At 49.6% G+C, this 71,584-nt stretch overlaps 1 protein-coding gene across 1 annotated transcript; it reads right to left on the minus strand.

The window, feature by feature from the left end:
• Window positions 1–14,791: 14,791 nt before the first annotated feature.
• On the minus strand, window positions 14,792–53,406 carry Sfrp1 (secreted frizzled related protein 1). Its single transcript, XM_003464631.5, has 3 exons — window positions 52,748–53,406; window positions 48,175–48,252; window positions 14,792–18,117 (listed from the first exon to the last, which is right to left on the minus strand). The coding sequence occupies exons 1-3, from the start codon at window positions 53,268–53,270 to the stop codon at window positions 17,795–17,797; spliced, it is 924 nt and encodes a 307-aa protein (XP_003464679.1). The 5' UTR covers window positions 53,271–53,406; the 3' UTR covers window positions 14,792–17,794.
• Between the last annotated feature and the right edge of the window lie 18,178 nt (window positions 53,407–71,584).

The following is a 71,584-nucleotide window of genomic DNA, read 5'->3' on the forward strand; positions in this document are numbered from 1 at the left end:
AGCTCTCCGCTGGTCTTGAGGAGGGAGGCGTGCACCTTCCATTTTCTAATCCAATAAGGCATCACTCAGGATTAATTCTTCTTCAGTCTCTATTAAAATGATGTATGTTTGCAGGTTCTGTCTTTTGTTCCAAAGGGTAAAGAGAAGTGGTGAGAGAGGGCTGGTGAGAATGTGTTTTTGGAAGGTGGGGGGTGTCTGAAGCTGATACAGATGCCCCCTTTTTTTGCCACCTCAAGCAACAGTCCTGGAGGCCAGGGAGTACCTTCATATGGGGCCCTACGTGGTGCCCTCTGGAGCTGAGAGGATGCTGAGTCTGGCTCAGTGGAGCAGGCTAAGCAGGGTATACAGGTCACTGTTTAAAAGGCAGAGTGGGGTCCTCCCCCAAGACGGTGGATAGATAAGCAGCAGAATACAGAGGCTCCCTGAGACAGACAATTCAGATGCCAGAATAAAATATCATGGGGAGGTCTGGACAGAAGAAGATGGATCCACTTGACCCAGGAAGAAACTAAAGGGAAAAGAACTGGTCAAACATGCAGTCCTGGGGCTACCATTGGAGCAGCTAAGCTTAGTGACCATGGTGCCCTTGCCACAGTGCCAAACTGGTAAAGCCACAACTTGCCGAGCTGCCTGAACTCCCGCCTCTTCAACCGAGCTAACTGAACTCTCACCTCTGCAACTCGCTGGAACTGTGGTGGTGCTGAAGTTGGAGGTCGGTGAGCCCAACAGAGAACGGAGCTGGCCAGACCCTACATTACCTGTCGTAAGTGCTGGGAATGAGACCCTCCCATGGGGAAGTGGAGACAAACTGGACAACATGTTGGAATTGAGCAGGATGGACAGGAACAAGGAACAGCAGTGACTTCAGTCAGTTGTTCCCTTCCCAGACCAGATTGGTGGGATATGCTTGGCCTGGGTCATGCCTCTGGCTGAGACCCAATAAGTTACCCCAACACAATTCCTTATGCACAGAGCACACTAACGCACTGAAGGCCTCCGCAGATTGACTGACCCGGAGGGGAGGAGCCAAGATATGCTGTCCCTGCCTGCACTTCAGTGACCAATAGCAAACTGGAGAGGGCAGAAAATCCTAGCTAGCATGCTTCAGAAGAACCATAACCAACAAGGAAAGGGGCTGGGACCTCCTCTATACACCTGCTTGGAAGAAACCAAAAACATGATAGGAGAAAGAAACAAGGAAAAGTCCCCAGCCCCCATCCCTGAGAACATTGATCCAGGAGAGGTAAATACAAAAGAGACTGAGGGCAGCAAACTGCAATATCAGACACGGCATCAGTGGACATAAAGAGATATATTTGGGACCTCATAGACGAGCTCAAAAGTGAAATATTTAATCAAATAAAGCAAGATGTAAGTAGATTAATAAAAGAAATGCTAAGTACCTCTCAAGAAGACATGGAGAGAAGAATGGAGGAACACCAAAAAAGGAGAGAAACATTTGATGAAGAATATAAAGAAAACCTAGAATACATGAAGCAGGTTCAAAGAGATTACCAGGAAATAAAAAACCCCATCAAAAGCTGGCAAAACTCCTTGAAGGAAACTAAAGATAGACTATCAAAACTTGAAGATAGAGTTGCAATGTGTGATCATGAAAGGAAAAATCTCTTTAAAATAATAAGGAAACAGACAGTAACAATACAAAGGCTAGAAGATGACAAGAGGATCTATAACTTAAGAATAAAGAATGTAAATGAAGAAGCAGGAGTAAAAACAAAGGAAATACAAAGGCTATTCACAGAAATAATTAAGGAAAACTTCCCAAGCAGAGGAAAAGGAAATGATATTCAGATGTATGAGGCATACAGAACTCCAGCCAGCTACAACCAAAACAAAGCTACACCCAGGCATATAGTAATCAAGATCCCAGAAATTCAGTATAAGAACAGAATATTACAAGCCATCAGAGAAAAGAAACAGATCACCTATAAAGGAAAACCCATCAAAATCACAGCAGAATTCTTGACATAACCATCAAATCAAGAAGAGCTTGGAGTGAAGTATTTCAAGCCCTGAAAGAAAATAACCTCCAGCCCAGATTGATATACTGAAAAAACTGTCTCTAGAAATTAATGGAGAAACAAGATGCTTCCAAGACAAAGAGGAACTGGGGGAATTCACAACCACCAATCCAACCCTAGAGAGAATACTGAAGGACATTCTAGAGAGAAAAAAGTACCAGGATATCAGGAACAGTGGCAGAGAGGCCTCAATGAGGAGCAGAAAGTCGAATGAAGGAGAAAAGGAGACAACTAATAGCACAGCAGAAATGAGGCAGAGAAGGTTGGCTATAATCTCTAATATAGATGGCCTTGATACACTAAAAAAGAAAAAAAAAAACAGTCAGAGTAGATCAGGAGGCAGGGTTCACTGAGATGTTCTGTATAGAAATATAATTAAACTGAAAAAGGGTTTACAGACCGAAAATCAAATATAAAAACACAATGCTCTATGTGACAGGGAACCAAAGAGTAATACAGACAACTCGACCAGCACCTGCAGATAGATTGGAAAGACAGGTTTTGTAGGTAAAGGAATACAACTTGAGATCAAGTCCAGGAGAGAGAAGGTTTGGAACTACTTAGGTAAATAGCAGGTTGCCCCCTCAATCTAAAAACTGAGGGAGGTGGTGGGACCCAAAAATGCACAGTGCACTCTGTGGGAGTGAAAGGGGAGAAATAATCTAAAAAAAGAAGGCAGAGGATATTGTTAATAGTGTATTAAGATTTAAAACCCATGTTACTCACACCTCTCTGTTTAGATAGATTATATTCTGTTCCAGTTTGTCTACCTGCACTAGATTTGAGGGCACAGACAGTTATCACAAAAATAGCGGGATATAGCATAGTAATCATCCTTAATTCCTTATTAACTTAAACTGAAGCCCTGTATAACTTATACTGTTTTATCATGACTGATCTTAGTTGAATCTGGCTTGTTAGATTGCTGTTTGGTATTGATGAATTTTATTCAAAACTGTTATGATTGATAGTATCAAGTCTAAGAGCATAGGCAACTATACTGAAGATGACAAAATTCACTACAATACCCATTCTGGCTTGATTATTACCTGATTTTGAAGTTTTACACTATCTACAATGTTGTGTTTTTATTAATATTGTTATACTGCTATATTCAATTATACTATGCCTGACGACATAGACAATTCTATTGAAGATAACAAGAGACAACACAATAACCATTGTAGAACACCTTATACTGAGGTTTTATATGACTTTTTCATTTCATGTGTTTATAGGAAGGAATGTTCTGTTTTGTCTTGCTTTGTTTTGTTTCTCCCTCTAATATAGAAAGGATAGAAATAGATGTAGAGTCTCATGCATGCATAGAACATATAAACAGTTTATGAGAACTAATCTTATAATGCATGATGAAATGAACAACTACTTTGAAGAAAAAGAGACACTACCATACCCAGTGCTGATCCCGTAGTGTCATGATGTGAAATCCAGCAATAATATTATTCTTTGTTCAGACTGATGTTAGCCTTAGTTTGTTTAATCTCAACATAAATGAAGATATGGATAACTCCATTTATGTTTAAGTGTATAGGATTGTTAACCACATTACTAAATTTTGTTGAATAGTTGAACAGAACTGTTTGCAGTCTCACTGTTTGAATGTTCACTTTGTATACTTCACTTTTGTAACTTGAACAACTATTTGTAAGAGGACAATATTATCAACTAGCGGTTTCCTACTTTTTGTTTTTTCTTTGAAATTATGTATTATTTCTACTTTTTTTCTGTTTTGTTTATTCTTTCTTTAAACAAAATTTTTTAAAAAGGCAGAGTGAAGAGAGGGCCACGCTCTCCTCTGGGCACGGAAACCATCTGCAGTGCTACTCTCGCAAATGATACATCCAGGGCCAAGTGACCCCAACAGACACAGGAACTGAGATGCCTTGTTCTGTCAGTTGGACTTTAGGACAACTCCACGAGGAGGGGCGAGGGTGCCTGATAGTTCACAGGCATGCCAAAGGAGAAAGCCGGTGACAGGTGACAGGCAAGTCAGGGAGGGGGGAGCATCTAGATGACTGGCACTTACTAAGACGGAGACTCTGACTCTGTCTTCCTAGCAAGCAGGAGGAACAGGGGACAAGGTGACAGGACAAGTGATACCTGTTTGTGCTCCACTGTGAGCTGCTGAAGCTGTGGGGCTAAGGGAAATCGGGTTTGCCTTGAATAAGACTTGCAGTTGCTCTGAGGTCAGCTGGAACTGTTTAGTGCGCGGAGGTGACACTGAGCCTTAGCACTGCGAGGGAGCAGAGGGCCATGAGTACCCAAGGCCCTGATGCCCTGAGCAGGTAGAAAGGCAAGTGTGGGAAGAGAGCCCCCTTTCACTGTGCATTCAGCACGGCAGTGATAGCACTAGGCCCAGAGAATGGTTCACAGGAAGAGACGAGAGTCCAGAGGGCCACAGTCACAGAACAGGGGGCTGCTGGCCTCTCCCACGTCCAGCTGTGTTGTTACCTGCAGAACCATGAGGACACAGGTCTGCATCTGCCTCAGTGTTCTGAGTGCTCACAGGCAGAGCCCACAACAACAGCCCCTCCTCTTACAAATACCCCCGGGCCTGGTGCCTGCCCCACAGGAGTGTGAGGCATGGCATGTGCCTTCTGGGGTCCCTCGGCCACAGTGAAGGAGTGTGGAACTTTCTCGAGGAGAACAGCTTCATGAACTATCTGCTTTGAAAGACTTACTCCTTTTTTTCTTTCCTGCCTATCATGGATGTATATTTTGTAAACTACAATAAATGTGAATTCTTTTTAAAACTGAGTATAAACAAAGCTGTAAGACACAAGTTCGATGTTTGTATGATTACAGAGAAAATAAAATTTTGCTCCATCAAATTGCAGTTTTTACACTTCTTGCCTCACAGATTGCTGACAGGTCCCCGGGTCATGCAGCAGAGGCCCAGCCACAGCTCTTCCAGGGCCCAGCCACTAAGACTTATGCCCCAGAGGACACCAGGGCCACAGGGGAACCTGCGCCCGTGCTGGCCACCCCATGGCCTTCCTGCCCCTGTTCTCTCCGGCCCCTGGTGACCACGTCTCCTCTCAGTCCCGGGCCGTAATCCTCTGCTTCCTCTTCTCTAAGGCTCCATGTTGATGCCACCTGGGCCACCTTTGCTGCCTTCTGGACATCATCCCTCTCAGGCTCCGTGGGACCCATGTCCTTTCCTCCCTGGAATGGTGGCTTCTCTCGTCCTTCTGTTACCTCCCCTCTGAGAATGAAGATCGTAAGACTGTGAAACCTGCGGCAGGATTTATGTGTGTCTTACTTCTGACGCCTTCATAGCTGGCACCTATGAGCTACTCCTAAAGCTGACTCCCACAGGTGATTGAAACAACACGACTGTCTCCCTCCACGTGGAAGGAGCAGGCTGGCAGAGATAATAGCTATTGGTCTGCCACCACCAAGAAGGTCCAGAACCCCAAGGAGCCCAGCCAGGAAACCCCACCAGCACGCGGGGAAAGGGCCGGTTGCTAAGCGGACACTCTGCCTCTCTAAGCTCTTCAGAAATGAGGACGCCAGCTGTACCCTGTCTGTGGAGCAGAACTGGGACATTTCCTTTCATCTCTCTCAGGCCTCTTACTGCCTAGCGGGGTGTCAGAGCTCAGTGCCAGTTGTCCCAAGACGAGGAAGCAGACTTGACAGATGGAAGATGGGCTGGTGCTGTGTGAAGGGAAACCACTTCTGTTTAGGCCCCTGGTGTGCGTGGCAGGCACGAGGCTTGATTACAGGGTGATGAGCTCTGGAAGGAATGTGCTGCCAGGCTGGAAAACAATCGTGGTCTGGTTTTGTTCTCACATCTGAGAACGCACCAGGATGATGGCAGCGTGCGACAGCAATGTGACACATTTCATACCTTCAGGAACCAAACCCTCCTCCCTCCTGCCTCCCAGAGGGGCAGCTTTCCCGGCAATTTCGCCATGATGCCCCTGCTGTAAATCAGATGTGGCTCCCCGCTAGTCAAAGGCAGTCGGAACAGGGCGACTGAGAGCTGTGTGGAGGAGAGACGGTCTCCGCCTGGGTCCGCCTTTGTCCCTGAGGTTGCAGGCCTCAGCAGTGACAGACTCCTCATGGGCAGCTCAGCCGGCAAGAGCATCCCTATTTGTGTGTTGAGCCACAAAATAAGGTTGTCCCCAGCTTGGTCCTTCTGCCAAACATGGTGTCGTTAACCATTAAGGGAAGCCAAGAGAGGCAAGGAAGAGACAGAAAAACAGACCAGAAGTTTGGAGGAATGGAAGGGAGCAGAGGAAGGAGTATGAAAGAAGACAGTTTTAATAAATTGAAATAAAAAGCAAAGACAGGGGGATAAGGACACTTTTAAAGGGGTAGAAGAGGAGGAGAGCCACTGAGGCACAGTTAGTACACCAGCGCTTAGTTGTTGGGTGCTGGAACGGACCTGGGCCTCACACGTGTTGCGCGTGAGCTGCACTGCCGAGGGGCACCCTGAGCCTGGCAGCTGGAGCCCCACTGACTCATGCATGCTTCTCCACTGGGAGGCTGTGGGCTGTCGACATCTCATGGGGGATGTTGAGCTGGCCGTGAAAGTAGCATGTGTGCGTGTGTGTGCATGTGTGTATGTGTACGTGTAGGGATAGCTTGTTCACCCAAGTTGGAAAATCTTGCCACTACAAGAGATGTGATCGTATCTTATTTAATGTCTCTCCCTCTTGTCATCCTCAGTGTGGTGAGCAAGAGGTGGAAACCCTTTGAGAAGTGTTTTTCCATTAGCGACTGCTACACTCAGTAATTCAGAAATCAGGCTCTGCTGCACACTTAGCTTTCAAGCCACAAATTCCTGGACTTTAAAAAACGTTTTCAGTCTCAGAACTCAAAAAGAAGCAATATTTTTTTTAAATTTCTCATTTAATTGTGGTAAAAGTCACATAACATGAAATGCATCCCCGAGACCCCTTTAAAGGGTTCGTTTCGCAGAAAGAAAGTGCGTTCGCAGTTGTGCAATCAGCAGCACCGTCTGTCTCAGAGCGCATTCCTCAGGCGGTGTGGGAAGCACACCCGAGAAGCCCGCTCCACCCCACTCGGCCCGCAGGCCCGGGCTGCTCCCACTCCAGAACCTCGCCCGCTGCACTTCGTGGTTTCACCTGCAGAGAGTTCCTATAAATGGAGTCAAACGGCGCCTGCCCTTTTTTTGTGCCTGGCTTATCTCTCCTAACACAGCGCCCTGGTGGTCCATCCGTGTTGTAGTAGGAGTGGGATTTCCTTCCTTCTCAAGAGTGAGTGCCGTCAAAGGTACGCATCACATTTGTTTTTCCACCTTTTTGGCTCTTGTGAGACTGCTGTTCACATGGGCGTGCAAATACCTGTTGGAGACTCTGCTTTCAGTTATCTTAGGCTCCTGCCCAGAAGCAGAATTGCAAGATCACAGGGTCACTCTGTTGGGGGGAGAGGGCTTCATACTGTCTTCCACAGCAAGTGTACCAACTCCCACCCCACCTTAGGGCGCCGCATGCCCCCCATCCCTGGCGCTTGCTGCTTCCTGTGTCTTGGTAGTGATGATCCTGGGTACGAAGCAGCATCTTGCTGTCACTCTGGCCTGTGTCTCCCTAGTGATCAGTGAAGTTGGGTGTCTATCATGTTCTAATCAGCCCATATCTTTTTAGAGAAATATGTCTTTAAATCATTTTTCCATTTTCTAACCATGCTATTGAATTTTCCGTGGTTGAGTTGTAGAAGCTCTTTACACAGTCTCAATACTAACCCCTTATCACACTTACCATTATAAAATAGTTCTTCCTGTTCAGGGGCTGTCCTTTTACACTGTTGATTTTATTCTTGGATACAAAGAAATTTTAAAATCTTTGATGTTATACAATATATATCTTTTAAAATCATGCTGCTAGCCAGGTGTAGTGGTGCACATCTATAATCCCAGCACTCAGGAGGCTGAGGCAAGAGGATCTTTGCAAGTTTGAGACCAACGTGGGCTACAAAATTATTTCAAGTCCAGCCTGAACGGCATAGCAAATCCCTGTCTCAAAAAAGACAAATTAACTAGTTAAATAAAATCATGCTGCTTGTAAGGAGCAGTGCTTTAAGGCAGCTCCGATGCAATGGCCTTTCTCAGGATGCCATTGGAAGGCAGGCGAGGCAGAGGCTGCCCTAACTGCTGCAATGTGTGTGCCATCGCAGGCTGTGGCCCAGGATGAGCTACTGTTCCCTTCTTGGTGACTCCTTGTTAGAGTTGTACGTGCAGTTATCAGAAACCCTTTTTTGCAGACCTGAGCCGCACAGGGGAGTTTATATTTTGGACTTGCTGTCTTCCCGTCTTACCGGATTTTGATTTGGTGACGGTGCTGGTGTTTGGTTTTTGTCATTACTGCTTTCTCCTGCCTTTTAAATATAATGTGGCTTTCAAAATCCTCCATCAGGGAAACTTAACTACCTCCACGTAAAAAATTCAAAGTGAACCATGTATTTGAAAGAAAACATCTCACATTTCCTAGTGAGCTCAGATCTTGGCTACTTAAACCAAGAAGGGCTATTCTAAAAAGTCAGCAAGAAGTCTCGAGAGGGAAACTGAATGTCGACATTTTGCTGTTCTGAAAAAATAAGCAATTGGTAGGATCTTGCAAGAGAGTGCTCAGCATCCAGGCCACTTGCTTGATGTTTTATGAGCCCTAATTCTAGTCTGGTGTCAGCCACTGGGTCCTCTGCCAAAGAAATACTGGGAAACCAGCTTTTTCCTAATTTCATTGCTATGTCAGTAGCTGATGAACATCGTCTGTGAAGCCAGTCTTTAGAAACACAAATCCAATGCAGTAAATTCACCTTCTTCCTTTTGTAATGGAGAAACAAAGCTATCTTAATGGAAAATAACTTCAATATAGCAGTGTGGACAGGAGGAAGGGTGGCGACCCCAGGCAGGGGCAGCCACTATGGCTGCCAGTCTCTCTACTGCACAGAGAAACCTTTCCTGCTTCCTCTCAAAGGACCCACGTAGCCCACGCTCTGCCAGCGTATCTTCCTCTTCTGAACAAAGCAGTACAGGCTATCCAAGTAAAAGCCAAGCATGGGACCACACGGAGGGCAATGGCATGGAGGAGGTAACACCAACTAGTGTTGTATGCGCTGATCTCATGGTTCCTATGAACTGGTCAAAGTGATGAAAAGATAGTCAAGAAATAAGAGTGATGATTGCAAAGCAGACTTGGAGCCACAGAACTCAATGTCCTGTTCAGACTCAAGGCAAGGCAGGCACGTGGGGATCCCCCCTCCAGTGGCCTGGTCGTGGACACACAGGGAAACCAACAACACACAAACGCTTTGGTCCCAACATCAGCACACACACACACACACACTGACAGACACATACAGCCATGCGCACAGACACAGCACACCCCAAAATAGATATGTTCTTCCCACACTGTTTCAGGGATCATTTTTTAACATATCTCCCCACTCCCTGTAGCCCCACAAAAATGACCCCAGCTGAATTTAGCAAATGTCATCTTCCCTTTGCCCTATTCCAAACACGTTTCCTGTGCACCCACCCTGCAATAAAGTGCACTCTAAGTCCTAGGAAACATCGGTGCATTGAGAGGAGGAAACTGTTTCCGGAGGTCACTGCTAGAATTTCAGGTGAAGAAGTGGGAAGCCGAGCCTGGGCCACGCCATCCTGTGAGGGGATGCTGGCGCTCGCTTTGATGTGTGCTGGCTCATGCTCCACACAGGTCAAGTTCAAATGCTGTGTGCAGCCTGAACAGTGACTGGGCCTGGAGGAAGGCCAGGTGGTTCTGATTAGATCTGGAAGCACACTACTCATCCTGCAGAGAACATCATCAACTCCAAAGGTCATAGATCCTATCCCTGTTGGCGAGATCCAAGCCTCCTTCCTGATGGAATGCAACTTCTCGGATCAGAGATGAAACCGTTGATTTCTTCTTCCCACCTACCCTTCCCACAAAAAGTCCCCGAGAAAAAAAGCTGGCTTCAAGTGCAGACTCCAGAGGTTTGTTTGGACATCTCCCACCCTGTGTAAATCAACATTTTAATGAGTTAAGTGCACATGAATCAGAAACACAAGGGTCACATTTCCTCTGAAATACTTGGGGGTGGGGAGCAAAATGCACTCCAAACTTGGCCTAATCCAAAATCAGGCGGAGGGCCAGGCCCTTGTCAAGTCTCCCTTGTCCTGATGCTTGGATCAACATCCAGAATGGCTCTCTGTGGCCTTCAGCCAGGCCGGGCCAGGGGTAGCCAGGGTGGGGTGGGTGGCCCTGAATTCCTGTGGCCAGCAGAGACCTGTGACGGCTGCACCTGGCTGGGATCGTGGATACCAAGGACACCGGTGGTCAGGCAGAGTGGGAGGCAGAAGAGAATGGCAACAAGAAAAGAGTCTGAAGAGGAAACAAGCAATTACATGAGGAGAAACACCATGAAAGCCACGCACAATCATTTGAACACATGGCAGTGATTGTTAAAACAATGGCCACGAACTAAAAGCTGGAGCAGCTTGCGTAGTGAGAAAAAATAGACTTCCTGGGGTGGAGCCATGGCCTGTCCCTAGCTTGTGTGTGACTCGTCTGTGTGTCTGTGTGTGTGTGTGTGTGTGTACCCATACACATGCATGCACCTTTTAAAACACATGAGTTTTGATTTAGAAGCTGGATTTCTTTCCCTTGCAGTTGGATCCACTTCTGCACAAACACATTTCCATCCCCCAGGCGGTGAGGAAATAGTGCACCAGACAAGAAGAGAGGTTTTCTCTGGACCTGCTGCAGCTGCAGTCTGAGGATTGCTGGAAAATGTATAGTCCGGAAGGGAAGACCACCCCCCAGTATGAAGTTTAGTCTCCAGCTCAGAGCAAAAATTAGGGCCACAGTCAGGAGTCTAGGAAGGACAGACTGCCAGAAGCCAAACTGAGCACAACACACCAGCTGTCCCTTCTCTTCCCCAAGATTCATGGCGAAGGCAAGCTAGGTACTAGGGTGTGAAGGATGAGTCCAGTGGAAAGAAATGTGAGTCTAAGGATCCTGCCAGACATCAAAGCTGTCCCTGCTGTGGGATGCTATCATATGGCTCCAGCTCCGTATCATTAACAGCTGTCAGTCAGGTCTATCACTGCTGGAAGGACACATCCAAACATCAAAGACCACGTGTGGGATGACAGGATGTGGGGGATTTGCACATGGCAATGGCGGGTGAGTGGGGAGCCATGCCATTACAGGCTGGTGGCTATGTTTTTCTCTATAGCCACGTGTGGGACGACAGGATGTTGGGGATTCGGATCCCACTGGTATCATGCTGGCCTTGTGAGGGAGTGCTGGCCCTAGAAAAGTTCAGTTAATCCTCTGGCACCCACTCTCCTTGTCCCTGGGCCATGCTGTGAAATAGCCACTTGGTGGGGGGTCTTGGCATGCAGCCCTCCCATTCTGTTAAAAGATGGGCTCAGTCATCGAGGCAGAACGGCATCACTCAGACCTGCATGAAGTCTCAGGAGAACTAGGCAGCAAGTGGAAATGGGGCTCTCAGGCGTGCTCTTCCGATCCCCATCCACGCCCTGGGATAAACACTGATGGAGGTTCTTATGTAAGTCACTAAAAACCCCAGCAGGGATGAGATGATGGGTGAAGTGTTTCAGGAGGATCTCCTGCTTTGCTTCTAATTTTCTCTCTTGGAAGGAAATCTAGCGGTGCTTCTGGGTTGTGACAGTTTCTTAACCTTGAAGTCCTAGTCCCAGGGTTTTCAGAGAAACCCTGCCCTGGACCCCACTGGACATCTGATGGAAAGGTTTCCTAAAGGCCCAGACCCCACCTGGCCCCCAGTGGACAGGCTTCCTGAAGGCAGAGGACACTAAGTCCTGGACTTGGGGAGGGGCCAGTAAGAACTTACATGGAACTTATGGCGGCTCACAATGGAGCTCAGCTGGAACCCCCAAGTCAGGTCCATGAGGATTCTGAATTCCACACTGCAGCACCATCCACCAGTCCTGGTGGGTATCAGGTGATAGGAAGGTCATCCTAATTACAGCCAGGTGCAGGCGTTCAGCTGTGAAAAACGCTAGCTCTTCCTCTTCCTCCCACTGCCTCTTTCTCTCCTTAAGCATACACAGACAGCTTTCCCCTCTTTATTTAAGCAGGCAGCACTCTGTGATTAAGTGCAGCCCCTTCTTATCTAAATAGTCCCCAGATGTATAAAGATGCGGGAGCTTTCTGCCCCTATTTGGAACTCGTTCTGGCACCCATCTTCTCAAAACCTACAAAAAGCTTTACTGGGCCTTTGCTGACAGAAATTCCTACCTCCGGCTACCCCTGTAAATCAGCCCTGCTTGCCAGGCTGCACTCAGCTTACCAAGGAGGTAAGATTTCCCCTCCAAAGACCTCGCTTGGCTCCTCCCACAGTTTGAGTTTGAAACTGCCTGGATGTGAACAAATGGAATCTGAAAAGTCTCCATTCTGTTGTCAAATTCCTGTATTACTTTACCTGTGCAGGGAAAATGACCCATTGGTTTATTCCACTTAGTGTTGTTTGGGGGCTAGCTGGGGAAATCTGGTACAAGACGGAGTTTGGAATACTAATTAGATGTAGAGGGAAGGGAACAATGGGGTGTGTGACCATCCAAAATAAGTAGAATCTGAAGCAAAAGAAGCCAACTTGAAGGGGCTGGAGCCTAGGGCTGTGTGTAGAGTAGAGGTAGGATGCTTGTCTGGCACAAAATGAAATCCAGTGCTGGGAGGGCAGCTTAGTGGCGCCTGTCCAGCAGGCTCAAGGACCTGGCTTCAAAGATGAGCTCCCAACTTAGGGTTTACACTGGCTCCGATTCTCTGGTTTGAGTTTCTTTTCAAATCAGAGCGTGGTTCATATTTTGGGGATAGATGGGCTCTGTATCCAGCTCCCAGAGATGACATTACTACAACAGGGCAAGGACCCTGGGCAACAGGGCAAGGACTGAGCCCATTAGTGTTCCTATCTGTGTGTACTACAGATACTGGGGATCATTAGAGATGCAGAAATGCCTCCCTCAGACCTGTGAATTAGAATCTGCCTTTTAACACTAGTCCCCAAGTGACCTGTGTGTACTAATGTCTGAGAAGCACTCTTCAGAGAGTCAGATGTTCCCAGCTTTCCATACAGGAAAGAATAGAGCATTATCCCTTCACCTTCACAGTTTACTTCTATTGATAAATACCTAGTAAGAATGACACAGAATTCTGTACAGGACCAAGGCAATATGTTGGTGGGGAGGAGGTGAAGGAAGACTCCAAAACAAATCTCCTGCATCTCATCCTCAGACCACATTTGTCCATTAGAATGTTTTGCAAAGCAAGGGGTGTGAACAGGGCACTTGAGAAACCTAAGTGCAGCTGTTCCAAGCTCAAAGTCCATGGCCTTTCCTGCTCAGGAACCTCAGGGTGGGAACTGGAAACTGAGCGTGCATAGTGATCCACGCACATACACATACCCTCCTTCCCTGTGGCTGCTGTCAATGGCTGTCGATGGCTGCCGCAGCAACGCATAAATTATTGGAGCCATTGTGGGGAGCCAGCCTAACTTGGAGGATGCTGTGGACCACATCTCTTATTGCCCCTTGGAAGGGAAGCACTGTGAGGGTCACTGAAGAGGAGTGAGATATGCAACTGGAGGCCAAGCTTACTGCTCATGATGCTGGCTTTAGGGCACCCCAAACTGCAGGACAAATTCATGAGTTGGAGCTGAGGTTCCTTTGCACCAACTTTATCCTTACAGACTTTAAAATAGAAAAAAAAAAAATCTCAAAAGCAATAGGAAATGATGGATCATGGTGGTGAGGCTTCAGTGGGGATGGCAATCAACCTGTAGCCACCCTAAAACTATTTTTTCCTTCTTACTAACCACAGAGGAACTAAAAGGAAATGCCAGTATGTCACTCGGCTGGCTTGGCATCTCACTGCACACAGGCGGCTGAAGCAGCATGCATACATCTACTGGAGCATGACTTCAATGGACCCTCTAGGTTATCACAGCAGGACTCTAAAGTTGGGGTCAGTTTTGGCAGTTTTGGGTGCTTTCAGGATATTTACTCACTTCCGGAGGGGGGAAACTGCTAGTTTCTTGGGTTCAGAAGAGCTTTATGCATCAGGGAACTGTGCAGATAAAATTATCAGGATTAAATATTGAGGGAAGAATTCCTCAGGCGGGGCAGTAACTTAACAGGAAGTACCCCGGTCACCGCACAGTGCACCTCAGTGTCCAAAGGGAAGCCTGTCCAAGACTTCGCCTCCAGGGCTGGAGCTAGGGGTCAGCTGGGAAGCCCTCGCTGTGTCCCATCTTAGATTCCTCATCTATAATGCATGAAGACATGGTCTCCTTGGAGGTTTCATACAAGTCCAAGCTCCAGACACGAACAAGTTGTCATGTTCCAGCTGCTAATTTGAACCTTGAGTTGGGCCAGAGGGGAAAGAGCATCTGAAACCAGAAACGTGGAAAGAGATCTTGGGCCAAGCTGAAAACCGCATTCTTATAGTGCAAGCATTTAACCTTCTCTCTAATCTGAAGCGCACTCACTGGGAGAAACACTTGGGGCAGCTCTTCACAGAGCAGATGGTAAACAGAGAGTAAGGTCAGGAAGCCTGGGGTCCTCCTGGGTCTCCCCACCCTGCCACCCAAGCACCATCTGAACACTGCTTGGCAGGAGCTGGAAGACACCACCCAAACAACCCGGGTGGGGTGAGGTATTTGGTGGATGAGGATGGTGGTGCATGGCGGGTGGGGGCAGCAAGTCACAACTCACACTATCATTGATCAACCGAGTGATTTTAGTCAAGTGAATACATGGCAGGAAAAGCATGGAAATAAAATGAACACATATGGGAATTACTATTAACATAAGTGATAACATCAAAACATCTGGTAAAATGCAGTTAAAAAAACAACACAAATGAAATGGAATGTAAAACATTTTCACAGTATCCAAAGCTTTTGTACAAGACTGAGACTCTACAAAAAGAGTGAGTTACTACACGAAAGAACCAGAGGAAACGAGAATTCCATCCACGTCCCGTGTATCTGCTGGTGACAGGTCAGCCTGTCATTCCAGGGACATCTCCCGGGTGCGCTTCCAAGGCAGACCCAGAGACACAGCTCTGCGCGACAACACAGCAGCCAGCAACGTGCTGGGGAAAACAGATCCCACGCTTGGGAAATGGAATCTGTGTACTTTACGGATCCAAAAGGAAACTGGGGCTCCAACTGGCTTCTGCCCTGGGAAGAATGTGGTGCTGATCCACTGATACCAAGAGCCAAGTGTTACCCAGGATAGTTTAAAATAAAGTGTTCTTGGAATTTTCACCTCCCACTGTATTTTCTAAGATAACAACTAATATTCTTTAAAGATTTACTGCATTCTGCCAATGGCCTCATATAGATCTCTCTCCAGAATGATTATTTTAAAGCTTTGCAAATCCAACATTTGTACTATCAAAAATTATCAAATCATGTGTGGACCTCCTCTTTTGGAGACCAACGATGAAGCCCACGAGTCTGCACATTGGTTCTGCTGTATCCTTTGTTAAGAACAAAGGCTGGTGATAATGCAGCTTTGGCTCTTTTTATCTTGAAACTGCTGATGTGGTAGGGACAGTTGGTGTCTAAAGTCATCACTAAAGGACACAGTGAAACTTAACAGTGAGCGACTCTGAGACTGGGGTGAAACCTGCAGCTGTCATTCACATTTCCAACATGGTGGGGTCCTTGCTGAAACTGCCACTTCCCACTAAGGATTCCCCTTGAAGAGCTGCACAGCATGGCCACCAGTTCCCACACTCCAGCCGTGACCACTGCTACTCTCTGCCAGCTAAAGCCCCCTCTTCTGACCCCTGCTATGTGTACAAATGAGGGCCATGCTGCAGAATGCATTTCATCGAGATAAGCAGATATGTGTGAGCACTGAACTCTTAAATGACCATACCAAGGCCCAGCCCCATGCAGCCATGACACTGCATCTCAGTTGGATGACAGGAAAGTAGAATATATCTGATTACTAAATATATATACACATTTTCAAAATCATCTAAAATTACAGGTAAATCATAGAGGATCCCCAATACTTTATAATTGTCAGAGAGGACAAAAAAAGGTGTTAAAATGATGGGATTGCTAATTGTGAGCAGTTTATTACATCAGGATAGCTCTCAGGTAAATAAATTGGCATGGTGATTTCCAGACTGGAGTCTCTCAACCTAACAGAATCTTCCCCTATTTCTGCGTCAGTCGGGGCCATGGGGGACATCTGACACCTCACTGCCACATCTGAATTGGGTCTCAACACTTCCCCAGAGGAGCAATTGCTAAGGCCCTTGAGAAGTGATAACAAATAAAAAGCATGCTTCGATGGAAGACATTACCATAATTCTTAAGAACGCTTCTACATTGGACAAGAGGAGCAGAGCTGCCGAAGAGCACTAGCTTATTTACATTACTTCCTAAGCAGAATGGCTCTCTGGGTGTCTGTGGGCACTTGGAAAAGCCACGGAGACAGTTTACCTTCAAAACTCTCTCCCCGAGAAGGCCCCCGTGTCAATTCTCCCACTGCGGACAGGCAAGACTAAAAGGGTCAGGCAGGGAGGAAACGGAGTCTCTGATCTGTGAAGGCAAGCTAGAAGCAGCTGGCTGCTTCACAGGTAACCAGAGGTGGGAAGTGCTGTGAGACTGTCGCGGTGGTACTGGCTCGGGGCACCTGAGCACGCCTCAGAAAGGAGGTTCCACAGCCCCCCTGTGCTGCTGGATGAATCCACCTCCCCTAACAATACCCAGGGTGCTGGGAGCAGCCACAAGTGGATCAAGAGACCTTGGTCTTGGTTTGCCCTCCAAATGTCCAAAGCAGATTTCCTTTTAAATCTTGAGAAGTAAGTGATCTTTTGTCTTGCTATTGTTCTTTTTAAAATGTGAAATAACTAAGCAAATGCAATTGGAATACAAAGCTTTTCACTCAGGTTCACAACTCATGCTGGCTAGTAATTTCACTGTTTTAACTTTTTAATCTTTGTTGTTGTTGTTGTTGTTCTGTTACTATCTTTGGAAAACCACTGACCTTGCCTCCTCACCCTGCAAACGCTGCTGCCCCTCCTGCCCTCCGCACTGCTCCTCTTTCGCAGCCCTGGAGGCATCAGGAGGGAGGTCACACGCAGGCTGACAGGAGCCACCACGAGACCGCATGGGGCCTGAGGGCTCCGCGACAGTGGCCTCCTCCTGGCCTAGTCATTCTGTGATTCCATCCTGCGGACGCACTCCGCATCCCTGCACCTGTTACCTTCTGTTACCTTCTTAGACAGTGAGCGTGGGTGCATCTGTTCCTATCCAATGCAGACAGAAAGAAAAATTACTCTGAAGCTGAGAGAGATGAGACTTCCCTATAGCTAGCATGCTAGTTCCTAAGACACAGGTCAGCCATGAGCGAGTCGCATCCAACACTGAGAAGACTTGGGACTTAGTTTCTGATGCCCGGTCTCTCTTTTCTGAAAACAGGACTTCTCCAGAAACTTTCTCTTTAGTGACTGTACCTCTGGGGACAACAACTCTGCTCCTCTCTGCCCTGCGCCCACCATGTGTAGCTGCCCAAAGCCTTCCTAAATTGAGTGGCCTTCCTTACCTGACCTGACTATCCTGGGGTGGGTGTGGGAGGCTAGGAAGGGGCTGGGGTGGGGAGGCAGTGAGGACAAGGCTGCCAGGAGCAGTGTGAGTGGCCCTGGGCCCCAGGAGCGTCCACTGTCCCCCTCGGGCTCCCCCTGCCCACCCGCTGGGAATCACTTGAAGACCGACTGAAAAGTGGGGCACTCGTGGTTTTTCATCTTCTTCATGAAGTTTTTGAACTCCTTGTTCTTCTTGTCCCACTTGTGAATTGCCGTGAGCAGGTACTGGCCCTTCACCTTGCGGCCCATGATGAGGAAGTGGGGACTCAGGTTGTCCAGCTGGTGGCACGGGCAGTCGGCCCCGTTCTTCAGGAAGAGCACCAGCCTCTTCAGTTCCTTCTTCTTGATGGGTCCCAGCTTCAGGGGCTTCTTCTTCTTGGGGACAATTTTCTTGTCGCCATTCTCTTTTTTCACTTCTTTTATTTTCATCCTCAGTGCTAGAGAGGTGGGGAGAGAGAAGGAAAGAAGGAGAGAAGGGAGAGGAGAGACAGAATTTAGAACTCAGCTTGTCAGTGGAACCCGAATTGCACCTCTGGCTGAAGTGGACAGGCACAGGCATGGGGGCGGGAGCCCCTAAACAAAAAACAGAGGTCTCGCGAACGCACACACTGCTGATTCTGCCTGTGGTTCTGCAGTGTCTAACGGTGCCTCAGGAACTGCCACGATTTTCAAATTAATTTCAAAACCAAATCATATTTCTCTTTTATAAACTCAGTGATGCAGAATGTCGTACAATGCCTTAACAGGAGGGAGTGTGACCAATTTATTCTATATAATCTCAGTCTACAGACCCCAGAATTCAAATAATAGAACAACCCTGGTATTTTTCTTTCTTTCTTTTTTTTTTTAATTAAAGACAAAGGTTACTGGTTTAGTTTCCAAACATTCAAAATTCCTTGAGAGTTAGGTCCCACAGACAAGGCAGACCAAAGCTCTGTGCACACTCGAGGGAAAGCCATGTGTACCTGCAACTGCCACTCCTGGGTACAGCCTCAGCCTGGGGGAGCCCCTGGCACTGGTCCCAGACACCGGACAGCAGGGACTGCAAATGCTCTGTCAGCACTCAGCAACCAGCCACCAACAGGGGCCACTTGCGCTATTAGCTGAGGAGACCCTTGCAGAATCCAACTTCTGATAGGTCAGAATGAGTCCTCATGGCTATGTCCAGGTGATGACCGCTGTGCAGGTCTAATATGGCACAAAGGCTGCTTTGCTCATTAGGACCTTCCTAGAAAGAGAAAACCCATACATCCACCCCCTCTGCGTCCATGCTTCTCTGCAGACTCTGTGTTCACCTATTCTTTCCAATGTTGGGAGATAGAACCCAAGCCTTATGCATGCTAGGTAAATGCCCTGCCCTTGAACCATACCTCAGCCCTCAACATTATCTTTAAATTGTACACCAGATCCTTTGCTGATGGCCACACAGAGTCCACTGATCAAGGCAAATTAGTGTGGAGGAGCACAAGCAAACAGATAGCGGTGCTGCTACCACTGATCCCCCACTAAGATGGGTTCATCACAGCCATTTGTGAACTGGAAATCATTTTCCAGATTCCCATTACCAAATAATTTGTACACTATCTCTGGATGCTTCTGAATTAAAAATTACCAACCCCTCTTTTTAACAACTCAGGGCCTCCAGGCATGCTATGTGAAACAACTCTCAAACTTGAACCATGTAATAATAACTAACAATTATGGAAGCTTGTGGCATACTAGTAAGTCTGCTGAATATTTTTGTATGCATCTTCTCAATTAATTCTCATAACTCCATGAGAAATATATAATTATTTTCTCCATCTAACAGATGAGGATGAGGCTTACAGAGCTGACTTGCCCCAAGTCATTAAGTGTGTGAGTCAGCTTTCCGTTACTATAACAAATCCCTAAGGTAAATAAACTTATGAGGAAACATGTTTTATCTTGGCTCACAGTTTCTGTCCATGATTGACTGCCTGTCACTTTGGGCCTGTGGAGAGGCAGGACACCATGGTTGGAGCACATACTGGAACAGCTGGGAAGCAGAGAGGGAGAGAGGAGAGAGACAGACAGAGAAAGAGAGAGAGAAGGAGGAGCCAGGGAACAATTAACTCCTTTGAGGTCACATTCCCAGTGACCTAAATCCCTCATACTAAGCCCCACCTCCAAAAGGCTGTGTCACCTCCCAACATAGCCACATGCTGGGAATCAAGCTTTAACAATGGGTTCTTCCAGGACCCTCCCCAAGCCCTAACACCATGTCTGACTGCATTTTTAAACGTCATGACTTTCTTGCTGACTCTATGATCTGAAGCTTCTTTATATGAACCCCAAATTTAAAAGTCATTGAATGGACAAAGGAAATAAGGGGGAGAAACTCAGACTCTCTTCCCAGCTTCACCCACATTTATAAAATGACTTTGCTCATGAAGTGGTAAAGGGCCAAAAGGGACTACTCTAGCAAAGGCAGAACTACAGTACAAAGCCTTTGCCATTTGATATTTAGTTGTTCAGAAAACTACACTTCTGGCTAATCTACAAGTAAGGAGGAAGGTGAAATCCTAGGAGCAACCTTTAATGAATGTGTCAAAGTCACTAAATTAAACATTCTCCTACTGCTCTCATTTTCTGATGAAGGCAGGCCCAAACCCTGAAGTCTACCTGACTCAAGTACCATATAATACCCCACACCAAAGAAGGGCCTCACCCCAAGGGTTGCAGGAAGGTCAGAACTGAGCACCAGCATGCCCCACAAGGAGTCAGCACTGATGCGGGGAGTCCCAGCACTCGTGTGGGAGGGCATGAGCACAGCTTCCCAGTGAGCTCCATTTTTCAAGCTCTCCCCACCCTGAGGTGGCCACAGCCATGCTTGGATTATGTCTGATGGGCGCAGCCAGAGGGGCACAGCAGTGGGAACCACAGCTTGGGGTACAGGGAGGAGAAAGCTGCAGAGACCACCCTTTGCAAGCCTCAATCTGGACGGCCCTAACCAGCCCACAGTTCAGCTTCCACGGTTGCCTGACAAACCTTGAACCTAGAGGGTCAGAGAGAAGAACCTTTCCCTTTTCTAGTACATGGATTGATGAATAAGAGAAGTTCTCAGAGGGTTCAGAGAGGGATCAGCAAGGAGACACATTGCTAGGCCAAGGCAGAGTCCAACCTCCCTCTGCCTCCCCTCTGCAATGCAAAGCAAATGGGAGTGGGGAACCACTTACTATAGTGTGGATCTGGAGTAACCCCTAAGGCTCACGAGTTAAAGGCTTGATCCCTGCGTGACCACTACTGGCAGGTAATGGAACCTTTGAGAGGTCCAGCCTAGTAGGGAAGCTCTCGGCCATGGTATGCTCCAGAAGGGGACAGTGGAACTCTGGTCCCTTCCTCCTTTGAGTTCCCAAGCCATGAGGTAAACAGTTTGCTCTGCCATTCTCTCACCACACTGTGCTAATCTGCCCAAACGTATGGGCCATGTGATCAGGCACTGGAGTCTCCTAAATGGTGAGCCAAAGTCAACTTTCTCTTTGTAACTTGATTATCTCAGATATTTATGAAAGCAACAAAAATCTGACTTAGCATTATGCAAGAAAGGCTGCAGAGTTCTTCATGGGAGCAAGGGAGTGAGAGCAACTTCGCTCATCCCATGAGACCCTTCAGAAAAGCGCCCCAAAGCTACTGCCCAAAGCCAACAACATGGAACATGACATTGCTGTAGCAGCAGACAAGCACACCACCAGGAAGACTCTTGTGCAGAGAAGTGAGTCAGCATTTATGGAGTGTCCAGCGCGCAGCCTCTAAAGCTGCTATCTCTGATGGTAGGCGCTGCATATCATTTCCTGTTTGCTACCCACAATTATGATAACTAGATATAATTGTTATTTTGTTAGAATCAAGGAAAAGGAGCCAAACTAAACAATGACAGCACAAGGCGACAAGTGGTAAGAGACACAGTCAGGATTAGAAGCCATATCTAAACCCACAGCCCATGTTCTCTCCTCCCATACATCACTCAGTGAAAAGTGATACTGCTTCAGTGGAAACTATTTCACTCTTTTGATTGTGTTGCTTTTAATCACCACTCAAATCAAGAATTAGTGTTCCTTTGCCATGACCATGTAAAGGAATTTAGTTTACATGAAGGAGGGGCTGTAAGGGGGAAATGATGGAAATGTGTTATGCATTAGATCTACTTCTTGCCATTTGGCTTACTTTCTTTTCTGAGATGGGGAGAGTAGGGAAGAAGGTACATATGGTCAGAAATTGCTAACATCTTTCCATCTTTCAAGGCTTATTTTAAGGATGCAGATTACCAACTATGGCTAGATAAGGGATTATCCGTCCAAGGTTGATTCCTCCTGCCTTGTGGATGGGCATGCAGCCCTACCATGGCGTCTGGGGGCTCCTGGCCTAGGAACAGCCAGGGATGCTCCCTCTTCCACCATGCAAATTTGCCAGCACCCCAGACATCTCACCCATGTCTCTCACACAGTGGTAGAGAAGACCCGGGAGACAGCAGCGGGAACAACACAGGTCCCAGATGCTGTATGACCTCTCAGTCCCAGTTTTCCATCTGTAAAGGATAAAGCACAGTCTGGCTGCAGGCCTGGCAGACCTGCCATTCAGAAGGCCCTCGCTGGGCCGCACTGGGAAGCTACATCAGTTGTCCCCAGCCAGGTCCTCTATCCTGGGCTCCCCCTTTCCCCCCCGCTTACAGACAACACTAAGTCTGAACTACACCTCAGCTACTTGCAGCAGCTAGGCCCTCCACTAAACACAGCAAAACACAGACAAAACAGTTTCTCTTTCTGAGTAACAATTTAATGTCCCTTACGGATAAGACATTGCTCCTGCCTATGCATTACTACCAGCAAGAATTGAGAGATGCACAAACTTTGAAAACCCAAAACTTGAGGCTGCAGTTAGGGACTGTCTAGGTCTCTCTCAGTAATCTTAAAACAAATAATCCCTTATATTCGAGTAGACCATTACAGTTTTATTCCACTTTTGGTCACTCAAACCACATTTCTGCTCACAAATTATGCCTGCTTGATAGCTTCCCCATGAAGTTTGACCACATTCCTGAGGCTGAAATGAGAATCCAAAAGTCATTATGCCCACCCCAAGCCCACACTCTTGACAAAACCAACTCTTCCTCCTGACTTCCCTGGCTGTACCAATGATGCCACTGTTCCTCCAGTGCCTGAGACATAGTGCTCAGGTAGAAGGCAACATGGGCACGGGCCAAGAACCATGCAATCCATGGTCTGGAACTGCTGTAGAAAATCTGCCAGGGCTCCAATGGGAAAAGTGACAATAGGCTTGAGTTAAGAGCCCATTTGACTATAGATCATAGTCACAATGAAGGGTAAGATGTAGAGAAAAGCAAGAAAGGGAGACCCACCAAAGTACCTTCCTGGAGTCAGAGGAAAGACAATAGCCATTGTAAAAGTTATCAGAAGCAAAAGTAAGAAACCAGGCAACCCAGGTCATGAAAACCAAGGAAGAAGCCATTTCAACTGGAAGAGACACTCTTGAGTCCGAAAGGTTGAAGGGTTTAAGAATAATCTGAAACTAGGTTACTCAGTTTGGAGACTGGAAGGTCACTGGTGACCTGTGGAAGCTGGCATCTGATAGGATGAGGGTGAATTCCAGAGATTCACAATCCCTTAGGAGGAGACTGCAAAAGCAGCCCCACCCACAGACACCAAACTCCCGCACAGTTTGCACATTTACTGCTGGCTACCTCCAGCCAGACACATTAGACTGCACACATAACCTCAGTGAGGTTATCTAAAATTATAGTTAAAAATCTTATAAACACACAAGAAAATGTACGAGAAACAAGAACGTAACAACAACATTGTGGGTAGTAGAACACAAATGCATGGTAGAACTTGGCTTAATAGAGAAGAAACACTGAAACCCCTAGCTGCTGACAAGGAAAATGTCACAGTCTCCATCTACAGAGGTTTGGCCAGATATAAGAAAGGGGCAGAGTACTGCTCAGGCACCACCGAAGAAATGAAAGCCTGCAGAGTAAAAGTGGGAACTTCCAAGCCTGAAACATGTTTATGCCCCGCAGTGAAAGAGCTGAGTGGCTATTCTAACAGTAAAAGAAAGGGATTTATGTCTCCCCACTCGCCCAAAAAAACCTACAGAGAGAACCAAAAATCACAGGCTCTGAATATAAAGGGCTTCCAACTTAATGTCTCACTCTTACCTTCAAATGTACAGTCAAGGCCTGGCAGGCATCTGAGGAAAGACTCTAAATGCGAATGATACCGACCAAAACATACAAACAAATTTTAAAAAATATGCGGTAACAAAGACAATGTAGAGAGCATTAAAAAAACTTTTAAAATGATAATAAAATTAGACATGATGTAGTCACAAAACAAGAACACAAAACTATTAAAGGGAGCATTCAGAGCACAGAAAAAAGTAAAAGATTATTTGTATATTTAAAATAAAAGAGAAGAACCCAAGGATCTAAAACAAATGATTTAAGAGAGGATTAAGGAATTTCCGGAGAGGCTGAACAACATGACAAAGAGGAGACACAAGGAAATAGAATATATATCTAAAACCTGCAACATTTAAAGAAGAAGAGTTAAAGAGAGACAGTAGCAAGGAAATAAGTGGGAGACAATACCAAAGAAATAACTCAAGAAAGTTTTCCTAAAGTGAAGAACGTGAAAATACTCAGCTCAGTAAATCATAACATTTAGAAATACCAGGGATAAAAAGAACTTTTGAAATCTAGAGGAAAAGAGTATAGATTTAAAATTAAGAATCAGGCATCCTAATAGCACTGGATTTATCAAGAGCAACCTAAGGAATGGTAGGATGATGAATGAACGCCTTCAAAATTTTCCAGGGCTGGGGGTGTAGCTCAGCAACAGAGCGCTTGCCTACCATGTGCAAGGCCCTGGGTTGCTCCCCAGCACCACAAAAACTTTTAGTTAACTAAATTCACAAATTTGATATTGGGCCAATCAGCCTGTGAAAGTTCGATAAAGACATTTTCAGGCATTAAAGGACTACAAATTTTTATCTCCCATGTATCTTTTCTTATGAATCTGTGAAAATGCATAAGTAAAGAAGAAGATGACAAGCATTCAGGAAAACAAAGACCCAACAAAAGAAGGCTTAGAATGGCTTTACCAGAAAAAAATGTGCAGGAGGCCTAAAGCTCCATCGGGCAGCAGGAGGTCAGAGGGCTGCTGCAAGCGCCTCATCAGAGAGCCTGGGGCTGATTCCCAGCAGGAATGTGAGGGACCAGGCCAGGAAGATTAAGTCATTGAGATCTCAACGCATGAGAAGTTGCAAAAGAAAGGGAGCATAAATATGCACCGCGGCTCTGCTACCAATTTTATCAAAAATTGACTAATAACTTAGCTAAAAGAGTGATATACTAGATTGAAAAAATGGTGTAAAAGAGATCAATCTTTAACTTCAGTACCAGAAAATCAATTAATAATGTCTACACATTAAGATCAAAAAGTCAAATGATATGGAAGCTACAAATTTACTCCAGTTTGCTAAATATGACCAAAAAACCCAGCTAAAACAGGTGAAAACTATCACTCCCAAGTCATGTGACTCTGTCGTGAAAGGGTATGGGATAGAGAACTGTATTTTTTATTAAAAATATTTTACTCCTATTTGATTTTTTAAACTGCACTTATTTCGAAGCAAAAATCTAAAGTTTTTAAAAAGCTTATAGTCTAAAAAGAATATAAAATGTAAATAAGTCACCAAATGTGCAATCATTGAAGAACAGAGATTACATTTCCAATTTTCCATTCTTTGGCCAACTGAAACAACCAATTTTAGTCAGAACTTCTTAAGAATTCACTTAAAACTTAACACTTTTCCAACTAGCTACTGTGGAAGAGGAAGGAGAGACAACCTACAGAACCAATGATTCCTCATCATTTTTCAGATTTAAAAAAATCCATTAGGTTAGAATGTGGATTATTTGTGTTGAACTAGAAGAGACATTAACCCAGTCCAGCTCCTGGGGGGGGGGGGGGGCAGCTGCCCAAGGCCTCCAGCTGGAGGCGCCCCCAGCTGCAGTGCCACCTGCTTCCCTTGCTTGTCCACCCAGAGCTTTTTACTTTATCCCATATTTCCTCCAGTAGGAGAACAAGATGGGTGAGGTCCCACCAAATCTGGGGATCCCTGGCCCAGCATTCAACACATTCTCTCCAACAGACACTAAAGAAAAGCCAAACAGGGACAGACACTAGACCCCAACGGAATATACTTCACCCTTAAACTATTTTCTTCTTCAAAGAGTCCCCACATTCCCAAAGAGATGATTGGAGAAGCAAGAGTGAGCTAGTCACAGTAACTAGCTCTTTCCCACCCAGAGTCACCCCTCAGATCAGGAAGGCCCAGGGCCCATGCCCCAGCCCTACAGCCCAGCAGGCAACTGCCTCCTGCACAAAGCCTCCAGGAGACAAGGTCTGTTCAGATGAGAAAGCTCCACCATGCAGTGAAGTTAGAAAAACCCGACTCTGGCTGGCTGGCCCAGTTCCCTTCCCTCTGGGGTGGCAACCTGAAGGTCGGAGGCAGAAAGCACCCAAATCCAACCATGCAGAGGAGTTTCGCTAACACTGTAACAAGTAAGGCCTGGACTCCGAGAAGCAGGGCCTAGGCCCTGTGCAGGGCAAGCTTTATGGCCCTGGGGCAGACAAGTCCTGACAAAGCGGCTCTGGGTAGCAGTTTACCAGAACCCTCTGTTCTCGGGAGGAGCCAGGGTTCGGCATCATTAATTCATTTAGCAAAGAAGGGAGCTGGCACTTTGTCACAGTAATTCAGACTGTCTCCCTCACCACAAACCACATACTACATATTTACAAGCATTTACCACACAACATACCCTCTACAACAATGAAAAAGAAGAAAAAAACCCGGCAGTTTTCTCATCCTTCTATCTCCAGAAAATAGCAGATTAGAAACTGCTATAGAGGAACTCTTTGGGGGCAGATTATTTCATTGAAGTTGTCCTGTTTTCTGGATCTCAGATACCTTAGGAAGATGGTTAGGCAGGAGACTACAATCTGCAACTTCCCAAGTCCCACCTCATCTCTCTCTCCCTCTCTCTCTGTCTCTATCACACACACACACACACACACACACACACACACCAGCAGCATCAATGTCAGCCATCTGGAATCCCACTGCCTAATTGCTTGATTTCATGGATTGTGTTTAAACCCCACTGATTTAAACTAATGGTGCAAAGTGAAAACCCCACTCTGAGAGGAAAGTGCTGCCTGCTGTGGTTTTCTTTGGGAAGGCTTGTGTTTTGGTAGCTCTAGCAGCAAAAGCCTAGGCTGCAGAGTAGGACAAAGAAGAGCCCTGGCTCTTCCCCTCCCTGGTGTGCACTTTACACCCCCACCTGCCAGCCCTCCTCCTCCCCCAGCAGGAGGCAGAGCAGAAGCAAAGAGCTGCACAAATGCGGGTTCCTCGGAGGCCTGCCTGAAGTGCGGCTCCAAGTCCCGGAAAGGCTGCCAAGGCAAACAGCCTACTCCACCACAAGGTCACTGAATTTCTGTCCCTCTCCCAGTCCTCCTCCTGGATTGACCCAAATGGCAAGCTGGAATGTGGAAGACAGAGGGTAGGTGAAGGGGCTACAGAGCCCTAAGTGGGAGAAGCCTTGGGGATCCCCAGCTCTGCGGGGTGACTGAGCAAGCAAGTCTGACCAGCATGAGAAGCACCCAGAAGATATGATAAAAATGCACTGCTGGGCTGCACCAAAGGTTCTAGTCACTAGCATTAGGATGAGGTCTGAGATTTGTATTTTTAGCAAGGTTTGAAAGATGTTTATGCTCCTGGGTTAGGAAACCTGCATAAATGTCACTGGGTAAAGGATGTAATGGTGGGGACAGGTTGGTATTGAGACATGTCCCGTGGGCTATTCACTCCATTTCCACTCCACACTGACACTCTAAATCTAAATTCTCACTTTTCCTTCCTAGTCTTTGAAACGCAATATGGAGGCCAAGGCCATGCTGCATCTCTGATGGTGAATATTTTCCTTGCCTGTTCCTACCCCAGATGCTCACCTACATCCACCCCACACCAGCCCCCAGCCGAGACAATGCCCAAGAACACAACACCAGCCCAGAGAAGGACCCCACACACTCCAAGCATGGTGGTCAGTAGGGCTTTGTGTTATTGCATTTAATAGACCAAAAGAGAGAGAGAGAGAGAGAGAGAGAGAGAGAGAGAGAGAGAGAGAGAGAGAGACCGAGGGCTGGCCCCTGAGGAAGATCCTGCTAAAGAAACTGGTGCAGACTTCTGAGCAGTGGTGACCATGGACACATCTCAGCTTTCCTCCTTTTATTATCCTCTTGGCGTGGCTCACTTAAGCACAGAGAATTCACTGCAGGCAGAATTTACGCTTTATTTACCAATTCTTCAAGCCACGCCGTGGTGCATCTTCTCCAGGAAGGCTCCAGCCAGTGCCAGCCTTGACCCTTCTGGCCCTCCCTGTTGGAACCTTGCCTCGGCATAGTTCTGCATGCTAATTACCTGAGGGTGTGCCTCACTCAGCCTCCTCCCTACTGAGAGCTCCTGCAAGCCTTTTCAGCTCTGTTCAGTCACTACTGCAAGACCTAAGCCATCCAGGAACTTAGTTTTGTGTCTGCCTGTCATGCAAATGAAGGAAAAGTTATACAGGGTACATCACTGCTCTGAGGGTCACAGCCCCATTTACAGGACTTGAATTCTTTACACAAATGTGGGCTTGAGAGCTAATTATAACAACAGCCACTGGCTCCCTATGTGGTGCTGGTGTGTACACTTAGACACACACAACCCCTGAATCCTCTAATAACCCTGCAAGGAAGGGCTTCACTTATAACCAATTTCTAAACAAAGAGACAGGCAGGAAGCTGTAAGTCATTTGCCCAAGTTCCAAGTAACCAAGGGCAGAGGTGAACTTTCATCTTAGGAAGCCACCTCCCCAAATATGAACACTGTCAAAGGTTAAACGAGCTGCACATGTAGCCAGGGTGCCACATGTCCTGGGATGGTCTGTATGCCCTGTGGCCAGCTGCCCTTTTGGAAGTGTCTAAGTCACCTCTCACTGGCCTCTTTGCCCTCTCACAAATTGTAGATGAAAAGGATTCGAGGAAGGGAGCAACCTTTTGCTTAGCCAAAGCTTCTGTTAAGAGAGCTAAAGAGAAGCCTGAATTTCTCATCCAATCATCCCCTCTTTCTCTCTAGCCCAAGTCCTCTAGCCCACTCCACCTCTGCGTGGAGTGTCATCGTCAGGGATTCTTCTAGCTTTTTCACATAGCTCTGCCTGCCTATCTGGCCAACTTCCTACATTTGGATTTTCCTCACTCTTCTTTCCAGCCCTTCCAGAGTTTGCACTAACAGCAGGGGAGACTTGAAGGCACAGTTGCCCTGGCAGCCTGCCTGGATTCAAGCCTTTGGTGACAGCCAAAATCCAGTAGGAGCCTGGCCCACGAGAACACCTTCCCCCATCCACCAGCCATGCAGTGTCGGGCTTCACTGCCAAGTTGGGGGAGAGGGCGCATGTGGTGCTACAGTCACAGGAAACATGAGGTAGGAATGATGGATCCTCAAAGGTGAGACCAGTCTTGGCTGGAGATGGGTTTGGTTCAAGCCAAGAACTGAAAAAATGAATGGGAGCCAGCAGCAGTCCCATGCCAAGGCTGGCCTGGTCTCGATTTTCTAGGGTTCCTGCTCTCTGCCCAGCATGCCTGGCCTGCACTCAGCATGGCTGTGGGTGTCAGCCTCATGCCAAGTATCTTGGCTCTTCCCCTGGGCCTCTGAGCCTCACAGAGTCTCCCTTCTCCTCTCAGCCCGCCTGGACCCTCATTTGTGAAGAGCCAAGCAGAGGTTGTCTAGGCCTGACAAGGGAGCAGGGCAGGTGACACAAGGGTCCGGCCGGGAAAATGCACATGTGCCAGCTCTCCTGTCCTGCTCCTCAGGAAAGCCACTGCCTAAGCGTGAGCAAAGCCGAGAGCTTCCCTGTGGCTGCGGGGACTCTGATCTCAGGGCCCCGGGGCCCACATCTCGGGGCGTCTTCCTCAACCTCTACTGCTTGCAGGGCAAGTGCTTTCTAAAATACCGACCAATTTCCTGGCTTCAGGACTGACAGGATGTCTTTTCCAACGTTTTTTATTAGTGTACTGGTTACACTGATTAGCACACGTCATTTCAGCAGATTAGCACATACTCACGACATGCTTTAGCCATCCCCTTGGCTGCCCTTCACCCCATCCTTCCCCCTAGTTTCACTTTTGGGGGGGTGCTAGGTGTGTAATGTATTTTGATCACATTTATTATCTGCCTTTACACTCCCTCTTCCTGTCTTTCAAAAGCCCACAGTACCTTCTACAAGAAGTGCTTCTCTTCCTATAGAAAATGCAAAATCCAGGCTCAAGGTATTTTCTGTCTCAGCATAGTGCATGAGCTCCCCTCCCCAACAATAGCTTTCACAGTGAAAACATGGACATAGAGATACTGCAGAACTGATAAGCATGGCACTGATTTGTCACAAGCAGAGGTTTTCTGATACAGGAGCTAATTACTACCCTCACAGCAGCCTGAGAAGAAGCCACCCCACCCTAGGTCAACTGACAGGGACTCACAGTGAGGTCTAGGATCCTTCCCAGCCCTGCTGACTGCTCTCTGAGGGCAATGCTACCCTGCTCCTGACTCTCCAGGTACCTCACAGCCAAAGGAACAGTTTTTTAAAATAGTTTTATGGTTTCAAATGATACCTGAGGACATGCTGTCAGACTGTCTGACACCTGCCCTCTCCCAGCCCTTCAGGACCTGCATCCTAAGCCCTCTGAGTCATGACTGGCTGCCCATCCCGCCTGCCTCTCTAGCTCCTGCAGACCTCTTTCCTCAGGGCTGTGGGTGTGGCTCCATCCACAACACCTGTCTGTAAGGACAGAAATTAGATCTTGTAACTCCTGTGCTCAGCATCTCAATAGCACAGCCACTGCTGCATTTCAAGTAGCTCCCTGCCTTCCGGTCATTCCTAAAACTGGATACCACCAGAGTGTGACAAACCCTTCCGCTGCTGCCACCCTGCATCTGGTTCCCTCCACCAAATAAGGCACTCCAGACAGACAGTGTCCTTTGCAGTGGAAAACCCTCCTGAGAGCCGGGAACGCACCCTCCCTCCCATTTAATCTTCCCAACAGCTTACTTCCATGGATACTACGGTCACCTTTGGATACAAGAGGCTGTGAGTGTATAACTTTGCAAAAGATGCCAGCTGGTAAGTAAGCTAAGGTAACAGCTGTGCAACTCTACAGAGCACTGAAGGTGTTCCTAGAAAAGACTGTATCCATGTATTCACATATCCACAAAACCTCAGAAAGGGACCTTGCTTGGAAATAGGATCTTTGCCAGTGCAGTCAGTTAAATTAAGATAGAATCACACTAGATGCAGAAAGACCCTAAATCTAGTGTCCTCATAAGGAGGGAAGAGACACAGAGGTACAGAGATGGGGGAAGAAGCACCTGAAAGTGGAAACGAAGGCCAGATTCCAAGATCAAGGACACCAAGGACTGTGGGAGCCACAGAAACCAGGAGACAGGCATGGACTAGATGCACCCTCCGAGGGCCTGTTGACACCTTGACTTCGAACTTCGGTTCTGGAACTATGAGAACACAAATTCCCACCACCCAAACCCCTCAGTTCCTAGATATTTGTTACAACAACTCCAGGAAGCAGACAGACAAATCTTCACTCAACACTGCAGCCCTGACACCCTGTGACAGACACAGTTGAACAGTCAGCCTCAAGCAGCACAGAGGACTTGCCCTGGACCCTCGCACCTCACGCTGCCCAGCCTGCTGGCCAGGCTGGAATCCAGCTCTGCTACATGACTTCTGGTGTCACTTAACCACTTAGCTGAAAAAGAGCTAATAATGTTTTGCATACTTCACAGGACCAACATGAAAGTAAACTCAGGTAGGGGAAAGTATTTTGAAAATGCCAAGCTGTTCCTCTTACTCTGAAATGCAGATTCTTTGGGTATTTTTTATTCTATACACTGTGAATATAATGTATAATAATATATACAGTGTAGTATATAATAATATATGATATGTTGTGTAACACTGTGAACATATTGTTCTTTCAAAATCAACTGGGAATAAAAATAGATTTTGAATATATATATATATATATATATATGTGGGGGGGGGTGGCTTCTTCTCAGGCTGTTGTGAGGGTAGTAATTAGCTCCTGTATCAGAAAACCTCTGCTTGTATATATATATATATATATATATATATATATATATACATACACACACACCTAGGTTTATGTAAAAATAAATATGTATATATGTATATACATAGGCTTTTCGGGATCCCTCTAACCTACACTCAGCCCTTGTCGTCTGTCCCGTTGTTAAGGATCACTTTGCAAAAAGAGAAACAGAGCTGTCTACATCACGTTTTTCCCTGATAGGCCAAGCCCACTCCCATGTTAGGAATGCTGATTATTATCCGCAGCCTTTCAGGATGCTCTCTATCTACAACCTCCTTCTCACACTGCTCCCTAAAGTGTGAAGTCCAGACCCCCGACATGGAAGGGGCCGCTCCGTGCAGATTCCTGCCCTCTATTCCATGACCCGCAGCAACACACATCTGCAAGGCTCTGCCTCTCTTGCTGGCATGGAGATTTCAGTATCTTTATCTCCTGACCATCAGTTACATCTTTGCTGCTTCTTCATTTGGCAACAAGTAGCACTCCTCCCCACAGATGACAGCAACTGCCAGGCAGGGATCACCCATCCCTCCTCGTCCTGCCCTAAACTCCCTTCCCGCCTGTGGATTCCCTTTTGGAATGGAACTGAGGGACCCTCAGGCCTTTGCCCAAGGTCCATCAAGTTCTGGAACTGTGTGATTCTATCTTAATTTAACTGACTGCACTGGCAAAGATCCTATTTCCAAGCAAGGTCCCTTTCTGAGGTTTTGGTGGATATGTGAATACATGGATATGTATTCCTTTTCTAGGAACACCTTCAGCGCTGTCCATCAACTGTCCATGAAGTCTTCCACATCACACAGACCTGGAGGCCAGGAGGGGGCCCAGAGAAACCACTCAAATAATAGTAAATAGCAGATTATTTCTCCAGCCATTCTTGAAACCCCAAAAGACAGCCCACTGGAGGGGCCCAAAGGGCAGACCAAGCCCCTGCCAAGCATATAAAAACCTCCTGGGTCAACAATAGTTTTTGTGGGGAAAAAAATTTTTAATTCCTCCACTTTTCTTGTATTTATTGATAAATGCATTCAATCCACAGAGTTGATTAGTGTTTGCTCCTCTGCTGAGACTGGGGGCTCCAGTCACCTACTGTGCTATATAAGATGTCCCAGCAGACAGGGAGGGAATGACATTCTCGTCCCCACCATCTTCACCACCAGCTTGGAGCTGAATAGCTACCTGAGTGCTGTGGAAAATAAAACCCTAAGAGAGCGAGGCTGCATCGATGAGAGATGTAAAGCCACTGAAAAATACCAAGGAAATTCTGGTTAACGAATCCAAACGCAGAAGCAGGGCCCAGGGGGAGGAGGAAACTGCAGTTCTGGCCTGGCACAGTAGCTCTCCTGTCAGCCACACTGCAAGTACATGGAAGAAATCCCCCTCTGCAGGCTGTAATGCATTAGGGTGAACCAGCCTCACTGGACGCCCCTCCACGGAGAATGTGCTGGGTCCCGGCACACAGCGCCCACGGCTCCGCAGCAGTAGCTGCTGGCAGGGACCCTTGTCCCTCTGCCGGGAGGCTGCAGAGAGCCCACCGTGGAACTCCAGCAAGTAAGTGCAGGCTGGCACGCTAACATGGTTTGGATAGAAAATCATCATTCCTGCTCTGCTATGACATAGGCCATCCGAGAGGCCGTGGAAACAAAGTCTCGTTCTACAGATGAGTGAACTGAGGGCCAAAAAGGACTCCCACTATTCATTCACCAGCAGCTAAGGGGGCACCAGGGGCAGAACCCTGCCCGCTATGGGCACCCTGTGCCTCCTTCCCTTGGGTTTCCAGCCTGAGGGATCTGTCTCCCCCTCCTTCTCTCTCCTAATGAAGGCAATCCTCCTGCTTCTGAATGCCAGGACCCAGTGCCAAAATTCAAGAAAACTAAGACCCACTCCAGGCCAAGAAGCGCAATCCCGGCTCATTATCAGATAAATCACTTCCTGGAAGAAATGCGGCTACAGCAGAGGAAGCAAGCCAGGTTCGGTTCCCCCACCTCCACCAGCCTCCTTGTCTCCCGAGTTCTCCCCTTAGGACCTCCAGGGAGCCCAAACAGCAGCACTGTAGCCAGGACAGCAGTACAGGGGCCTGGGCTGCTCTCTGCCCTGCCCACCTTGGAGGCACTGACCTGGGAAGCCAGGGACTAGGCTTACAGGGCAGACTGCGGCCACCCAGGGGATGCCCCTACCCTCCAGGCCAGTGCCCTAGGGCTTGGGGTGTAGGTCCATCTGGGAACTTGCAGGCTGAGGGCTCCCGAAAAGGAACAGACAGCTTCCAGCCTCTAACCCAAGCTTCCCAATCAGGGGGAGCTGGAGGACAAGGAAGAAAGCACAGCAATCTCAGCTGCTCCAGAGCACAGTCCTTGTACCATCGTGCATCCAAAGAGCATCAAGAAAGGGGGGACAGAATGGGAACAAGCCACAAAAGAAAGGGAAAGTGCCCCATGTTCCCCCAGGCCTGCCTGGCTGGGCGCAGCATTCCGAACAGGGAGATCTGCCAGGAGATACATTAAGTCTGTAAGAGAAGAAGGCTCCAGGCAAAGAGCTGTCAATCACAAGGGAAGTCGGCTCAGATCGGCACCCCCTTCCCAGGGAGGGCAGCTCACGCTCAGCTTTCGCACCACCTCCCCCTTCACACACACAGTTAGACAAAACCCCATGAAAACTGATCCCCCAACAGTGCTCGCTGCTCCTGCCTGTGTGAGCAATGGGGCAAAGTGAGGGAGGCCCGTCCGAGCCTGGACTGCAGCCCCTTGAGCTGGGCCTCCCCGCTGGAGCCCAGCCATGGCTCTGAGGTCACGACCCACAGGTATGGGCTCCTGATCTTCCCCACAAAACATGCAGGACAGAAGCCTGCACTGTGCACACTCAGGTCAGCGAAGAGATCCAAAAGCGAGGTAGGGACTGAGGGGAAACCTTTGAGAGTGGGTGCCGCGCTCTGGTGATCTGCTCAGCTAGGGACCCTCATAAAGGATCCCTATGAGAAGTTCACCCACCAACGCATCCACTTCCAGGAGAAGCCACCAGCAGAGACACAAGGCAGGTGCTTTAAGAATCGCGCACCACAAAATCTGAAGGGCTGCAAAGAGCCACCCAGCCGGCTTTCTGGCTTCTTGACAGAGGGAGGCCTCCCAGGTAGCGCAGACAAGAGCCCAGCTGCCTTGCGTAATTTGTGTGTGAGGCCCCACTCCCTGACAAGGTTCCCCAAGCAGTGTCCTGTCTTCACCAAGCCAAGTTCCACGGGAGCTATCTATGCAGGATAAGTCTCCTCTTGCTGGGTGGGACAGCTTCAGTTGTCTAATGTTTTCCCCTGGTGTTTGCAGTCCTAGGAGGCAGGCGCCCTGGGACATGCAGGCTTGTTCCTCAGAGAAGAAGCTGTGAGGGAAGAGCTGTCAGGCCTCTGGAAAGAGGGAGAGAGCCAACCCGACACCACCAGGGTGATTACCCCGGGGCAGGCGGCTTGCTTCCTCCTCCCCCTTCCGGCTGCTGCCACCACGTGCTACAAGGATGAGGAGCCTCACTTCTCGGCTGGCATCAGTCCAGAGGCTTGAGCACCAAGAAAGGCAAGAAAAGCCCTGGGCAGTTGCCCTGAAGGTGACACATCTGCTGGGGTTGCTATAGTCACTGTCCCCTTTTTGGGGTCAAGGCCACCCCAAGGTCTCAAGCTCACACTTTCCAAGCATCTTCTCCCACCTACTGCTTCAGCTCCTGGTCTTCTATCACTATCAGCAGCCCCTGTCACCCCAGAGGCCTTTAGGATAAACGCAGCTTATATTTTCATAACCTGCAAAATTCCCTTGTTTGAAAGAAACGTTACCATGACCATCTCATTCTGTGCTGGTACACCTGTAACATACTTTGGTCTTTTTATTTTCATTTTTGAGGAAAGCATGGTTTATGTGATAAGTTCTTTAGGGGAAACAGCCATGTAGGATGTACCGACTGTCTACCAGGAAAGGAAAGCTGCCATGGATTGCTAAACGGAGCCACAGATGGCGCTGTGTGACTGGCTGCCACAGGGCAAATCACATGTCCCACGGAACTGTACTTCAGAGCTCCAGAGACAGTGACACAGCCCCGTAGGGCCTCCACACCAGCTTGGTGAACAGGTGCTGAACTGGCAATACAAGAGATTCTGCCCCTGCTTCTGTCTGGCTGATGAGAGAAAGGCAGTGGAACACCCCATGAAGTTCTGAGTTTTAGAGGCAATTGCTTGGAAAATACTAGCTCCACATCTCCAAACTACCCTCCAACGAGGCTCCATGGGCCCCAAGCCGGTGAAGAGGTACAAAAATGCCACCCTGCCTTGGGCACAGAGTCAACACAGAGAGGACAGTGAAGTTCATGACACGTGCTGGAAAGGGACCATGGGTGTGAGGACCCTGTCACGGAGTCAGCACACCCCCGGCCCTGGGGAGAGTGTGGTTGTCCAGAGCATGCAGAGCACCACCCTTCGTAGCGGCCCCCGGCCCCCAGCCCCACCTCTAACCCAGCTCTTCCGTGAGTGCAGCCCGGCTTACCTCTGCTGCAGCCTCCTTACCTTGGCTTCTCTCCCACACACACCCCTGAGGAAGCCCAAGGGCTCCCAGCAAACACAGCTAAGGAGCTCGAGGCAGCACAGGGAAGCTTCTGGATTAGGAAGCCAAGTCACAGAACAAAACATGACTTTGGAGCTGTGGAGAGCTGCAGAGACCACCTATGGGGTTTGCTCCAGGAAAAAACTCCAGAGACTGCCTGATTGGCCCAAGTGACAACTCCACAGAGGCGCTGGAATCAGATCCTGGGGTATTAGAATGTATTTCTCCCACATCATATTTTACCTCCTCATGCAGAAATCTTTATTTTGGGGTTTTGACAGATGAGTAAATTGAGCCAAAGAATGAATACAGGAACTGCAGTTGGTAGGGCAAGCCCTGAGCTAGGCTGCCTGCTAACACGATGTGTGTTCTGTCCAACATGCTTTTTCAATCCTGGGGATAACATCCTGCCCTTGATGACAATTCCTTTAACTGCTGAAATCTCCTGAGGAAGTGACTCCTGCCCAGAGAATCAGCTGTGTTAAGTGAATTTGCTGCAAATATCAAAACCAAAACGAAATCCACCTATCTGGCATATAAAGCAATTAACAGAACAATAAGCATTCAGGAGAGTCCATAAATTTATAATGACAGGCTGCAGATTGCACTATGACTTCGCTGCAGAGAAATCCCTGATGGGCTTCTCCAAAGCCCTCATGGAGCAGGGAAAGATCTGAGCCCTCAGTGAAAGCCTGGGGGAAGACAGAAGCTTAGACACCAGGGAAGCTTACACCTGCAGGGCCAGGCCAGCTGAAACAGGCAGATGGCCTCCTTAGCTGTGCCACCAGCTGGCTGGCCCAGCCGTGCTCAAAGGACAGATACGCTGTGCTCACACGGGCAGAGGCCACAAGCAATGGTCTCACATCATAAATGATGTACACGTCTACACGCACACGCAAACACCAGCATGCCTCTGTGCCCAAGGCCTACTGCATCCCACAGCTGCTCACATATATACACACTCACCTCAGACAGCCATATGCAAGCAGAGAGACACAAACAACAAACCTCCTGTGTACCCCACCGTGTGCCGCTACCTCGTCCCTTAACAGTAGCTATAGATTCTCTTGCTTTCCTCATCCAGAAAACCCAGCTCAGATGCCCAAGCCGACCCAGGCCCCCAGCCCTGACAAGTATTCCCGCCCCAGCATGTAATCAGCAGGTAACCAGAAAGGACCACTCCCCCTCTGCAGCCCCTGTGGGGCTGGCTCCCAAAGCCCTGTGTTTGCTGCCTGCCTGGGCCACTAACAAGCTTGGCAGTTTATGACAGCTGCTAATGATGGCTGCTTGTGGTAATGACCAGTTCTGTGGCCACTCGAGTATGAGTGATTATAGGCTCTGAATGCCCATCACTGAGAGTTTCCGGGGGTCTGACCGCAGCAGATGGCCCTTCGCTGGCTGCTGGGCCACCCTGCTGATCTCATCAGTCAGCCTCCTTCAGGTGGGTGGCCCTGAGTGGGCCATCTCAAGCATGTGACTTGTGGCTCCTCCAGATTCCTCAGAGGAGAGCACATGATCTCTTCTCTGTGGTATCTTCCTAGGAAGAGCCACCCTTTCTTCTGCACTACCATGGTCCCCGTTCTTTCTCCTTTACAGAAATTCCAGTGAATCATGAGGGCAGGCACCATATCCCAATCCCCCTGCACACCCATTTGGTACACTGACTACTGCTGAGCCCGGCCAGCAACACGCCTGATTCTAGGGCACGATCAGGACACCGATCTTAATATGTGATGAGAGTCCCTCAAACATGCCCTCCTCCTCCTCCTCCTCCTCAGAAGCAGCCCAGAGGGGCAGGGTACCAGGTCCCAAGGTAGCACAGAGGCACTTTGGAGTCGTCCATGACTAACTTGCAGCTTTTCCTTAGGCTGGCAGAGAAAGGGAACAGCGAGGACCCCTGGACAGCTCTATTTGCTCAGCCCAAGGCCAGATGGGATGGGTGCTATTCTTCCTCCCCACGGCAGCTCTGCGGGGCTTTTCGCTCCTGGGACAGCATGTAACCAGAAAGGACTCCTGCACTTCTCTGCATTAGGTGCCCAGCACAGCCATCTTCTGACCAACAAAAGTTTTACCTTCTTGCAAAGGGCTTACCTTAGGGAAGGAGATCTCACAGTCTTCACTGCCACTGCACTGCTTGGCTCTGACGATGGAGACTCCTCCTCCCTGGCCTAGGATGAAGCTACAAGTACTCATCTGCACAGCCGCACATCTCTACAACAGTGATCCGGGAGTCAGCAAATGCGGCAAACGATTGAGCAGGGCTCTGTGCTCAGCAGACACCCAACAGCTGTCCCCTGAGTTCAGTCTACAAGAGTTCAGGTCCTCTGTGGATGCTTAGATTTTCAAAAGAGAACACATTTGCCCCCACCCTCCCAACACACACACAACAATTTCAAATGAAAATGCAGAATGAAGAGTAAAGACTGCAGCCCCAGTGACCTGGTACGGGCTGCCATTGGCACGTCGTAGGCTGCAGGAGCTCTGTGCATCTGCCCACCTACAGGACACGGGGTGGGGGCGGAGATTTCCTTCAGCATTTCCCAAAACTGAAAGGATATGTGGCCAAAGACACTGCTGTGAATTGATTTTCAAAGCACTAGATGAGAAGAGAACACCTCTGAGAATCCCCACAGGAAGTGCCCCATGGAGAAGGCTGAGGGGAGGACCAGAGAAGACAAGGGAGAGAAAATCCCCCCCTTAATCCTGCCTGAAAGCACTGTGGAGGGAAGCCCACTCCTCACTTTCATCACTGCCAAACTTCAGTGCTGGTGTCTCTTTACAACTCACAGATATCCTTCCAGACATCCATCCATTTGTAAATGATTTCCCTTAATTCCCGCCCTAAAGAAAATACTCCTTTATTCCCACAAATAACCTGCAAGTCAGGAAGCACGTTTAGCGGTACTTGCACACCAGCCCTGAAAGCCAGGAATAACCCTGCTAGCAGTGCCAAGGCCCCTCTAGCACTAGGGACAGGCACCTTGTACTCCCAAGACCTGGATGTGAGTGTGGCTGACTGCCCGTGAGAACATCCCCAAATCCTCCCTGACAGACACAGATATCGCCTCTGTGCCAAGCTTCATGCTTCCCATCTCTGCCCCACCAGGAAGATCAGGATAAGAAGGTGCTGCTCTAAGTTAGCTGCTCTAAGAGCAGCACCTACGGCCACATTTCAACTCAGCCCTACAGGGTGATCCCACAGCCAGTGTGAGCCTGAACTCAGCACCCAGACTGCCAGTGGCTCATAGCCCCAAAATCCTTCCCTGAACACTCCCACACTTAGCACAGGCCTTCCTCTGAAAGTCCAGGAGAGACTTGCCTTACCTCGGTCCCGGATCCCCCAGTGCATCACGTCAACATGGCCCAGGCGCCCACATCTGCAGCACAGAGCCTCCCTTGCCCTCTCCTGCCCCTTGAGACTCCTTGACAGGCACAGGTGGAGAGACCCTGCCCAAGCATTGCTAGGGCTTTTGTTGCCACCATCATTCAAACTCAGCAGAACCCAGAAGGGGATCTCTTCCCCTACCCCCGGGTCCCTGCCCCAGTCACAGAGTCATTCAGTACACCCAGCCCCCTTGCTAGCTGCACTCAACAAATGTCTGTTTTCAAAGAAACCTAAATTGGCTGCTTTGGTTTACTTCCCTTGGAACTAACTGTCACAGGTGGCTGGCATGATACTGAGGAACGCCATCTGAGGTTCACCCCTCTAAACTAGGAGGTCCCCAGGTGCCAGCACTAAAGTAACTATCAGGCCCAGGAGGCTCTGGTGTCTGCAGACACCAGAGGTATCAGTCCATCCAGCTGGCCTGGCTGCGGTGCCAGGTTCCGTCGGGCACGTCCAGAGTGACAGTGCTAGTGACAGGCAAGACCTCTTACACAGCAAAGCCGTAGTTCAAATATTTATTGTATGTGTCTGGCTTTCACACGGAACCTGCGACCTGCCAGTTACCAGTGTTTACCTTGATAAAAATGCACGGGAAATCTTAGTCTGAACAGGCCCAGAGTTTATTTTACTGCCAGATAAACAACTTTCTTTGATAAATCATCCATGTGACAGTGTTCCTGAAAGACTAAACAAAGATTTCAAGCACAATCTATAGGCCTTTGAGAAGCCTTCCAAAGCTAATGCACGTTTAATTGGCTGCTCTAAGCAGGTTGGGGCAGGGCAAGGGTCTGACATTTCTTTGGCCATTTGTTCTCCTTTAAAAAAAAAATACAGATTGGAGCTTCTGGCTCATTTCTGCAAAACTGGGTGAAACCTACCAATATTTAAATAGTCCTTTGCCTCTGAATATAGCCTTTTTTTTCTTAAAGGGAGTGAATATCACAAGGCAGCTGTTAGTAAAGAAAAGGAAATCTGCCCAGAGGTACTGCTTCAGAAAAGGGGGCAGGGGAACAACACAAAAGGGCTTGAAAATCTCTTGAAACAGACACCAATAAGTTATGGGTAGAATATATTAGGTATGAGATTTCTTGAAAACACACAAAGGACAGCCTTGGTGGGTGTGCCCCGAAGCCTGTGTAGATCCAGCCCTGACGCTTAGACCGCTGCTTAGCAGTGTCATCTAACTAAACTGCAGATCTGCTTCCCAGGAGCCGAGGCGGGGAGGAAGCGGGCTGCTTGCGTGCTTGTATTTGTCCTTATGAACTACAGTAACCTGACGTTGTGTCCAGTTTTTCCAAATTGGTATTTTAAACACCATCTTCAGTATAATCCTCTGTTAACCAGAGAATTAGCCAGAAGATTCCGTTTCACTTCTTAAATTGTTTTTTGCCAAAAAAGCTGATTTCATGAGTACTAAAATCCTGCTTCCTAGGCTAAATTCCATCTTGCAATAATGCTTTCCAATAAGAGGAGATTATTAGAGGTTGAATATCTATGATATGCTGGGACCTGGAATTAAGTAATTAATTCATCTGCGTGATGAATGCAGTTCCCTCTACAGCACTCTGGAATTACCACCCATATTCTGCAAATGGGGAGTCAGGCTCAGGGAGAGCTGGAGCCTGGCGTGGAGGGCTGGGAGTTCATGAAAGAGTGTCTGGCCCACGGCCTGGGTTGCTTCTGTTCTGCTGTTCTGCCTGCCTTTCTCCTGAGAAGGAACCCAACAGCGGCCAAGCTCCCTCCCTGGGTGAGACTCGGCATTGAAGTTCTACAAAGTGTGACGGTAAAGAAGCACCTGATGCCACTGCCCAGACATCCCCTCTGGCCTGGTAGGACAGGAACATGATGGGCATGAGAGGGCAGAAATGTGTGAGGGACAAAGTCTGGACTGACTGCCAGGCAAGTGCCAGGTGTTGGGAAAGCTGTGCGGGTTCCAGGTGCAGCAGCCAGGGGCAACCAAATGACTGGTTCCTGGATCTCCCTGTGCTCAGCAGGCAGGAGGAGGGCACAGATGGGCTGAGCTCAGAGGTCCTGTGCTGCTGAGTGAACTCCACCATGACAAACTGCCTAAGAAATGGGCTCTGCACACAACCGCAGGCAACCCCTTCCCCCACTCGCCTCTCACTGCTCCTTCTCGGCCTGCATCAGAAAAGCTGCAGAAAATAATGACTTGGGAGCAAACGCTTCCCCTTCTCTCCTTCTCCATGATGTACAGGGACAAACTCTAGGTGATTCCTTTCCAGTGAGGTCCCTAGCGAGTCACTCCCACAGGGACAGAAAGGAAAACACTCTGGTGCCGGCCAGAAGCTGGGAAGAGGAGAAAGGAGAGTTAATGTTTATTAAAGCAGACAGAGCTTCCATTTGGATGACAGGAATTTCAGCAGGGGCGGGGATCACTGCTCCACGACACGTATGTACTGATGGCCCTGGCTGAACACACAAACATGGTGAGAATGGACAACTTCATGTTAGATACGTCGTCACAACCAAAGAAAGAACAGAAGAGAAAACAGAAAGTGAGAAGAAAGGAAAGAGAAAGGGGAAGGGGAAGGGAGAGACAAAGAGGAGAGGCCATAGGTCACAACCACCGAGACCAGAAACTCACAAAATTGCAGCTCGGAAGGCCCTAGAAGAGATGCCTACACCACACTGTTGGGCAACTGCCCATCCAAAGAAACAATCATGTCCAAATTGGACTTAACCACAAGTAGGACACAGCGAGCTGGCCTCATTCAGTCTGCCTGATTCAGCCAGGCAGAATTGATCATGCCTGTACCTAAACCTGTCCTGGAAGAAAGAAATGATCACTCTAACATGATGCAAGGAAGATGAAGGGCTGGAAAGAGAATCAGGATGAATAAACATGCAGAAACAGGAGAAAGAAATGCTTTTGAAATCCCCTCACTATGCTGGTGCCCCATGAATGAGGCAGACAGACAGCTGGTCATGTCCATCCCTGAAACGGTACCGAAATGCACCTGTACTAAGCTCAGCCTGCAGACATGACCTGATCGCACACGCTCCTCACTGAAATCTATGCCTGAGCACTGGCTGCCCTTTCACCACACGAAACTGAGGCACAGGGTCCCTGGGAGACCTGCCAAGTGCAGCGAGCACACTGTGACAATCGAGGCAGACAGCAGCTTGAACTCAGCTCCCGTGGCTGCGGTGCTCACGCAAGGGTCATGGGTATGTGTCTCCCTCCTCCTACCTCACACTTCATGGTTCAAAGATGCGCAAGTGAGCTGGGCTCAGGGAAATGAGCCTAGCTAAGAACGTTCCTGCCTCGGTTACAGCCAGGAGAAAATTAGTCATGGAGAAAGAGTGTGCCACATGCTCCACAGAGAGAAAATATGGTTCTTCACAGGTTCTCTTCATCATTCCTCCATGTGAAACCTCTCCCCAACTGCGCAGGGCCTGATTCCCTGGCCAGGCCCCCAGGTTTAGGCTGGCATAGGAATGCTCTGATGTGAGCCAGGGATGAGCAGGTGACTGACGTTACAAACACCCACAAGCTGGAAAGCTTCGAAGGCCTTTGGTTCAACTACAGTCTCTGCACTGCACCATCCTCCCCCAAACACAGGAAAGAGACTGAGAACGAGATGGCCCCCTGCCATAGATACATCTTCAGTGCACTGGAGAGCTGCCTCTTTTCAGGTCTGCAGACACAGCAAACATCGCCACAACCTGCTCTGAGCATCTGCCGACCCAGTTGGCAGTGACAACAGAAGGTCTTCAGTGACAACAGAATCCAATAGTTTCCAACCTGCCAAACCTATCTCAGCATAGCAGCTCCTTTTCCAGGTTCTATTTAACTTTCTTTGACCCAACTAGATATCTGGATATTAAGGCTCTTTTTACAATATGAACACAGACAGTCACTCCAAACACGGTATGTAGTTTTGCTTGAAATCAATAAACAGGTTGCACCCATTGGTTTGGAAAGAAGCACTCTGCTTCACAAACAAGGAAGTCCAGCATCCAGATTCTCACCATCCCCTGCCGTTCATACATTTAGCTAACAAACTTTTATTTTATACCAACCCTGTATAAGATGCTGTGCCAGGGACTGTCTGAGTACAAACAGGCCCATTTCGTTCAATAGAGGACTGGGATTTTCTTCACCTCGTAACACAGAGTGTGTTCTCTGTCAGTGATACAAAATGAAGAGAGCACCTCACAATTAACAGGTGTCTCACATAGGTAAAATACAGCACCAGACACAGACTCTGCTCTCAGGTAGCTTACAGAGGTTGCAATTACTGTGCTGATAGCTGGTCTTCCTCATCCTCAGGAAGAAACCCAAGATTTGGTCTGGAAAACCTAAGCCTACTTTTCATAAGGCAGCAAACTGTCCTGCAGAGTACACATGCCCATCTCCCAGGCTCAGCTAAGATACCTTACAAGATGAGTGAGTCAGACAGCAGATATATGGAGTCCAAGAACCTTGGAAAAGTCTTCTAGGAAATACTCTAGTGCTAACCATGAGAGCTGATTTTCTCTTTCTTTCTTTGACTAATTTTAGCATTGCAAAGCACAATCTTTTCTCTTTAAGAGAAAATGCATAAATGAAAAAATAATCCCTCTAGAAGGCCAGGGACGTTTCCGGGGAGCAAAGAATTCTTCTTCCACTGGCAATAAAAAAAAAGATGGGGGGCAGGGGAGGCTAAAGAATTTTCACCTGAATTCCCAATCTAAAAAATCTCAAACAGTAAGCATAGGAGGAAGCTTGGAACTATCTTAAAAGTACTAGATAATGCTATACAAATTTCTGCCAGAAAAACTTAAAGGTGTTTACAGGTACTAAAGAGGCAGCTCAAGAAAATGATCAGAATTGGGCATATCAACCTCACAGCAATGACAAGTCACATCTCCAGACCCCCAAGGCAAACTAACGTGAAGAAAGACGGTTGTGGGCACTGCAACTGCGAGATCAATGTAGAGGCTGGCAAACACTAACTGGGCTGTTGAAAGGGCAAGAGCGGCACCCTGCTGTCATCTAGTAAGGAAAGCACAGGCATAGCAGGCAGCGCAGCGTGTCCTGACCCAGCTCAGCAGGCAAGCTGGCCGCCATGATGAATTTGGAGACCGCACCACCTAACTTTTGGCTTCCCACATCTGGCGCTTGATCCAGGCTGATCCAGCTGCATTCCTGAGCATCAGCACACAGGCTTTTCCGCTGATGTTTTTCCCTGTTGGGGGAAAAAATGTGCTCTGAACTGAGGAGGTGCAGTGCAGGGGTGGGGAGATGAATGGCCAGGCAGAGCTGACAGAGAGTTATAAATGCATTGCTGGAGGAGAAGGTAATGGGCCAAGCACGCCCAGCTCCATGGAGGCCGCAGGAGTCCAGGGATGCTTTGGCAGCAGGGTGAGTGTGCGTACTGACCCAGAAAATGCAGGGCTTGTTTGCAGAGCTCAGAAAGAGCCTTCCAGCAACCTGATGTCTTCCCCCTGGGATGTCAGGACCGCTTAACGCAAAGTCTGATCCCTGGGGTGCGGAGTCAGACATTCCTTCTCTTTTCTGCTGTGTGTCAGCTCACATTGTCAAAAGTCTTTGTTTCCTAACTGAATCCCATCAGCGTGGCTGACTGCCTCACTTACGTGAAATGAAATGAGCTAGGAAACAAGTTTCTCAACAAGGCTGCATTCTCCAGGGTGCTAAGAAGGGCAAAGCTAAGCTTAGCCCCTGCGGGGGGAGGGGGTGTGGGGGGATCCTATTTATTGTTTCATAAGAACATTACCAACAAAAACCAAGAAAAAGAAGTCTCTCCTTCAGCCTGATCAAAGAAGTCTGAATCTATCGCACTTGCACTGCACACATCAACATCCTGTGGCAAAGACACAACTGTGCACCAACTTGTGAGTGAAAGGATTCCAGTTGGGAAAGTTAGATTCCTCATTTATTAAAAGAGAAGACTTGCTAAGACGACCTCGAAGGTTCTAGACGAACTCAGAAGTTCTATAGACCCAAGATGAAAATCATCACGGGCTAAAGGAACACAATCCCAAACAGTTAATCCCTCACATTCATTCACCTGACCAGTTATCTCCAGCCTCCTTCGATGAGCAGCACATGGGGCCTTGCTGATGCCTGGTAGGCACCTACTGCACTAGGGAAAGGGCGTCCACCACAGCGAGAGCTCACAGTGTCCTCAGGAACTTCGCCTACTTCATACAAAGCCAGCCTCGCCACATTCCAATTCTCTCCCGAGGCTTCCTCTTCAGCCCATGCCAGTTTAGCTAGGGCTTGTGCCTGGGGTCCCCAAATTTTGGTGAGTACCTGGGAGAGCACCTGATGATGATCTGAGGCTGGAGAGGTCCAAATAAACATTCTGAACACAAAGACATGGATCAACTTTTGTTTTTTAATTAACTCCTTAACACTAACTTTGGCCTTGAGTTCCCACAGCCTCTGAATTATAATCCAACTCCATGATCAGTGTTTGGTCCAGATGCTTAAAATCTAAAAATTAAATTTTCACTGAGGCCAGATAGATATTTTTGGATTGCAATGTTTAAGCACAGTGAGTTGTACTCCATAAGCACCAATAGGGGGATACACATATATAAATGACCAAGGACACTAAATTTTAAACCTTTAGGAACACAGCACCCCACCAGCCACCTCCACAAGCTCAGTCCAGGGCTGTTAACATCTTACTTTTCCAAGGATTTACGAAATGTTGGGGGGCAATTTCTAAAGGTGATTACTGTGGTTTACCATATCTGAAGAGGGTGGTGGCCTTTTCACTGTCCCTTCTGAGGATTCTTTGTGATGCTGGCCACCGCTGAGCCAATTTTTCCTGCCCTGCCACACAGTAAAAGTCCTCTTATGTCATTATTTTTCCCACATCTAAATGTACCTTTGGGAAGGAACCAAGTGCAGCTCTGTGGATGAAACACCTGTTGCTGAGATCATACAGAGCTGTGAATACACGGACACTAGAGACCTTTCAGGCTGGGGCACTGCTGTGGACCAAGAAGCCAGTGTGGGCAACCATCACCGGAAGGGCAATCAGACTTGGCACAGGTTCCGGCAGGTGCCCTCTGTGTCCATTTAAAAGGGCCACAAGAAAAGAAGAATGTGACTCCAACACGAGCACCACAATGTACAGTAGAATAATCTTTTCTTGGAGGTGTCCCTGTCCTTCCCTGAGAATGAGGGGGTAGGTAGGGATAGCTGATGTCAAAATAAAAACCATAAGAAGTACCTACTCTCGAGAGCTCTCAATGGCAGAGAGTGTGAATTCTCCAGCTCGTAACCCATGCACAACTGCAAAGGGCATGCAGACACACTACTGCACGATTTTTTCCCCTTCTGTGTGCTACACCCGTTACCAGCACAGAACCTTCTGTGTGCTTTGTCCCAGCTGATGAACAACTTGGAGCAGGGGGTTGGGGACAGACAAGACTCATGTTACCTACCTTTATGCTTTTCCTGGTAAGAACTCTGTAAGAAATCCAACCTCGGGGACACAATTCGGGAACAAGGAGAAACACATTGCTCAGCATAAGGCTAAACCTGTCCTTTGACAGCAGGACCTGGCCTGAGCTGCCTCTCCCAAGTCGTGAGAGAAGGCGGTAGAGACAGGGTGGGAGCTGCAGGGACCCCTCTCCCACTGACCTCTTCTGGAGAAAAGATACTCACGGCCATCCTGAGAGGTCCTGGGCTCTCTTTCCAGGCCATGCCTAGCCTTGATACCAGAGTGCTGGTTCAGAAACCTCAACCCACAGTGCTTTGGAAAGGGAGAGAAAGCATATTGCCATGGGGAAGTCAATTTGTGTTGTCTGAAGAACCTGCCCGGAGTCTTCACTGTATCCTCCGAGCTCTGAAATTTCCCCCCTTAGCAAAGTACCCCACAGTCACCCACTGACATCCTGGGTAGAGTGGTGCTGACACCTAGGGGTAGATACAGAGTCATCCCTGTGTCCAGAGAATGGCTGGAGCTGTGGGCTGGAGAACCGAGTGCGGGAGAGGGGCTGACCTCCTCCGCTCGCTTGCAGCTTCCCAGGAGTTGGTGTGTGGCTCTAGCCCCTCCCTGGCTGTCCCCATGCCCACCTCAGAGAAAATCCCCCTGACCTGTACTTCAACACTCCCCACGCATAAATCAAAAGCAGTTTGGGCTGTCTTCCACCTGCCTGACACAGGCAGCATTCAGGAGAAGATGGAGGTGAAGAATGTAAAGGTCCAGGCAGATGGACCCACAGGCACTGTCCCTGGGGACACCGGCCACAGGAGTCAGGGATCCAAAACACCCCCAGAAGTAGCCAGGGACACTTTCTTACCAAACTCGCTTGCACAGAGATGCTCAATAATAGCCTCGGATTTCAACTCGTTGTCACACGGAGGACACACAGTTGTACCTAGGGAGGGAAATGGGGAAGAACAGAAGCAAGCTGTAAGTTCAGGGTTCCTCTGAGGAGAGGATCAGCATGGGCAGCAGGCTGGCAGCAGATAAGGCCTTCTAGAATTTCTGAAGGTTGGCCTGAGATTTGAAAAGAAGGGCCCTGGATCCCAGGATCTAAGCCATAAACAGGCAAAGCATTTCTCTGACTATTCCGGTCTAAAGAGGCTGAATGTGACACATTTAGACTAATGCTCTCCTAGGTTCTGACAGTGGTTCCTGGGAAGTGTGGCTTGAGGACTCCTGGGAGCCCCTAGAAAAAGCTGCCTAATAAACTGAAATGGCTCCTCCAGGTGTTTGCTTCTGATCCTTTTCCCCATTCTGTAAATGCCCCTGTCTGATTCCTGCCCCCTTTCATGCACAAACTTCCAAGAAGGCCCATCCAGGCCACCAGCTCTTTAGCAGCTAAGAGACAAAGAAATGGACTCGGGAGTTTGGCTGTGGGCTCTGAGGATGTGCCCTAGAGGTCTGGCTGCTGCGGAAGGAGCTCCAGGAGCAATATAGCTGGCTGGGGGCAGGGAGCAAGGCAGAAGCCACCAAACAGAGGAGGGAGCTGGCAGGGGGCACCCTCTGAGGGTCCTTCCTGAGGGACTGTGAAGCCTTTGAAGAGGAGGGCCATGGGGCAGGCAGGCCCTGGGAGGGCTGCCCCCGGGGGAGGAGACCTCTGAGGCCAGAGCCAGCAGAGTGTGAGCCAGAAGGGCAGGGGGACGCACCCAGTGGACCCTGTAGGACCGAAATGGGTTGACTGTTGTCCTCCTACTCTTCAGTGTCACCTTGCAAATAACTCCAGATTCAAAGCAGCCCTAGGAAAGCACAGCACACTGTAAGGTCTGTCCACACAGCACCACTCATTTAAGCTGGGCTGGCTGCAGTTAAAAAACCCAGGACCACGGACCCTGAGACAGGAAGGGGTTTCTCCCCCGTCCTTGTCCCCTGCCCTTCTCCAGTGGCTTCCACAGCAGCACCTCCCCTCCCATGGGGCCCAGTGGCTCTGACCCTGAAGTGGACAAAGCTTCCAGGATATAGCAGGAAGAAGCTCCACGCCTGGATTCCTGCAGGCACAGTGGCTGCGCAGCGCTCTCCAGCTTCTGAGGAGGAGGCTGCAGGCCGGGCAGAGGTCGCACCCATGCATCTGCTCAGTCTCTTCACCCCCTGCATGCAGCCTGGCAAAGAGTTTCCCAGGACAGCGAGGACACATTCCTCGAAGGAACAGCAGAACTCTCTGAGGAAAAACTATCCCCAAAACTTGAGACTGGATCCTGGAGATGACGTTTCTTACCAAAGAAAAACCTTGCCCAGAATTTCCTATCTTGGCTCTTGCTTCCATGGGGAGAGGAAAAGGGAAAAGGCCTGAGCAACCCCAAGAGTGAACTGTACTTTGCGCTTTCCTTGTTTAGTTGTTTATAACACTTGTTTATGTTTTTAAGTAGAAGTTAGAGAATTGAAAAATTCTACATATGTAATGTCAACCCAAGATGTAGCGAGGTCAGGGCCCCCGCATAGAAAGGCTAGGCCTCGTCCCTCCCAGGTCGCCACAGCTCCTGACCCACAGGCTTCGTGCTGCATGAGGGCATTTTCCTGTCATCTTGATCCGCACCCCCCTCCCCCATTTAGACTTCAAGGACCCTCAGTAGACCTTTGGGAGCTCAGTGTGTTTTTCAGCATGGCTTTCCCTGTCTCTGCTTTTCTTACAGCCAGGCTCTAGAGCAGCTCTGCCCGGAGCAAAGAGAGGAATGTGTAATGCTATGTTAATCTGTACCTCCTCAAGTGTGTGTGACCTGGGGGCTGCCCCTGAGGGCTGCTTCAGTGGGAGAAACCCACTCAGTCTGAAAGGCAGCCAAGTCATTGCCTTAAGGTGTGTTTAAAATAATGTTTAAAGTGGATAAACAAAAAATGACCAAGTTCTGTGTTTTATTAATATTTTAGGAGACAGAGCCTAACACTGGAATCATGATTAAGTGAACTTTTTAAATTAATCTGTGCACACAGACAGACACACATACACGCACATGCACTCATACATATATAGCCGCTCTTCCCTAGACAGCTGATTGAGCAATGGGCGAGGAAAGCATCTGAAAAAAGCCAGGTGGGGAGCTGGTAGAACCACGTGTGTAGTTCCACACTCTGTGACTAAAACAGCCAGCGGGACTTACTGCATGACATGCTTAAACAGCAACAGCAACCTAAGGCACTCCACCAGAAAACCTGCCGGGAAAGGAACAGTTTATTGGTCTGGGAATTAACAGGTTTAATGTGAGTGTGAGACTTAGAAATAACCTTCCTGGAAAAAGCACAACTGCCCATTCCAGAACAGAACAGAAGCTGACGTGGCTTGGGCATCTGCCTTTTGGGAGAAAAATATCTTTGAGTCTTTTCTCATTATCAAGTTTATCCTTAATAACAGGTTGCTGGTACCCCCAAAACCCCACATGCTTAGGTATGTAAACAGAAACAAGTCTGCAGGATGGGAGGGTGTTTATACTGCACTGAAAACTGTTTTAACTTCAAAGGATAAAAAGAATAAAGATAAATGAATAAAAGATCAGTCCATAGGTATTATGTTCATTGTAGCACTGGGAAGTACTACTAGTTCTTGTCCCAGAGTCACCAGCTATGAGGCACTGAGGATGAGTGTTGAGCCTGTCTCAAATGGTCCTTACACACACACACACACACACACACACTTCCAGCCCTCCAGGCTCAGTAGCCAGGCAGCTGGGGATAACATGAGGGGCTGCAGTTCTGGGCAGGGACCTGTGCCCTCTCAGGACACAGCCTTGCTCCAAAATCACAAGGGAGCCCTGTCCCAGGACCCACTGCTGACCGACCATCTCGGGTCAGCACAGAGCTGGTCTTGGCAGGGGTGGCCTGAACCCAGGTCCAGAAGGAGAGAAGACAAAGGGACAGCAGCCTTGGGAAAGGCACCCAGGGGTCAGCAACCATGGGTTTCCCCACCTCCACAGTGGGCTTTGGGGAAATCTTTCCCCTGTGACCAGGCACCACCCTGTCCTCTCCTTCATCCTCCCCTAGGACCTCAGCCACCACACAGGATGCTCCCCAGAGGTCTCTGCTTCCGTCCACCAACAGCCCCGGGGAGAGTCCATCACAGGTCACCAGGAATAGGTTCAGCCCAAGCAGAGTTGGCCACAGCATACAGAGCAGCGCACACACCCCCGCTGCTGAGAAGAGGAGACAGAAACCTGACCACTGTAAGGGGCAGTTCCATACCAGCCGGACACAAAGTGCTTTGCTTTGGGTCACTGCTCAGAACTGATTTCAAAGCGCTGCCCCTCGGAGGGCTAAGCCCAAGAGCGCAGGTGCCCAGGCCGAGCCCGGCCCCTGCCGGCAGGGCTGCCAACCGCCCATCCGGGCTGTATCCATCCCCGCCCCACCCTGACTGTACGCTGGGCCTTCTTCCTCCAAGGAGAAGCAAAAGGCGCCAAGTCGGGGCATCTTTTCCCCTACATCGAGCCCCAGCCTCGCTCTGGAAAGCAGCCAGGTCGGTCCTGCTTTTAGCAGCAGTCGTAACAGAAGTTAAGACACTGAGCGCTTGCAGAGGAGCTCGGCTGTCCCGGCCGGCAAAGCCCCAGGAAGCAGGGCGCTGGGCTAAGCGCACCTGGTGCAGCTCTCTGTCTCAGTCCTCCGCCCATCTCCGAGTGTCAGCTCCGCCTGGAAGGGATTTCAGCCTTAATTCTTCCCTATGAAAGCTGGGCCACGGGCTGGGGTGCTTTGGTTTTTCTGTCTGCCGGGATTTTTTTTTTTTTTTTCTTTTTCTTTTTGGTTCCACTCCAGAATGGCCCTTTGAGTAGGAGAAGATTGAGAGGAATCTCAAGTCCCTCGAGGGGGTTAGGAATTCACAGAGCCCAATTTGCAGCACCCACTCCCCACCGCGGAGACCAACAATGAGCTAATTACATTTTTATCTTTCTAATTACCTGAGGATTTGTGTGACTGAGAGGAGCAGGGGATGTGCGAGGAAGTTCCGAAGCTCCCTCTCTAAACAGAGCTGTTTGGGAAAGGGTGAAGAAATCCCCGCGGTGTCTAAACACCCGCTACCCGACTCCCAGTCAGTTTCGTGCAGCTACAGGAAGTTTGCAAAAGCCGCTCTCCAACCTTATGGAAATAAAGCCTCGCCTAGCTTCGCTCGGCCGTGCAGAGCTTTGCGCACCGGGGTTCGTGTTTTCCCCGCCGGAGCTTCCGCGTCTAGGAGAATTACAAACTTTGGCGCGGGACGGGCAGGTCCTACCCGGACCGAGGCGAGCTCTTCGGATACGCAAGTGTGAGGCGCGGCTTCGGTACCGAAAGGGGGGACCGGATCGAGTACTGCCGCTCTCGCACCTAGCAAGCCCTCCCGGCCCGGGTCCTCAGGGGCGCCGCGCGAAACCGGGGCGCTCTCGGCCCGCGCTCGGTCTGCGCGCGTGGGAGCCCGCGGGGGGCCGGGGCGCCCTTACCTTGGGGCCTGGAGGCTTCGGTGGCATTGGGCGGGCTCATGGCGATGCAGACGTCCCCCTCGGGGAACTTGTCGCACTTGAGCATCTCGGGCCAGTAGAAGCCGAAGAACTGCATGACGGGCTCGCAGGAGTCGCGCACGGCCTCGCAGAGCCAGCGGCACGGGTAGATGGGCCGGTCGAGGCACACGGGCGCGAAGAGCGCGCACAGGAAGACCTGCGTGCCCATGTGGCAGTTCTTGTTGAGCAGGGGCACCCAGCTGCTGGCCTGCTGCTTCACCTCGGCCATGGTCTCGTGCTCCAGCAGGTTGGGCAGCACCATCCGCTTGTAGCCCACGTTGTGGCACAGCCGCAGGTCCGCCGGGATGTCCACGCACTGCGGCGGTTTGGTGTAGAAGCGCCCGCTCTGGTACGCGCCGATGTCCGACTGGAAGCTCACGTAGTCGTACTCGCTGGCCGAGCCCGCGGCCAGCAGCCCCGCAGCCAGGGCCAGCAGCACGCCCCCCGCGCCGCGTCCGCTCCCCATGCCGGCGACGTGGGGCCCCGCGCGTCCCGCAGCGAGCTCGCAGGAGGCTCCGGGACAAAAGACGCCGCGGCGGCCCGGCCCGGCGCGCGGCCTCCGCTCTCCGGTCTCCGGCCGGGCCTGCGCGGGCCGGCGCGGGCGCAGCGGCGGGGCTCCGCGAGGGCGTCCCGGTCCCGAGGCGCGGGGTGCGGCGGCGCGACGGCTCTGCGCGAGCGGACGCGAGCGAGGCCGGGCCGGGCCGGGGCGCCGCGCGGGTGGCCGGGCTGAGTCTCCGCGCGCAGCCAATCAGCGCCCGGCTGCGCGGCCGCCCGCGGCTCCGACCGTCACCGGCGCCCGGAGCCAATCGCCTCCCTGGCGGCGGTTCGGCCCGGAGGGAGCAGCTCAGGTCCACACCCCTCCGGGAGCAGCCGCGAGGATACGGGTAGGGGGAGGTGCGGGGAGAGCGGAGGCGAAGAAGAGGGCGCTGGCGGTCGTGGGGTGTGCGAAGGAGGTGCTCGTGATTGACGCGGTTCGGCGTGCGGGGAGCCAGCCTCCCAGCTAGGGAGACTGAGAAGGCCGCCTTGCACTTCCCGATTTCCAGCACGACGCTCAGCTCGCAGAGCCGCTCCGAAGTTTTGTTCCCCGAGGCTACAGCACAGAAAAGTGAGGGCCGGCTGCTTGGGATCCCCTGTCGCCCCGCAGAGCCAAGGAAGGAAGTTTCGGGACTTCGAACCCTGTTTGATCAAATGCAACATAACCCCAGGCGCACCTGGTGCCCAGCACCCTCACCGCCGTCGGTGGGAAATCTCCCTCAGAAAGGTGTCAGCCCTGGGAGGACAGCTTTAAAAATCTTTTCTCAAGAGTTTTTTTTTTTTAAATCCCAACTCAAGTCTCAGCCTGGCCAACAGCATGTCTGTGTGTGCACACATATATGCGTTGACATGTTTGTGGTGTGGAAAGCCAAGACATTAAAAACACATGTGCACTTATCAGCAGCGGCCTGTGTAAATACGAAGTCCATCACTCAGGCGCACAAGCTAAGTTCAGGTCAAAACCAGAGGTCCCACCAAGGCAGCTGATGGATCAAACCAGCCTGGCTGCCTCATCTGTGCCTAGGAGCAGGAGACCTGCCGTCTCTCTCCACTGCCCTCCTGGGCTTTCTTTGTACTGCCTGTTTCAGGCATCCCCTGGGGAAGGAGGTTGCAGTTCCTGTGAGCTGGGAACACCGCCACAACTGACCCCGGGCCTGCAGACGCCATGTGGCTGGTGCCCCACTGGGGTTCCACATGCTTGTGCCCCTAAATGTGAGTGGGGGAAACCAAAGACCCTAACCACCATGTGTGAGCACCATGGAACCACCCAGGTGACAGATGGAATCTGGGGCTTGGAGGTGCAGCTCTGCTGGGCTGGCTTGTTTGTAGAGCTCTGGGGAAGCTGGCTTTGGGTTCTGCAGACCTCATTTCTTTGGCTTTGTTTGTTTTTTTCTTTTTGGGTATCAGTGATTGAACTCAATACCTCTCACTTGTCAGGCAGGCACTTGTGCAACCGAGCTAAATCCCCAGCCCCCAAGATCTCATTTCTTAATGGAGAGATTCCAAGTAAAACTACTACAGTCTGTGAAGAAACAGGGCTATTTCTTTAAAGCAGTTGTGTCCCCATGGAGGGCGCGAGTCCGCTGCACAAGCAAGGAGCGTCTCTGCAGAGACACACTTGGCCAATGGTATGGTTCTCTTGTCTTTTTTAGACTGGTGAGAGCCACCCATGAGAGGGGCAAGGTGGTGGCAGTGAGACAGAATACAGAGCAACATTTTGGCTGGCCAAGGGTTAATCCGGAAACAATTGGTAATCTCAGCCTGAGGAGCCGGAGGACATTCCTCCCAGAGAATAGACCACAGGAGACCAGGCAACTGTGTCTCCATTCAAAGAGCATTTAGAGAAAAATGCTGTTTTGTAGGGGGTCCCTCCTCCTCCCAAGGCCAGGCCCTCAGTCCCATGCCCTGTGTGGTGTTTGTACATAACATTCTCTCACCACTGGATCCAAACTTTGCTGACCCCTCACTTGTGTTTATACAACTTTCCCAAATGGTAGGAGGATTTGGTAAGGCTGCAGTCAAAAAACTGAAAATTAGTCCATCTCACTGTATCTTCTCCAGCCTTCCAAGTCCCAGTTGAGAGGCACTCTCACAAATCCATTCAGAGAAAAAATCTAGCCTGTTTCTGGTCACCCTACATTGACATGGACTGGGACCCCCCAGTCCCCATCGGCCTCCCTTCTTCTCCAGTGGTCTTGCTGCTCCAGAGCTGCATCTCCAGGGTTATGGCAGTGATGCAACCAGATCCAGGGCATCCTGCTCCTGTGTCAGTGTCAGTGGACCCTGAGTCCCGAATGTACTAATGACTGGCTCCTTCCAGCACTCTGCAGGACAAAAAGGACTCGAGGTCCCAGTGACAGCCTTGAATCATGCCTTGGTCTCCAGAGAGCTGCTTCTGGTCAATACACATATGGAGAGCAGGACTAGGCAGAAAGAACCTCACATTCCTGAGACACTGTAATGGTTGATACATTGTGTCAACTTGAGAAGTCTAGATGCTCAACTAACTGAGCAGCTGTACATCCTAGGGTGTAAAGGACATGTCCTTACTGCACTAGGATGTTGTTCATAGGTAAGTAACTCAGCAGGGAGCTGAGTTACCTTGTAAACATCTTTATCCTGTGCAAGAGGAGGACATGGAGATAGTGAGAGGGCCACACCTGCCCAGGGACAGGGTGGCCTGCATACATTATGAGGGAGGAGCAGAGGCTTGTTCTCCCTATTTTGCTCTGGCTGCTTTCGTTGGCTGCTGCTGCCTTGAAGCATTGCCCCTGTGCCATGCCAGCCTGCCTTGGAATGAGCTGATTGTGGACTAAAACCTCCACAAACTGTGAGCTAAAATTCCCTCTTTAACTTTAGGTGTCTGGTATTTTGTTTCAGCTATGAAAGAAAAGTAAAACATTATATTTTTGCCCTTTTTTGCATTGCCAAGTCTTCATACTTAACAAATCCAGTCGACCTTTCTCTAATGGGGTATTTGTGTGTTTGTGTGCCTGAACATACACGCGTACACAGGGAAAGTCTGAAGACCGAAGCTCTTTGAACATGCCATTGACTCCTCCCCAGCTCCCAGAAAAAGGGGTTCCCTATGTCAGAGTTGGTCTGGAACCTCATGCCTCCCTCTTTATGCAGTGGTTGAAATGAACCAGGGCCAATACAGCTTTATGTTTCTCACTTCAAAACAAGTTCTACGCCAGGTGTGGTGGCTCACACCTGTAATCCCAGCACTTGGCTGGAGGATCATTTCGAGTTCGAGACCAGCCTAGGCTACAAAGTGAGCTCAAAGCCAGCCTGAACTCCATAGAGAGAACCTGGATCAAAAAGAAAAAAACAAGTTCTGCTTTTCCTACATTAACAGGTTCCCATGCCTGAAAACCAGAAGTGAATGTCCTGTTGCTTCACAGCACAGCTTAGGGAGGTATTTTTCAGCATACACACATGCACATACAAGCATACACATACACACCAGAGGCCCAAAGCTGACTTCAAGCCAAGCCGGGTCATCTAGGGGTCTGGTAGCCTCTTCCCACCCCGAGAGCTCAAGGCCGGGCTGGGAGAAGCCTTTGTTTTAGGACTTGTCCGGAGACACCCTCAGCGCCTGTTCATCCTCTATCAGGACAACAGCAGGACTGAAGGATGCCTGCCTGTGGTTGGGTGGCAGCGCATCTGGCACAAGGCCAGAGAAAGTGTTCTGGCTGAGTTGAAACAGTGAGATGTGGCCTCAGTTCTGCTCCCACAGGCTGGGGGTGCCCAGGATGCATGCCCCCCATTCCTGCTCCTCACTGGCCTTAGTATTCTTACCTGTAAAGCCAAACCCTGATGCCTGTTCCGCTGCCCTGCTGAAATGAAGGATGTGAGTCCTCGGTGTCAAGGCTCACAGGAGGTACAGTTAGGCCTTCGGTCACGTTCCCAAAGCTAGCAGATGTAGTGGATGCAAGACATCATCAAGCCCAGCAATCTTCTTACTTGGACATGCTTCTTTCCCCTACCTCTCAGACAAGCAGTCTCAATCACCTAACTCTTTCAAGGACTGACTGGACATGCTACTGGGCTTTGAGCTGTCTGGGAAGAGTCTCAAAGAATTGAAGTGGCATCCAGCCAGGCCACTCGCTGGCACCTGCGTCCCCTGTGCATCGTTCTTGATGAGCACTTACCAGCTGCAACTGCTGGAGCCCTCCGCTCCTTTAGGACCCAGCCACCAAGGGGAGGCACTGCACTAGGATATTCTGTCCTGTGGAGGGAAACTTTGAGTTCCTCCCTCGGCCGTGAGCAGGTGAGCAGTGACCGGTGACAGGACCATCAGACAGCCCTGCCTGGCGAGCTGGTGTCTGTCCTGTGTCTGGTCAGAAGGATGCATGGAGCTACCCTGCAGGGGATACTTGGTCAGACTGGGTTTGACAATTTTTAATCATTTGTGGATGTAATAATTTACTTGTTATTATACAAATTGTAGGTTTACATACTATCTTCCAGAAAGAGAACAACTAAAATTGAAAAGCAAATTTTAACATGATTTTTAAATAGAAAGAGGAGTATTAAATTGTCTATTTCTCTAATCTGAAGTGTCACACTCATGAATCCCAATTGCCCTCCAAAGTCCACTCGTCCCTCCCGTAGCCCCTCTAACCACCCAATCTCACCATCCAGTCCTGCCCCCCTCACCCATCTCTGGCAGGCACTGTGTGCTCTTTTCCTGGTCTACAATGCCCTCCATGACCTTTATACCAACTCTTTCACATTGGGTTCCAGACTTAGCAAATGAAAATAGAGAATGCCCAAAGAATGTGGCTTTCACATAAGTAATGAATAATTTATAGTCCAGGTATATCTCATGCACTATTTGGAACCTACTTATACTACAAAATACCTCTGGTTTATCTAGATTTCAAATTTGTAGCCATCTTTCGTTTCCTCCTGGTAGCATTTCCTCTGCTCAGTCTTAGCTAACTTCCTGTCAGCTCATCATTTTCCTCTCCTATCCCTCATTGATAGATAGCCCTCTGCTCCCTGTGGCCAGAGCACCTGAGCCATACCTTAGCAGACAAGAAATGCATAGTTGCTGGCTTCTGGGTGTGTGCTGCTTGGCTGTGGGCTCCTGGATCTCCAGGACCTTGACTTATTTTGTCTGGTCCACCCCTGCTGCCCCAGTATCCTGTACAGCACTGGGCCTGTACTAAAGGCTCAGAAGGCCCTCCATGCTAGTGATGAGTAAGCATGCCACTGAAACAGGCAAAGGAATGGAATATCCAGGTTCACAGGGTGCTACATTGCACACTGAGTCTTCCCAGAACTACTACAATTAAGGGTAAATAGCTCTCATGGCTTTCTTTGGTTTCAGGAAGGAAAACCCTGGATCCTGAGGAAATGGTCATCAGTGCTTATACTGCAGAGTGTACAGCCTAGTAATTGGATATTTCCCAGCCCATAGCCAACCCTGTGTCCCAACCTATGTCCAAGGCACTTCTTTCTCTCTCTCTAGGGCCCATGTGCAGGAGGTTGCTCCGAGGAAGATAGAGTGGGTGGATTCATTAGTGGAGCACACTTCAGGGAGGAGAGAGAGCTTCCTCTGAACCGTGCCTGGGACACTCTTCCCACAACCCTCTGCACAAGACTATAAAACCAGGGATTCTTATCTACAAGACTGGGGTTTCTGGACGTTGATGACGGCGCTCAGGAGTGGGGAGTAGGAACATATAAAGGGGGCTCTGTGGCTAGACACCAGTTGCCAAGTTCATGTTTCAGGGCTCCAGACTTTGCTTGGGTGCCACAGAGCAGGAGACGTGGGCCATTAGGAAGCTCCTTTCCCTCTGATAACCCCAGGGAAGTGAAAGCGAGGTGGCACATGCCTCAGTGACAGACACCCATAAATCTGCTGGCACTGCTGGTGCAGGCAGCAGCCAGGTCCAGACACATTCTCTGAGGAGCTATGTGCTTATTTACCTAACCCTTGGTGATGGGCACTCCAGACAGTCCACCACCTTCCTCAAGGATGGGAGCTGGGGGCAACTTGGATACAAATGAGGTGCTGGCAAAGAGATGAGGGCAAGACAGAGGGCCCACTCACACGCCAGGAGACCTCCAGGCTGGTCTTGGTGAGGCAGTGGTGCTGGGAAGCCACCTCCCGCCAGTCCCACCTCATCACTCACCCTGATTATGTACCCTATCATGCAGCAGGCACCTTCTATAGTCTTTCCCACATTCTACTCTTCAGGCACATCACATGCAGACTCACAGAGTGCCCCTGCAGTGGCTCAGAGTCTCACTACTGCCATCTAACAGAAGAAGACAGGAGAGCTCAGAGTGGGGGACCCGGGCCAGCAACCCAGCCAGATGAGTACTCCAGTGTGGGATAGAGTCTGGAACACAGCTGTTTGGAATGTAAACCCTACTGAGTTCCCACTGGATCAGATTCCAGGTCCTGGAGCTTCAGGGAGATTGATAACATCTTGTCATGAATTCACCTACCCGGTGCTTCCAGGAGGCCAGCTAGAAGGTGGTAAAGATGGATTTAAAAGAGCAGAGGAGAAAGAGGAATGAGTTTGGGCAAATGCAGGTCTTGGCAAGGAAGATAGGTAGAAAGGAGTGGATGACTGTGGTGATGGCAAGGCAGGGTGGCTCTGCCCATGTCAGGCTGCAGACTGGACCTCAGTAGTCAGTGTGGGCAGATGCCAAGGAACCCACATACCCAACTGCCAACAGGCCTTTAGGAAGCTGTTGTAGCAGCCCAGAAGAAACATTCTGGGGGTGAAGTGGTAGAGAAAGGACTCAGTATAGCCATGACAGAGAGAGAGACTGGTCAGGACGTGAGGCAAAATGGTCTGTGGTCCTCTAGGACCTGGAAGTTCAGGAGGTTTGTTTTGGCTCACAGTTTTAATGGATTCACTCCATGGTTGGCTTGCTCCAAGGCAGAAACAGCATGGTGGAAGCCTGGCAGAGCAAACCTGCCCACATGGCAGCCAGGAAGCAGAAAGAAGGGACGAGTCAAAGGTGAGACTACCCTCTTCTAGTCGCATCCCAAGGACCTGCCTTCACCTGCCAGGCCTACCCCTCTAAAGGAGATTTTTGAGAGGCGACATTTTATATCTAAACCATAAAAATTTATATGCAGGCTGACAGGTAAGTGCCAGTTGAACTCAGCACAGGGGCAGCCAGGACAGAGGAGCTAACCAGGCTCCCGAGTCTGTGCTGCCCCTGCAGGTGGACCCATTTCTCAAGCCTGAGAAGTCAGACTGTGTGCTCTCACCCTCCACTGTTTCCAGAGCCCTTCTCTTGACTATGATGCTTGACCATGTGTCTGGAAGTCTTGCAGAAATGCCTGTTCAGCACAGGAACCTGTGCAGCAGGTGTATCATAGATATGCTCTTATACAAAAAGCTATTTTCTTGAGGTTGGTTTTATGACCCAACTCTGAGGGGTGAGAAGTAGAAGTTGGTTAGTGGAAAAGTCTTTTAAAACAGACAACCTTAGGGGCCATGCACTTGAATCTGTTGTCTTTTTCCAGCCTAGAAACCAGTGTGACACCAGGAGGTGCAGCAGCAATCTTGGAACTAAGAGCCATAAGCATAAGTACAGATGCCATCCACAAGGACACTGAGACAGGAAGACAGAAACAGCCTGAGTCATAAGGAATCACTGAAGCAGCCCTGAGTGGCCTACCCCCAAATTCTTGCTAGGTAAAACCTGCAATCCCTGTGGTCATGTGTTTGAATCCAACATCATTTTAGATTACTCTTTCAGGCTGCTAAAAACTGATCTAAATGGCACAGGTCTTTAATTCAGGGACCCTCACCGCAGTCTTCTGAGTCAGGAAACCCGCAGGCTTTACCCTCTGTTAAGTGTGTCCTTCAGACCAGCAGCTCCAGATAAAGACTCTCCTCACCCCCACCTGGACTGACTCATCAGAATTCCCACCCGAATGAGGTTCTCAGGTGAATCCTAAGCATATTTAAGACTAAGAGACATCATTTTGGGAAATTCCTGCATGTGCTTGGATGTTTGCAAATCTTCCTCTGTTCCATTCGGCTCACTGGGTAACGCTGGTCATCTAAACATTATGGGCACAGCAGTACACAACTCAACACCATTCTCTCTCCCTCTTTATGGAGTCCCCTGGAGGGTCCTGCAACTCCACTTTCTTCTCCACACAGAAGCACAACAGCTGCGTATCTGGGTTGCTGGGGTTTCCTAGTGGTTTCACATTCTATCATATTTAGTATCTGTCACTATACAAAGGGTGCCTTTTACCAAATCTACCTAATTCTTACAGTGTTAAAAAAGACTCCTCCAACCAGAAAAGCATAATTTGTCCATCAAAACCTTTTGTTCTTCATCTTTAACTGTAGTTTAGATCACCGAATTGCTTAATATACAGCACAAAGCTCCATAAATAACAATTTCCCAAACAGAGCCGTTCAGTCTTGCAGTGCTTTCCAAGTTCTGCATTAACTCTCCAGCGTGGAGCATTTTCCAGCCATTTGGGTCCATAAATATACAACTGGCTGCACCCTAAATTGCTGCATAATCCTCACACTATCACTTCTGCTTTCTTTTATTGTCATTATCATTATCATCTTGACAAGAAAATAAATGTTCTTTCGGAGGATGAAATGCCCTGTATCCTGCAAGGTTTTAACTCATCCAGATTCCCAGCTTCGGGGTTTATTTTCTTTCCCACCCCCATTCTCACCATTGACAGAGATTCCAGCTTGGAGCGTCATTCCACCTCCTTTCTCTCCCGCATGAGCTTTGTCTGTGGCTGGTGCTCTCAGGTGTGCTGTAGGACCCCAGCCGCCAGTGAGCCCATAGATTCGTCCCGATCCTCTGAGTGCTGTGCCCCTGGTCCTGGGCAGGGCCTTCAGGGAGGAGGGGACATCTGAGAAGTCTTTCCTAACCCCATGAGCCTTGAGGTGGGGAGAAGAACACACAGGAAAAGCTAGCACGGGAGGCAATACGGCAAGCAGAGGGTGAGGGCAGTGGAGGTGGGAGGCTAGGACTAAGTAGATGTCACGGGCAGTGTTGCAGTTGGGATTCGACATGTGCCCAAAGGCCATGAGCTCAGGCTTGGTCTTCAGCACTACTGGGAAGTGGTGGAAGCCTGAGGAGATGGGGCCCAGTAAAAGGAAGTCGGGTCTACAAGGCTGAGCCCTCGAGAGGGACATGGGGCCCCAGCCCCACTTCCTCTTTCTCTGCCTTCACTTCACTTCACCATGAGGTGAGCAGATCTGAACCTCCACAGGCCCCCTTTGTGATGATCTGCCTCTAAAGGCTCAGAGCAACAGTGCCGGGCAACCATGGACTGAAACCTTTGCAACCCTGAGCCAAAATGGCCTTTCTGCTTCTTAGCTGACTATTTAGGCACCATGTCACCCTAGTGGAAAGCTGTGGCCACTGGCCAGCTCATTGTACTTCATCTTGGTAGATTCATCTACACCCAGCAACCCAAAGAAACCAGCAGACACTGGGGGCCACAACTCGAGAGCAAACTCACCAGGAACCACCCACTGCGCTTTAGAGGCATTGATTCTGTCAAAATGGAGGAGAGGAGATCTCTCTCTGTCTCTCTGTCTCTCTGTCTCTCTGTGTCTGTCTCTATGTTTGTTTCTGTGTCTGTCTGTCTGTCTCTCTCATGCACACACATATCCACCTGGGTAATTTTGTCCATCTTCCTGCCTCATCCAAATTATCCCAAACAAGTATGCCTCAGCCTTCTGATGTCTACCCCAAAGCTGGCTAACTGTTGTCAGTAAGGATTACTACTTTGATGGCATGTCTGAAATCCTAGCATCTAAGAGGCTGAGGCAGGAGAACCAAAAGTTCAAGCCCATCTCGGCAATTTAGCAACTTAGAGTTTATCACAAAATAAAAAAATAAACAAAAAAGTCTAAAGATGCACCTTAGTGCAATAGCCTTGGGTTCAATCCGCAGTATAGAAGAAGGAGGAGGAGGAGAAGGAGGAGGAGAGAAAGAGGAAGACGAAAAATAAAAGGAAGGAGGAGAAAGAGATAAAGGAAAAGGATAAACACCTTTTCAATACATCAAAGTAGGGCAGGGGCATTGCCAGGCGGTGCTACTGCCCAGAAGAGGAGCTCTGGGGCAAGCTGCTCAGAAGTGAGCGTGGCCACCCTGGGGCCAGAGAAGTCTCACTTCCAAGCCTCACATGGGCCGCACCCTACTTACCTCCTTCCAGCCTGGGCTCTCCCAGGTGAGGACATCCTGGGGCTTCAACTGCACAACGCAGACACAGGGGCACTGACTGAGCAGAGATTTGCACACCAGTGCTGTGACTGGGAGCCCAGTGATTGATGTGAAGGCACAGATGTACACTTAGTGTCCACAAGTCGCCCTACCGCTCCTGGGATGGTGTGAAGTGACCTCAGAAACACACATTTGCAGACTGCTCGAAACAAATCCCCAGCCCTGAGTCCTGTGGAGGATGTTTCTCATGGGGAAAGAGTCACTGAGCAAGGGGAGGGGATGCAAACCCGCACTCCATGATTGGTGACTGAACCCTGCAGAAGTGCCCTGTGACACCTGGGCCACTTCAGGCTGCCTCCTGCTCTCCCCAGGCCTCTGCAGCTCCCTCCTTCCAACTCCTCTCCCCACATGGGGCTCCTGGGGCTGTTCTGAGAGGGGAGAACCCCAGGCTTGGAGCTGAGGAACGCCCCCTCTCCCCATGGTAGTGCTCAGGGGCCACTATGGGCTAATAGAATATATTAGTCCCCAGCCATTCAGCTCTGCCCCCTAAGAACAATGGCTGCATGTGAGCTTATTTTTGCCAAATGACTGGTTTTGGTTCCTTTGGAGCAGAGTAATCAGCCAGACAAAGTCTGTGTTCTGGGCTTCCTAAGGGCTTGGCTGGTGGTCACTGAGGCACAGGGCTATCTCCTGGCCCCCATACCCATGGCATCCCCAGGTCAGGACAGAGCTTTGGGACTGGCACCTGTCACCCAAGACATCCACAGCAAGCATGGCTGTTTGGAGCTTATTCAGAGAAATAAGCGCAGCTGCGGGCAGGGAAGGTGCCATGAAGACCACAGCCCCAAAGCACCAGTGGCCACGAGGGAGCAGGGCACCAAGAGCCTGACCTCCCAGCCTGAGGGACTGAGCATGGCTTTGTACCCTCTTCACTTCCCTGTGTCTGTGTTCCCAGCATGGGCTAGATGGCTCTCTATCCCTTCAAACTCTGATCATGCTGCCTCTACCACCCAGCAATGGACCAATGACGAGCCCAAGGCCAAGGCTAGTGACTACTATGACCTTTGCCAGTGACCAGCATGAGCACAGCAAAGCATACACCAAAGCTACAGCCATTCCAGTGCTCAGTGTCCTACCCTGGGTATCAACCCAGAAGACAGGAGTGCTCAGTGTGGGCTGTGAGGAGCAGACGACGCTGGGTGGCTCCCTCCAGAGAACTGGTCTACCCCAGCTCATCCTCTTCTCTACCACAGCATCATCTGATTGCCTTGGGGAAGACCCAGGATTTGACTGTGAGCTTTTGCCACCCACATTGGTGGTGATTCTGGCTCACAAATCCAGGGCCTCACACCTGCTAAGACAATACTCTAACACTAAGCTATGAGCTTGGCCCTGCATTTTCTTTTCAGACACTGCGTCAGCAATCTTGTTGGTATGATAGTTTCACCTAGATTTTTGTACATCTTGACAAAGTCATTTTGAGCACCCAAAGATGTGACATTGAAAACACAGCAACTTTATAAAGACCACTGCTGCACCAGTTCACACTCGAGAGTTAAAAGTGGCAGTCAGGGAAGCGTGGTAATCACACCTGTAATGCCAGCACCCTGGGAGGGCGAGCAGGAGGACCGCAAGTCCTTAGGAAGCACGTGTTTTATCTTTGGTGCGGTTTTTTCATCACTTTTATTGTCACGTCCCCTAAATATGCCTCTGGCACTAGATGCCCTCAAATAACATCTTGTTGAGTGATGAGACACAAATGAATGAATAGATGAATACAATAGGAGACTCTAGGTTGCTAATATATACATACAGAGAGTCTGCCAAAAAAAGTAAGCACATTTTAGCTGTTCCTCATACTAATAGAGGTCTGCAAGCTCATGGCCACCCTTTGAGCACCTTTTCTAATTGCAGAGGCCAAAGGTAATTTGTATTAAACTTATGATAGCTCAATAAATTTAGTATTAAAACTTTATTTTATACAAGTTTTATTTTCCTGGTGTATTTTTTTGGCAGATTCTGTATTATACATATGTATAATATGATTTCAATTTCAGAAAAAGGGTAAAAAGCCAAAAAGAAGAAGGGAAAGAAGGAAATAAGGAAAAATCATAGAACTATATATACTGAGTTTACCATCTCTGGGTGTCCACTTCTTGCTTTCCTTCATTTTCTGAAGTCTCTACAATAACCATACATGTGTGAAAGGCAAAAATATAAATATTAATTTTAAAGAAAAGAAGATGGATTAATAGAGCCACAGCAGTATCCTCTCTGCCAGAAAGAATAATGTGAATGGGGCTGGGGATTTAGCTCAGTGGCATAAGCGCCTGCCTTGCAAGCAGGCAGTCTTGAGTTCGATCCCCGATACCAATTAAAAAAATTTTTTTAAATTTAAAAAAAAAGAATAATGTGAATATCTGATATGAGCCTCCGTTACATAGGTTCTTTAAAATCCCACTTCATTTGAAATGTCAGGTGATTATTGCAAAAGACCTGGTAGGGGGAGTGAGTGATGGCTCACATCTTCTGGATAATTGCCCCCATTGTCCAGTCTGGGATTCGAGTGGAGTCATATTCTCCATCTTTCTGTCAGACCACACAGAAGTGAACAAGAGCAAGTACTCCTAGGCCAAAGATCAATCAGCAAATATTTAATGAGCCCCTACTATGTGCAAGGCTCATCCTTGATCTATGCTCTCTCGCTCGCTTGCCCACCCACGTATGCCCTGCCTCCTGCTCCTTGCACATTTTACCACCCTGCCTGCTCTTCTGCCCTCCTCCCTAGCCTCTGGGCAGTGAACCACGGTCCTTAAGAGGACTCAGTGCCTCTTCTACTCGCTCCAGTTCTGGATCCGGAGCATTGCGGGTAACAACAGGCTCAGAGACTTACATACCTGCTTGAGGGCTTCTCGCAGGTTGCCGTGGTCACCAACACCCAGGCTCCCAGCATGTGCTCCTTGCTCAGGCCCTCCACCTTCCTGGCCTTCCTCAGCAGGGAACAAAGGCTGCCTGGGGGAATCCACCCATCAGTGGCCATGCCAAGAAGGGAGACTTGGAAGGTCATATAGCTGTCATACCGACAGTGCACTTGGCAGACACTTGTTCCGGGCTGCAGGAATTCATCCTGTGAGAACTTGCCACATTAAACACACCTTGCTCATTTGAACTGGACCCTACCCAGGACAGGAGGGATCAGTGATCGGGAAGTCTGTCTTGGGTGCCAGAGAGGGTGTCTGAGTCCCTGCAAAGGCAAGAGGTACTTGCCCAGGAAAGGCCAGCAAACCAGCTGTCATGCAGTCAGAGGGGAGTCAGGAGCTTGGGGGTTCAGACATCCAGGAGCATGCCTGGACCAGAGGCAGGACCAAGCATGCTTGCAAGGATTTCCCAAAAAGCTAACAGGGCCAGGGCAGAGATAAGCAATCCCTGGCAGGAGTCTGTGCTCTGACTATGATCCAGCCTGCACTTTCCCAAGGGCCTAGATATGAATTTCCCAAGCCTAATTCCATGGAGTCTCTGCACTTGGCCCAGGCACCACTGTGGACAGTCCCAGTGACACCCTGTGTAGCTGTCATCAACCTTCCCCAACAGCTCCCCTCTTCTCCACTTTCCCTGCTCCCTTGGAATCACAAGCTAAGCAGAGATGGCCAAACAGATCAGCTTGCTGTTTGCAGCCTCTCTGTCTCATGGGACTCTGGTTAGAGACCTCAGGACATGTGCACCTCCTCACTTCCCCTCCCAGCTCTATGCAGGTAGGTCAGTGTATTGTCTTGATAAAATAATTGGACTTGGGTCCTGGGGAGTCAAAGCAAACAGTCATTCATTCAGCTACTCTGTGCGGGGCCTGGGGAATCAGGCACACAGACGCCCAGCCACTGGGGGAGACCCCATTCACCTGCTCTCCTATTAGAGTAGCCAAAGACCCTGGCTCCATTAGGAGCTGCTTGAAGCCTGCTTTGTGTCAGACACCTTGATGAATGTTTCTGCACATGCAAGTCCAGTACAATCTTCTCAGCAAGTTCAGGAGTGGAACCCCCACCCCACTACCACCCCCAGCTAATGAGTACAGGAGCTGAGATGCTGGGCTCAGGAAATCTCTGACTTACAAGGCACCCTCTGGGGGAGTGAGAGGCCTGCTGCGTCAAAAGGCTGACAGATCCTTTTGAGTTCCCATTTAACCCATAGGGCTCTGTGTCACTTGGCAAAGGCCCTTTGCATGCGGGCTGGGCCACACTGCACCCAGGAAACAAAGGCTCTGACTGCTCTCTGCCCCCACTGGCCAGGGCAGAGGACAGGGCACCCTCTGCATTCCGTGGACAGCTGTGGCTGCTCAGTGGATGACTCTTAATATAAGGGGCACTGAGGTGGACACTGGGACTGCGTTCCAATCTGTGAGGCCTTTTCTCCTTTCTGTCTGTCTCTTTCTTTCCTCTTTTTTAAAAAGAAAGCAAGGTCTCTATTGTACCCTATTATGTGCCGGCTGCCTGGCCCTGGTTTCTTCCCCCCTGACTCATTAAGATGGATGGGGCAACTGCCTTATTAATAATTGGGAAAGGTCCTCTTTGTTCTGCGTCCCTCTCCTTACTGATGATGCCAGCTTCAGTGCCTCCCTGAAGAGCCCTGCAGCCCCAGGCTAAAGGGGGCACCTTCCCTGCTCCTGGGCACCCGCTGCCAGGGCAGGTCTCCAGGTCCATCCACAGCATCCTGCCCTGGGGGAGTCACAGGTTTCACCTCACAGCCTCCAGCAACCAGGAGGGAGAGCTGGAGGTGACCAAGAGATTGTCATCCAACCAAGGGGGGCTGATGCACGGCTCCAAGGTAACTGCACAGTGAGTGGAATTAAGGAACTTAAATCCTTGCAAATCTGCCCTGACTCCCATCCCTGCCATGCTGTGAGCGGGTACACACCAGCTACGGTGCTGGAGGGAAAGAGCCCAACAGGCAAAGACAGCTTACTCATCTCCTGGCTTCCACTTCCTGGAAGGGTGGGTTGGGGAAACCGATGTAAATGAACCAGACGTAAGGACGTAGGAGCTACGTGGAAAGGAGTCAAACAGGACCAGTGTACTGCAGACCTTTGCTCAGGAGCAATCTCCTAATGAGGGGCATGCACAGGCAGTTCCACTCCCAGGGAGCCAAGACTTTCTGCACGAGGGACAAGCCAGCACCAGTGTCGAGGGGACACTCAGCCAGGCATGGCTGGAGGTTTAGGAAGCGGAGGTAACTGCATTGGGGCAGCCAGAGCAGAGACTGCAGGGCGGTTCTGGCAAGGTGAGAGCTGCAGACCACAGGGGTGGCACAGGAGAAACAGCAAGGACTCCCACGCCAAGTGTGATGGCACTACCTCCATCCTGAGTCTCTTCTGCAGGCCCCTGGCACCTCGCCCCACTTCTAACCTTGCTGTTCCCATTCCACGTGACACGTCCTTAAGCCAGGGTGGGAGGGGGTCCAGGAAGACATTCCTTAGCACAAGCCTTGGTAGGCCTTTCTGGTCCTGGTTCTCCTGGATGAGCCCACCCTAGACCTGAAAAACCCTGGGGACCAGATAGAAAACCAGTGGATGGGACCATCCAGGTCCATCGGGACTCAGGAAGAGTGAGGGGGAACCCCAGCAGCGTGCCAGCAGTTCACAGAGGCCCCGGCCTGCATCCTTGATGCTGTGATCATGAGCTCGCACTCCCCAGAGCCAGCCCCCTTTGCACCCTGGCACCCGGCCACAGCTGCCAGGAAGATGGAGGCTCATTCTCAGGAAATGCTCCCAAGTTCCTCCATGGGCACAGAGTCCCCTTGACCTCTGCCCAGTCCCCCTAAAAGAGAAATGAAATGGAAGGAGAAGGATGCTTGCTTTTTAAAATGCTATTTGTTTTTCTTTAAACTTCTGACTTTTACTGCCCTGAGCTTTTGAATGAAAGTTTGTTCACACGGATAAATTCAAGGAGGACTTCTCTGCCCACAGGGATGTCCTGGTCTGGGGGACTCTAGCCTCGAGCCCACCTCCCCCACCACTGCCATGTCAAGAAGATTAATGCCCTTTCTCTGATCTGTGAATGGGAGGCCGGCTGTCAACGACCTTCCAAGGAGAGCTGTCACTGCATGGGAGCTGGACAGCCTGGGCCAGTGGGACACAAATCCTCCCAGGATCTAAGAAGGGGAACGTTATTCTCAACCCAATCTTGCAGCTACAGCACATTTACCATGGCATCCAAGCGAAGAATTCAGTTGACCTCTGTTGTGTGTGAGCCCTAGCAGGCCCACCTGGGAGGGTGTCTAGGTTCGGGCTGACTCAGTAACACTGCACACTTCCAGCTCTGCACAATGGCTGCTTAAATGTTTCTCTGAATTTGCTGTGACAAAACAAGAACAGCTTCCATGAGGGTTTGCCGAGAGCACCCCAGATTCCAGGCACTGTGCTGACAGGGCTGCAGCAGTACAGGGCGTGTGGCTTTCCACAGCTGACCTTGCTGCCCACCCTGCAGAGCAGGGTCTGTCCAAGCACCCCCCTCCCATCTCTCCATCAGCTGCAGGCTTCCCACTGCCCTGCTCTCCACGGCTTTCTCTCTCTCCTAAAAGACTGTCACCTCCATCATTAAAACACCCTCACCTGTCTCTGCAGGGTCAGCCAGCTGTTCCCTTTTCCTGTCCCTCACTCATAGGGTCCCTTCTCTGGGTGCACACAACAACGTGCTGTCTGCCACGTGGATTGGTAGCCTTGTGATGCTGCTGTGTAGGTTTTTGTCTTATCCTCCTTCTTTGACTGGAAACCCATCAAGAACAAGGAAATGATTTTGTGTTTGCCCAGGACTCCTGCACAGCGCTATGGCTCGTGGCTGGGAGGAGACAAAAGGGGAACAGGAAGAAAGGAGGAACCAAGGAATGAAAGAACAAAGGAACGGCGCTTTGCCCTGGGCTTGCCAGCTTCCCAGTTGGTAACCAGGCCTGGCTGAGTGCAGAGGGGAAGGGGGAGGACACACTCTGCCCTGGAAGGCTTCCCTTGCCCCTCTTTCCTGCTCAGGCCTCCCTTAAGCTGCATTTGTCACACAGGCCTGGCCTCACTGGCGTGTGGCTCATTGAGAGAAAACTATGCACAAGCAGGTCAGGGTGGCCCTGTCCCATGAAATCCTCTTGTTCAAAGGTCACTGTCCCAGAGGAAATCAGTGAGGGACAGATCAGCCCGCTGAACCCCTTTATTCCAGGGCCCTGGCACCCCAAAAGTTAACTGTGACCATACATGGCAGGAGACACACACAGCCTCCATCCATGCAGCAACTGGTTGTCTGGCGTTGGCAGTAACAAAACTTCCGTAGTGGACAGATACACAGAAGCCCAGCCTAGAGCCAGAGCCCAGCCTGGAGCCAGAGCCTAGGCAAAAAAAGCCAGATTCAGCAAGACAGCTCCTGCTCACAAGAGCTCTGCCCGCTGTGGGCCCTCTCTCACTGAAGGTTCTGCCTGTTTGGGTTTTTAGATTGCAGCACCCTCTCTGAAAGAAAGAGAAACCACTGTTCATTTCTTCTTCTGGTTATAGAGAACCACACGGGGTAATACTATGACCAGAGTCCTGCAGCTGCTCCCTAGTACCTGAGAAATGCAGGAGGCCACGCTGGGACTGGAGCCCTGCTGTATGACAAGTGTCTGAGGTGTCTCTGCACCTCCACTTCAGGTGTTTCACAGTCAGAGCGGCCACCTCCATAACCCAGCCAGGTGTTTATGGGAATTAGCAGAGACGTCTGGTGTGGACATGTGCGGTTCATGTTCCAGAGCACAGCAGAGGTCAAAAGGGCCTCCTTCCTTTCTTCTGTCTTCCCAGCTGCCCGTGCCCACCTCAGGTCCTTGGCATCTGCTCCCAGAGGTACCTCTGAAGCCCTCCAGGCCCCAGGGTCTGCTTTGGCTCCTAAGATGATCTCCAGGGGATCTTCAGAGCCTGCGACAACTCCAGCATTGCCCTAGGAAGCGGAGGGGATCTGCCTAACCGCAGCATGTGCTCCCATGCTCCTGCCTTTGTGCTCTGATGGAGATAGTGGCTTGGCCAGCATTCGAGAAGAGTAGAATGCTTCA

This window comes from Cavia porcellus, unplaced genomic scaffold (assembly GCF_034190915.1).
Source record: "Cavia porcellus strain 051 isolate PalLab524CR breed Dunkin Hartley unplaced genomic scaffold, mCavPor4.1 scaffold_29, whole genome shotgun sequence".
Taxonomy (NCBI): Eukaryota; Metazoa; Chordata; class Mammalia; order Rodentia; family Caviidae; genus Cavia; species Cavia porcellus.

Coding starts and splice junctions, on each gene's coding strand:
- Sfrp1 (XM_003464631.5), bottom strand. CDS start 53,270: ATGGGGAGCGGACGCGGCGCGGGGGGCGTGCTGCTGGCCCTGGCTGCG. Junction 48,253..52,747: donor CGAAGCCTCCAGGCCCCAAG/GTAAGGGCGCCC, acceptor TTCCCTCCCTAG/GTACAACTGTGTGTCCTCCG. Junction 18,118..48,174: donor TCTCTGTGCAAGCGAGTTTG/GTAAGAAAGTGT, acceptor CCACCTCTCTAG/CACTGAGGATGAAAATAAAA.